A 72,089-nucleotide genomic window follows, 5' to 3' on the forward strand; every position below is an offset into this window, starting at 1 on the left:
GGCAAGTGGATCTCTGAGTTCGAGGCCAGCCTGGTCTACATAGTGAGTTCCAGGGCAGCCAAGCTACACAGAGAAACCCTGTCTCAAAATAAAACAAACAAACAAAAAAACAACAACAAAAACAACCTAACCCAGTTACTTGTATGTACAGGGATGGTGAATATATGCAGGTGAGTGCAGGTTCCTGGGGAAGCCAGAGACGTTGGATCCCCTGGAGCAAGAGTCACAGGCAGCTGCGGCTACACGCTACCAGACATGAGTCCTGGGAACTGAACTTAGGCCCTCTGGGAGAGCATCAAGTGCTCATAAAGCTGAGGCATCTCTGCAGCCTGACATAATAATGACTACTCTTAGGTGCTTGCTGTTTTCCATCCTCCTTGTTACAAGTCAGGGGCCAGCTCTGCCAGGAAAGGAGTTTTAGAGAAAACAAGGGAGGGCTTCCTTACTCCCATCCATCTAAGCTTAAACAGTATATGACAATTTACCAATATAATGTACATTACTCTGCACACACACACATCTCTCCAACGTGTCTCTAGTAGCAGCTTCATCTAGTTTTGAGCAGATAACTGCCAGAGCTTAAAAGATTCCCAATTGGGGCAGGAGCAGCTTAAAGCCTCTACCTCAACTCAAATACACTATTTAATGCCCACTAGTGATTTTTTTTGAAGGCTGAAGGGCAAAGCCCAGGATGAGGCGAGGTCAGACATGCTCATGGGCCATGTACTGCTTGATAGCATTTGTCTTTGCAAAATTAAGATCAAGTCATGACATGATCATGTTAGCCTGAAAGACAGCATTTTACATGCTGGGCCCTAAACCTAAAACAAACGCTTGCTCCACTGACAGACACATTCTCTGTAGATAGAGTATCTGCCTAACTAAAATAGAGTCCTTTGTTTTAACTGTTTATTAATTTTATGTTAACTGGCATTTTGTCTGAATGTATGTCTGTGTGAGGGTGTCAGGTCCCCCTGGAACTGGCATTACAGACAGCTGTGAACTGTCATGTAGGAGAATCGAACCCTTGGTCTTCTGGAAGAACAGCCAGTGTTTTTAACCACTGAGCCATCTCTCTGGTCCCCAGCTGAGTCCTTTAAAGCAAAATAAAAATTCCACTTTGTCCTCAACGATTCTTTTCTTTCCTTTTCCTTTTTATTTTGGTTTTTCAAACAGGGTTTCTCTGTGTAGCCCTGACTATCTTGGAACTCATCCTGTAATCAGGCTGCCTCTGCTTCCTGAATACTGGAATTAAAGGTAAACACCACCACCACCTAGCTTTAAAAGACAAATTTTAGTTGTGTGCAAGTGTTCCTGGAGGCCAAAGGCATTGGATCCCCAGAGTTGGAATGACAGGGAGTTGTGCCACCTTACATGGGGGCTGAGACCCCAAAACAGGCCTTCTATAAGGATGTCCTCTTAACCACTGAGCCATCTCTTTATCTCCCATTTTTTTCCCTCTAAATACCACCAAACCTCTTATCTATGGTTGTTGTTGGTTTCCCCATGTAGTTCCCCACGAAGGCCATACTGGCCTTCAACTTGCAGTCCTTCTGCTTCCCAAGTGCTAAGATTAAAGGTGTACATCAGGCGTGGACCTAGGTTTTTCTTCACCCCCTTTTTTCTCCCTAAATTTGTTTTTCAGTAGGGCTTCACTCACTATATAATCCTCACTGGCCTGGAACTCAGAACTCTGCCTTCCCAATAGCTAAGACTAAAGGCTTGTGCCACCACACCTGGCTTTACTCCTAATTCTGATGAGTGGTATAAGTTGTCCCAGCAGCTGGCTCTTCTCTGTTCATTCCACATCCACTCCTAAGTTGGATGTGTTTTCCAGCCGTATCCTTTCCCAAACTCAACCACTTTTTTGCTATTTGTCTCAAACAAGGTGACTCACTGCCTGCAATTCTTGGTGCCTTGGACACAGATGTAATGTCTTTACACATTTAACACCTTGTTGGTAAGAAACACCAAGCCAGTGTTCCCTGTTCTCTGCAAGAATGACAACACTTCCAGCTCCAGCTTTTCACGGCCTCCCTGTGGTCCCTGCTTCTGCTCTACAGCATGTCTACAGAGCAACATAACAATGTACTCATAAGTGCAAACATGTTCATCCAAGACCCTTTCACGGTTCACTAGTTTCTTAGGATGCAGAAGATTCAAACTTCCTAGTCTGGCATATCAACTTCTGTCCCATCAACACTCCAAGCCCTTGCTCCATTCTCATGCAGGTTTCCCAAACAAGTTTTCTCACCTTCAATTCTTTTCCTACTGGCTCCTTGGTCAACATGGAATTTATATATCCTAGTACGTCCTTAAATGGCACCTAACTTGACAGTAGCTTCCTTAGTCATTGTGTTCCCAGTACAATTAGTGTTTACTGGATAAATCTGTTTATTTTGAAGAGGTCTAATCATAAATTCAGGGTTGAGAACATGCACAGTTAAGATTATTCCCATATTCTCAAACTGTAGTACTATTAAAATTTCTACTTTTTATACATTTATATGTTGTTTTGCAAATCTAGGAGGGCTGTGGGATGAAACACTGACTTTGAATTGAACAAGTTTTACAAGCCAGGTAGTAGGGTCAGCTTACTTTCCCTCTAGCATCAAGAACATAAAATTTCAAGCTGGGCAGTGGTGGCACACGCCTTTTAATTCCAGCACTCAGGAGACAAAGGCAGGCAGATCTCTTTGAGCTAAAGGCCAGCCTGGTCTACAAAGCAAATAGAGGACAACCAGAGCTCTATTACACAGAGAAACCCTGTCTCAAAAACAAAAACGAAAAATAAATAAATAAGCCATAAATCTTCAACTTTCAGCACCATCAGCTCAGGTGGAGCTGAGTACAAAAACTCAGTAAACAAAATGTTAGGCAAAGCAGCTAGAATTACAACTTAAAGACCTAGGAATGGTGGTGCATACCTATAATCCCAGGACTTGAGACAGAGGTAAGAAGATCAAGTTCAAGGCTAGCCTAAACTACATAAGCAGACCTTCCTCCCCAAAACAAAACCAAAAAGTACCTTAAAGAGGTCACAAAATGTGAAAAGGATGCCAAATGCAATCATCAGAACTGCTGTCAGTCTCTCTTGCTCCTCTGGCTCAGTTCCCATTTTAAAATGCCATTCCTGCTATGTCTAGTGGCACACCTTGCCATCCCCCGGGTCTCATACAGGCGGAGGCTGCACACATTGAGACAACAGTGAACAGTGCCCAAAGCTGCGCCACATACAAACATTTGAATCAAGTACATGGCAGCCCATCCCCACCAAAGGTTGAAGAGCTGATTTTAGTGATATCTGAGCATCATGAAATGAAGGGCCTGAGAGTATATTAAAATATTAACACCAGATGGGGTGGCACATCCCAGCACTTGAGAGACAGAGGAAGAGGCAGGCAGATCTTTCTGAGTTGGAGACCAGCTACATACCAAATTCCAGGCCAGCCAAGGCTATATAGTAAAACCAAAACCAAACAAACAGTAAACAAAAACCCACTATTTATAAAGAGCTTGCATAAATTTCATTACTTTTTCCAAGAATTTTACTCTCCAAAAGTTGAAGAGCCACTGCTGGACACTCAAGCTGATGCTAGAAATATACACAATTAGTATGCTTCATGACAAACACTTGCACTAGTCCTGCTTGACACGGTAAGCTCCATTTTTAATATTACTCTTCAAATTCTGAGTGTCTTTCAGAAATGGAAAGCAGAAATGAATACAATTACTCTACTAGGCAACCTAGGGGAAAGTTGATACTGACTTTAATCACTTCCAGAAATCATGCCAAAGATAACAAGAAAATGGGTTAGCAGTACATAAATGAAATTATGTATTTCCAATAATGACAGCACACAATGAAACAAAAACTGTTTAATCACACAAAAACACAATAAAAAGGCATTGCAAGCATTACATAGTGCAAACATCCAGGTACAGGGATATTAACTTAGTGGCACTGTAAAGTTAGACAAAGACATGAGCTGCCATTCTTCTCAGTTTATTTCCCCTCATTTCCTACGGCACTGGAGACTACTAGATTGGGAGTGTCATGACACTGCCTATTTCTGCACGCCAGCAAAGCATCTTATGCCACCTATCTACTCAAGTATATGCAGAAAGAATTCCTATACAACAAGACCACAGCAAGAAAGTTCCATCAGGACACAATGTGCTATCCAAATTTACATGTGCTTCTCAAAGCATTCGGAGACAACTCTTCCTAATGAGGAGCCTGGTGTCAAGGGGATTTAGAGCAAGCAACACAGGCTCTGCTAAGCAGGCAGCAAGGAGAACTGCACTCATTTTCAGAATACAAAGGCTCCTCAATTCAAACCTCAGAGCACAGTTGATCAAGAATACTAGTTTCCTCCATCTTCAAGGCAGTAAAAGAGTTGTTCCCTCATAGTCTCCACAGCAAACTGAGGTAGAAATGGTAGGGTGGGTGGGGGTGTGTGTGTGGGTGTGTGCGCGTGTGTGTGTGTTGAGAAAAATGAGGCTTAAAACTTCCAGACTAGGACACAAGCTGCTGAGGCAGTCATTCCAAGATGTACCAATTCATAGCAAGCTACATACAGTCTTGTTCAGATGCTGACTGAAACTATGCCATCTGCTGAAAAGGCCAAGAGCATTGCATCTTCTATTGTTGTTTTAAAGGGGCGGTTCTTACTGAACAAGAAGTAAAACCATGGAGAAAATAAATGGACACGTAGAGGAGGAAAGACTGACCTCAATCTCCTCAGTGCTCAAACAAACCAAACATCAACTAATTGCCAACCCATCTCCCACACAAAGGAATCCAGATCACAGCTCTCACCTCACAGCTTTCCTCTAACTGAGCTCATGGTCCACTCTGTAACCACAACATTGCTCAGGATGGGCTGAAGAGGAATCCTGTATAAGTACACTGCAGTTCTAAACACCCAGAGTGACAGATGGCCTCTGGCACAAAAGCAATGTCCAAATCCAGCTAACTAGGAGAGCTTAAGAAGCAACAAGGAGGGAAGGAAAGGAAAGGGAAATGTCTACACACATCTAAGTACTTGCTGTTTAAAAATACAAAGCGCCTTTGGGTAACTAATTAAATGCTCAGACTGACCCTCAAGTGTCACAACACAATGCTGACCTAAAACCACTAAAGGAACAGTCCTGGTACTACTTGCCCTTTTCCCTTATCCTCCAGCTTAAGAAACACTGAGTTCTACTGTGCTGTGTTCCTAGAAGAACTGAAGGAGGCACCTATGCAAATGCAAATAAGCAGGGGAAGCAGCACCATGGATGTGAGATAATTTTCCCTAACATTAGTCATTTAAAAGGCTACTGAGGATGGGTGTGGTGGCAAATGCCTTTCTTTAGTCCTTGCACTCAGAAGGCTGAGACAGGCAGATCTCTGTGAGATTGAGGACAGCCTGGTCTACAAAGTAAGTTCTAGGTCAACCAAGAGACTCTGTCTCTTTGAAAAACAAAAACAAACAAACAAAAAATGGGGCTATTAATGGAAGATGAGAAATAATTTATAGTAAGAGTTTCTTTAGTAATGCTACATTCACCAATAACGGCATTACATGGGATTGCACATTTACTACATCAAAAGATCTCAAAATGCCTACGAGACATTCTCTCATAGGAGGGGAGGGCTGGCAGCTCCTCTAAAGGAGTACAAAGTTACTGCAGACAATTGAGAGCTGCCAACACAAAGAACATATCCAAAGTGGGAAAAGTGCTCCCAAGCTAGCTCTAGGGAGTCATTTTAACTAACCATCTGTCTCATTTCCAGTTTAGCCTGAGAGGGCTCAACAGTCCTTCTCATAAGCTTAACTGCAACTGTCTACTCATAAATCTAAGGAAGCTGGTGACATAACCTCAGCATTCCCTACAGAAGTGCAAAATTCCACCCATCTGTAAACACTGTACACTTTACTTTTGGCACAGAGGACAGCTTCCAGGTTTCTTTATCTTTGAAGTACAGTATCTAAATGGCTAGTTCTTTATCTTAAGACATATTTGAGCAAAGGTAGCATCAATCTAGATAGCATGCACATGCATGAATGGTTAAGAGGCATCAAAAAATAGAATTCTTTAGGCTGAATCAACAATTTGGGCTAAAGGAAAAATAACAGTCACAGTATCTAAAGCCATGTCTTTTCAGAAGTTCACAGAACATCATGAAAACAATAAAACAAACAAAAACACTGACAAATAACTAGTCCAAAAGTTTTCTCCTTTCCAAAGAGAACTAAACAGGTAACATTAGGGAACTGGGAATATTCCTCAATTTCTCATGACTTTTCAAAGGCCTTAACATTACACTGAACTGACATACAAATGTTACAAATGATCCTGGCTTTCAGAATAAATTCTTTCAAACCATGCAGAGTATCAAATACATCTAAATATACATAAATAATGAATACATATCCACATGTCACAGATGCTTGGCGATACAAATATTCTATTATACAATTTATTGGCAGGTAAGAGGCCAGCCTGGCTGCTCTGAACTGAGCCCTCAATCAGTACTCTACGATGGGCTAGGGAGGCAGTAACAGCTGTTTGAAGCCTGGCTCTCAATTTCTAGTCTGATAGTAGTAAACAGAAGCACACCAAAGACCATGAAGTCCTCTATGAGGAATGTGTTAACCGTGAGGCCCTGGAGACTTTTCTAATAATGTCATCTCTGCCTTGCAATTTTTGTCCAAGACAGCATGATCACAAATACTAAATTAACTTACATGACAAGCAAAATGAGAATTTTAACCAGCACATGCCTATAATCCCAGCCCTCAAGAGGCAAAAGCAGATCACTGAAAAGTTGAAGCCAGCCTGAGCTACAGGGTGAGGCCCAGGCCAATCATGGCTAAACACTAAGACTCTGACCTAAAGGATAAAGAGAAGCATTAAAATGAAAATAACTTATGCATTCTATTTTGAACTTAGTGCTTGAAATTAAAAATCTTAATGACCCAATTCTACCCAGAAGGAGGTCCAGGTCCTGGCTAGGAAATGACTGGAGTCCAGGCGTGGAGTATCATGGCCTGTTCTGAAGCTGGGACTGGGACTGATTACATCTGTGATCACCTCTACGCTAGTTTGTTATTCTCACTACCATGGAGATGTAGATATAGATGTTTGTTATCAATTTCTCAAAAAGGCTGCACATCAAGCCATACGGAGCTACAAGATTTTCAATATGGGAAGAAGATCCATAATACCAAGGACTTGGCCACTGAAGAAAGGCAAACCCTACTCAGGTTTGCTACAACTACTAAAATTATAAACTGGCAGCTTAGGAAAGAGCTCCTTAGCAAACTGGTGGTCTGTATGGGAATGGCCCACTAGGAGGCTCATGCTGGGAAGGATTAGGTGATGTGCCTTTATTGGGGGAAGTGTGTCACAGTGTGAAGACTTTAGGGTTTCAGAAGTCCATGTCATTCCTGGGTTTCTCTGCCTATTTGCCGAAGAAGATGTGAGTGCTCAACTGTTCCTGTCATTATGAACTAATCCTCTGAAACTATAAACCCAGTAAATGCTTTCCTTTATACTTTGCGTGGTCAGGGAATTTTGTCACAGCAGCTGTGTGAAGCACTGCTGTGACAGAGCTGACCATGTGGTCTTTCAGAAGAATGTGGCAGACTTGGGGACTCTAGACTAAGAAAGTGGTTGAAGGTTAAGAGTAGAGCTTAATGAGCCTAGTAGGAGCCTTGGAAAACAGCAGTGCTGAGTAGGATGTGTGGAAACCTAATTCAAGTGACTTCAGATGATAACAACTATTAGTAACTGGACTAAAAACTATTTTGTTTATGTTTAATGAATGTGGCTGCCTTCTACCCTTGTCCTAAGCATTTGCCTAAGCCTGAGGTGAAGAGACTAATTTCTTTGACAGAGGAGATTTCCAGAAAGCCTAATGTGGACTCTGAAGCATAGTTATTAGTAACTGTTTTTATGCAGGACTGCAATTAAAAAAAAGGGCTTGCAGGAATGTTGGCGCCAAGGCTTGTGCTCAGAGAGAGAAATTAAGGAGAGGCCTTATGTGAATTGAAAGAGAGGGATGCCTTCAAGATAAAACCCCACCCAGCTAAGCTTCCAACTTCTGACAGGAAAAGGCCCTGCTCCTAAAAAGCAACAACCAAATAGAGCTGCTGTAAGATTCAAGGTCAGGCTCCATCCCAAGGAGGCAGTACAACTTGGCCATGTCATCTGGCTTTAGATTCATGAAGAATACATGAGAAAAGGGGCTGTGGAATCTTCCTCCTCAGATAAGGAAAGCCACTGAAGTCACCAAATGGGTGGCAGAAGAGTTTCTGCTTGAAGGCCCTGAGAGGGCAAGAAGCCCTGAGAGGCAGGTGCATGAAGCTATGAAGGTGATACTCGAGCTGCACTTGAGACTGTCATAGTCATGTGATATCTGGCAAAAAGAGCTGCATACAAATGGAATCAGAAAGTATGTTGTAGTCAGCAAAGGGTGGCTCTAAGCCTTTTGATTCCAGAGCTACAAGATTTGGAATTTGCCTGGCTGGGTTTCACTCTTGCTTTGGTGTAGTATTTCCTCACCAGTACTTGAATATAACCTTTTTGGAATAGTAGTGTATTCTGTGCCATTGTATGTCCAGATCATTTAATTTGCTTTTTGGATTTTTCAGGTGGTTACAATTATGAGATTACCTTTGGTTTTAGAAAGACTCTGAGGATTTGATGTTGGGCTAAATGAATTTTACATTATAATATGGCCAAGAGCCTATGGTAACTAGGGAGTGGAATATGGTGGTTTACATGACAATTTAAACCATGGGGTCATGTTTGAATATTTGGCCCCAGCTGGAACTGTTTGGGAAGGATTAGAACTAAGTGGCCTTGTTAGAGGAAGTATGACACTGGGGGCAGGCTCTGGGTTTTCCAGGGTTCTTTCTGTGCCACCTACTTGCGGATCAACATGAGAGCTTTCAGCTGTTCCTGCTATCATGGATTCTAACATTCTCAAAAGGCAAACCTAATTACATGTGTTCTTTTATACTTTGCCTTGGTCATGGTGTTTTCTCACAGCAACTGAAGAGTAACTCTGAGAACTAACCAGTGGTAATTTGGTGGAGTTGATCTGCTGGTAGAGCAATGGGGCTGGACAGGGAATATGTGATCAACTCAAAAACAAATACTAACATACCTCCCTTTAGTAATAATTATAGAAGCCCATGATCCTGGTCCAACAGGGACATTATGGGACTGGACACTATGTATCTCCCCCCTTCTAAGAGTAGGAGCCAAAGGAAAGGCCAAAGACAGCCAGCTGACTCCCAAGTTCAATAGTTCTTGCCACTTGATCTTTAAAATGATGTGTTCACATCTCTGGGGAAACATTAAGATCTCCCCATTGGTTCACCAGACACAAATAGATATAAGGGACTCAGTTTGAAGATCTTCAGTTCATATAACGGTATTATACTAAATAGATGTGCTCTAAAATGACTAAGTAGAATTAAAGAGATCAATTTTGTTTCCCTCCCTTTTCTCAGCTGCAACACTTCTCTCCACTTACTCAATCCTTGTGGTAAGCCACTGCCACAGAATGTAAACCACTCCAGAAGTACACAGTATAAAAACACCTAGCCAGCTTCCAAGAGACAAATGCAAATTGTTGGCCACAAAGTCGAGACCTTCTCTTTTTAGAGCTGGTAACTAAGACTGTACAGAGATGTACACTTGTGTTATCTGATTTAAAGCTAAGAGATTTCAGCTGGACATGGTAGGAAAGCCTGTAAACACAGGACCTACACAGCAGAGACAGGGATCAGACTTCAAGGTCATCCTTGGCTACACAGTGAATGACCAATGAGATTTGTGGTTTTTTTTCAGTGCTAGCCCTAGTATTTTTCTAATAAACTACTTTATATTTTGAAGCCTCCAGAACATAACAGCAGGGAAGAGAATAAAATCAACTAAGGAATTATTCTTGCAATAATTTGTTAAGTGAATGAAAGAATGAATTGTTATGTTTGTACTGGGATTATTCCCTCAGAGTTAAGGTTTAGAAGGAAAACAGATTTATGTATCTTTCTAATTAATGAAAATATCAAAACTGATCTTCCAAAATTCCATGTATGCTTACATAAACAAACATAAAGGCGGTGGCGGCACACACCTTTAATCCCAGCACTTGGGAAGCAGAGGCAGGCAGATCTCTGTGAGTTCAAGGGCAGCCTGGTCTACAAAGCAAGTCCAGAACAACCAAGGCTACACAGAGAAGCCCTATCTTGAAAAAACAAAAAGAACAAAAAAAGGAAAAGAAAAAAGGAAAAAAAAAAAAAACACATACAATGGGTCACATTTATAGAAGATGTTGAATACTGATTTTTAAAACCAAAATCTTATTATATGGCCCTGACTGGCATCAAAGTTGGTGATATTCTGCCCCTGTCTCTAAGAATACTGATTTTTTTTTTTTTAATAAATGACCCAGTCCTCCTAATATTTCTCTGTAACTGACTCAACTATGCTATAAAAACTTTAATAACCAATTGAATCTCTTTCTTACAAGCAGGACATGAAGCCCCAGACTTCTTCAGTCTCCGGGCACAGTGGAAACATGTTGTCATATGGCCGGTCTTCCCATGAATAATGTTCCCATCCCGAGGCCTTTTTTCACATACACTACATGGCTTCAAGATATCCCGGCAATCTTCCATACTTCCTGTTTCCGTTTTCTGCTCAGAAAAAATCTCCCTTTGTTCTCTCATGCTTGAGATGGTCTCTTGGCTTTCAGAACTATGAGCCAAATCCAAAAATTCCACTGAGTTGCAAGAGTCAAACTTGGAATTTTCTTCCTTTAAATATACATCTTTAGGCCTAACAACAGGAGCTGAAATGGTTCTCCGACAATCAGGGACATCAATTCCTTCATTCTCCTTCTTTTCAGGTATGGCAGTAATATTAGATGTGGAGAGAGAATGAGTTAATTTAGAACAATCCGAATACCAATCCTTCCTCAAGGCCCAGCAGCGAAAACAGTACCTCTTGCTTGGAGAATTAAACTTCTTGCATTCCGTACACTGCCACTCATCCTACAAGAGTGAAGCCAAATAAAACTGTAGTAAAAAAAAAGATCCTGAGACAAATGTGTGTTCATTATCCCCTACAATAACAACGAAATATAATTTTAAAAGGAAAACAGACCAAATTTTCATTTCACTGTTTGTCAAGACATCTCAAACCAGTGGTCCAACCTTAGACCTGAACAAATTCTATAGTCACAAGAAAGAAATTTGTGCAATTTTACACTGATAGTGCCAAAACTGTTCTTTTCAAATCAATATTTAATGTAGTTTTGTTGTTGTTGTTTGTTTTGTTTTTCAAGACAGGGTTTCTTTGTGTAACAGAGACCTGGCTATCCTGGACTTGCTCTGTATACCAGGCAGGTCATGAACTCATAAAGATCCACCTGCCTCTGCCTCCCAAGTGCTGGAATTAAGGCAGTGTCACTGTGCACAGCTGATATGGTTACTTCTGAAAGTTAATTACTTTGGCTTTCTATCCAGTTTGGATGAAATTTTTTTTTCTTGCCTCCTTTCAGGTCATTTTTCTATTCACAATTTATGCCTCATCTGGCCAAAGGCTAACAAATGAAACTTACCAAAGGGCTGGAAAGATGGCTTAATGGTTAAGAACACTAGCGGATTTCCAGAGGACTCAGGCTTGGCTATTAGTACCCACACAGCAGCTCACAATTCTGTAACTTCAGTTCCAGGGGATCCAACACCCTCTTTTGGCTCCAAGATCACCAGACATACAAATGGTACACAGACATACATGCACTCCAATTCACATTATATATAATATATATATATTTGTTGTTGTTGTTTGTTTTGTTTTTTTGTTTTTCAAGATAAGGTTTCTCTGCATAGACTTGGCTGTCCTAGAACTTTTTCTCTGTAGACCAGGCAAATGCAAGTTATAACGGTTGGAGGACATGAAAGTTTAAGCTGTAAGAAGGTGTTTTAAGGTTGGTAAACGAAGGATATTGGGTCCAAGAAAGTGTTTTATGAAGTTGGAGGAAATTGTAAACAAGTATTTTAAGGTTGGTAATTGTAAGTTGTGAGAGTTAAGAGAAAATAAGGGCTTGGATGGTAATAAAGTGATTTAGATACAGAACTCTGAACTCACCAAGACTGGATGGATAGAAGAGTACTTTCTCCTAAGTTGCCTAACACAGATGGACTGACCATTGTGAATGTAATTCTTACAGGATAGTTGTCATAATTATTTTGTAATTATTCTTACTGCATATAGTTTATTACAGCATAACAGTGGCTAAGACATGGCCTTATTGGAAGACCTATGACTAGGAGGCAGCCAGTTTTCAAATGCCTCCATGCCTCCCCAGTGAGCTTTCTGCCTCTTGCTTGCAGTTTATTATGTAAGAAATCAACTACCAGTATGCCTTCATTCTGTTGTCATGGGCTCTAACCCTGTAGAACTGTTAAGTTCCTTATAAGTTGCCCTGGTCATGGCATTTTATCACAGCAATAGAAAAGTAACTGATACACAGGACAAAGGCCAAGCCCTAAAGGTACAGAGGTCATAACTGTCTAGAATGAGAGGCAAGAGGCATAGACCATTTGTTAAACTATGGCTCTCACCAGTTTAGGACCCTTCAATCTCGTCTAAAATGCTACATAAATACTCAAAAGACCATCATAATAATTTGGAATACATAAATGATAGTATGCTACAGTTTAATTGCCATCACTTTTTTTTAATAGTACAAAACAGGGTTTATTTAGTCCAATGGCATCTTTGAGTTGATGAAATACCTTTTCTGTGCCCAAGTGCCATAGAAGCCTGATTAAGATGAGAACATTTATTCTCAGCTATTTGTATTATGGTCAAGAACACTTATGTTCCACTTTATCACTTATCTTTGCAAAAAGAGGTGATTTGCAAAGCAGTACCATAAGAGTCGATAGCAGTAGTGACAGAGTGAGAATCAACACCAGGGACAACCTAAAGTTCTATCGCCAAGCAGCAAAATGTGAAATACCCTTTTGACTGGGCTCCTATATATAATCTGTTTCCACAGTGAGTAATTACAGGAGAAACGATTTAAAAACAACAACTCAAGGTATACGTCTAGGTTTGGATTTAACTTGTCACTTGGTAACAAACTTAAGATTTATTACCTAAAAGCTGGATTATCAACTCTTCTTTAGTAACCCTACATTAATATTAACTGTACGAAAATTAAGCTGTTTTTCCTTTTGGGGGGTTGGGGGGGTAGGGGGTTCGAGGCAGTTTCTCTGTGGAGCTCTGGCTGTCCTAGAACTTGCTCTGTAGACAAGTTGGCCTCATACTCAAATGATCCACCTGTCTCTGCTTCCTGAGTGTGCCACCACTGGCCAGCTCATCTGCATCTTTTTAACAGGTGCTGGTAAAATTGTTTTTCAAACTCATAGAAATTTTCATTCACTTGTAGACCTGTCCTTTGGGATGAGAAAGGTGTTCAAGTGAGGTAAAGTAATGGAGCACTACTCTGAACAACTCCATCTGCCTACTGGATAACCAAAAAAGTTTTTGTTGTTGTTACATTGGGGTGTTTGCATATGTGTGCGTTCAGGTACCATGTGGGTCCCAAGAATCAAACTCAACTGGTTAGGTTTAGGTTTGGCAGCAAGAACCTTTGCCTACTGAGCCATCTTGTCAGTGTGGGGAGCATGTAGGTGTGTGGGGGTGAGTGTGCTGGTGTAACTACAGCCACAAATATGCTTGGGGAGGTCAGAGGGTAATCTCAGGTATTCTTCACCTTCCACCTTGTTTAAGACAAGATCCTTGTCATTTGCTACTGCATAAGCCAGGCTAGCTGGCCTGTGCGCCAGCAGGAATTCTCATCTCCACCTTGCTGCCACAGGAGCACTGGGATTACAGACACTGGGATTACTACTAAACCTGCTTTTCATGGGGATTTAAAATAAGGTGTGCATGCTTTCACAACAAGTGCTTTATCAACCAAACTATCTCCCCATGCCCTGTCCAGACTTTTCATAGAAGAACAGAGGGATCTGATCATCTTTTCCAAAGCAGGGAAAATATTAGACCACATTATTCTTTTATCTTCTCAAATTCTAATTAAAAACTGAAGAAAATGAAATGTAAAGAACACAACACATCTTAGCAACTAGGAAAAGTAGACAGAAACAGGAAAAAATAAGAAGGCTTCAACACACAGGAACTGGGATTCGGCTAAAATTTGGCCAGAGCAAAACAGCTTTACCTCAGGAGTAACTTCCACATCAGTATCATCACTTAAGGACTCAAGATCATCATCTTTCCTCATTTCAATTACCTGTGAAGGTAAAGAGACATCAATCAGAAATGCTGACCTGTTTTATGTGAAAGCAAAAGTGATGAAGAATTTCAATATAAAACTTACTCTGCCCCACATTACTACTACTTAAAAAGGAGATATTACGTGCCATGTTTGTGATTCAAGTACTTGGGGGGTCGGGGCAGAGGCAGGCGGATTGCTGAGTTCAAGGCCAGCATGTTCTACAAAGACAATCCAGGACAGCCAAGGCTACACAGAGAAACTCTGTCTCAAAAAAAAAAAAAAAAAAAAGAGACTAAAACCTTGATCCTGTAGACATAAATGGCTGACATTTTGTACCACAAATGACAGAAAAGTAGCCACAAGGTTACCAAATATCTTCAATATTCAGAAAGAAATGTCAAAATTCACAGCTTCAAATAAAAGAAATGCAAGGAATATAAAAGCAGTGATTACTATGCAGGGATTTTTATCTTGTGACTCTAGGTGGCCATAAAGAATAAAATAGAGGGCTTTATTTTTTTATTTTTTAGCACAGAATTTTACCAGACTTCCAAAGAAGAGTTAATATACCAATACTCCTCAAATTATTCAATAAAATAGAAACAGAAGGAACACTTCTCAGTTCGTTTTGCCAGGCCACAATTACCTTGATATCTAAACCACATAAAGACCCAACATTTACAAAGCTGGGCCTTTAATCCCAACACTCTGGGCAAAAAAAGCACTTTAAAACTTCACTTTTCACATTCAAAAATAAAGCTATGTGACAATCTGGCTACCTTACAAAGGCTTCCTACAGACCAGGAATGAAGGCCAAGGGATGTGAATAGAGCCAAATGTGCTAGTGTAAACCTTTAACCCCAGCAGGTGGGACACAGAAGCAGACAGATCTCTGTGAGCTCCAGACCAGCCTAGTCTAATAGTGAGATCCTGCCTCTAAAGGAAAGTAGAGAAGGGAGGGGAAAGAGAAAAGTGGGAAAGGAGGGAAAAAAAGGGGAGCTAGGAATAGGAAGAGAGGGGAGGAGAGAAAAAAATGTTGATGGTATCTCAACTTTAAGATCTAGAACTTAAAACCAGGTATGGTGGTGCAGACCTGTAATCTCAACATTTTGTAGGCAAAGGCAAGAGGACTCAAAGTCAGCACCTACTTACTTAGTCTGCATATCAGGTTCCAAGTCAGACAGACACAGAGATGCCCTTTCTCAAGAATAAATTAGCTGGGTATGGTAGCAGAAGCCTGTAATCTGTGTACTTAAGAGGCAAAAGCAAGGGGACTCTAAGTTCTGGGCTAGCCAGGAGTACTTAGCAAGACTATATATTTTCTCTTAAAAGTTCAAGTATTTTAAGACCCATTCTTTTAACTAAAAATTTCAAAACTGTCATCTTCACTTTAGTCAGCAACATTCCTTCTAATGTTTATAATTGATTTAGAGAATCCACCACATATTTATAGCAAACAACCCAAATTCCTATGAAAAACTGTATGAGAGGGCCCAATTTAACCCAGTATTTGTTGTTGCCTTTATTTACTCCTTCATTTATTCAGTGGCGTTTTTTCCTTTTGTCTTTTTTAAAATATCTTTTTTTTTCAGTTATTCATGTATAAAACAATGGGTCTTGCATGATATTTACACATATAATTAATTTGTCTATCTGAAATTTGTCTATGTGCTAAGCACTAGCTTTGCTGTCTAATCCTAACAGCCACGCTGCTGCTTTAACTGTGTACTCTCACACTATGGTACCGAGAGTTCCAATTTCTTTCTTAAGTTGTTTTTTTTCAAGGCAGGGTTTCTATGTATAGCCCTGGCTGTTCTCAATCTCCGAGATCCACCCACCTGCCTCTGCCTACCAGTGCTGGGATTAATGGTGTGCACTACTGCACCCAGTTCTAACTCCTTTTATTTTATGATTTTATTTTTAATTATGTGTATATATGTGGGTTTGTGCATGTGAACAGTGTCCAAGGAGGCCAGAGAGGGTTATTAGATCCCCAGGAGATGGAGTGAGAAACAGTGAGCCACGAGACATGGGTGCTAGAAACTGAACTCAAGTCCTCTAGAAAGCATCAGGAAGAGCTCTGAAGCACTAAGCCATCATCCCTCTCTCTAGTCCCCATCCCCATCTCCCTTCTTCATATAGGAGAAAATCATACTAAATTTAAAATAGGTTTTAAAAATTAGCTTTTTCCAATTTAGTTATAAAGTGGTTACAAAGCTACCAAGGTTCAGGATTTTTCTCCTGTAACAGTAACTGTTGCAGCCATTTACAGCTTTGCCTCAAAAGCAAAGGTTTCTAGAAGAAACACTCCACAATGAGACCACAGAAGGGAAGGGACAGCATGTCCCTACAGTAGCAAGAACTTCTCCATGAATCTTGGCTCATTTTTAAGGCAGCCTTGTCTAATTTAATCTAAATCTTAAAACTGGGCATAGAGAAATACTAAACACCTGAACAAACAATTCTATGAACACAGATACAATCAGAGCGAAAATTTTCCAACCTACCTTTTCATCACTTGCTTTCCCTAGTTCACTTGCTTGCTCAGAATTAGCAGCTTCAACTTTTATTCCAACACCTAATTGCTCTGACACTGACTCATTTAAAAAACACATATCGTCCGTAGTGTCGGAAACAATGGCAGTACCTATGTCCTAACAGAGAAAAACAACAGTGAGCTTTGTAAGCAGTGACTTATCAAAGATGCTGAACCACCGTCATGTCTTCACATGCCACCAGAGAACACCATGCCTCTCCTGAACAGACATGTCTTCATTCAGCAAGGCTCTATTTGATCCCTTCTATGGTTACCAAATGGGTAGATACAACGGTACCTGACGAGGACATATTTTTTTAACAGTAAATAAGGTACAAACTACAAGAAATGGTACAAAAAGAGCTTAGAAGAACTTAACATTTGCTCTACTAAACACAATGCATTCAAAAGTCATCTCTGTGAGACTCTATAAAAGTTCTATGCTTTCTGACATAGTCCTTCCTAATTTAATGACCAATTAAATGCTTTCCAGGGAAATAATGATAGCAATCCCATTCTTTAAACATGACACTTTGTGCTTTGTTTTGAAAAGTAGTTTCATTATGCAGTCCTGGTGAGCCAGGAATTCACTATGTAGCCCAGACTGGCCTCAAACTCAACATCCTCCTGCCCCTGATCTCTAAGTGCTGAGACTAATACACACACACCACTACATACAACTACTTTTTGAAGCTTTCAACTACATCCCACATATATAAACTTAACTTTCTGCATTCACGTATAAACATTTTTAAGGGTTTATTTTTATTCTATCTGTATAGATGTTCTGCTGTATGCAGCGCCCATAAAGGCCAGCAAAGGGCATCCTCTGGAACTGGAGCTATAACCAGCTGTGAGTCATGGATACTGAGAAGCGGAGCTAGGTCCTCTGCAAGAAGGATATGCATTCTTAACCTCTGAATGATCTCGCCAGCCCATTATCCATAGGATATTTTAGAGAACTTTGTGCTCTACTATTGTTGTTATGACCAATACTCACTGAATGCCTATTACGCACCAGATATTGTTCTAAGTAATCATAAGTAAACAATGAAAAAGCCATGATCTTATATTACCTTGAGAGAAAACAAATTAATAAACACAAATATAAAACCTAAAGTAGCAAGTGCATTTGAGAATATCAATTAAGATAAGGAAGAGAAAACAAACAATATAATCACACACACACACATCAACAAAACTAAAGTAGTCACCATGGAAATCAGTGCGAAGGTTTCACATAAAACTTTCCCACTCCAGTACATACTCAAAGGACTTAAAGCCATACCATATACACTTGCATATCCGTGTTTATTGCCGTACATCTCTCAAGAGCTAAGAAATCAACCTACCCTAAATGTTCATCAACAAGATGAACAAATAAATTATGATATATAGAGATAACAGAATCTTATTCAGCCATAAGAAACAATAACATTTGGTTATTATGTTAAGTAAAATAAGCCAGGCTCAGAAAGGTATAAACTGAATGTAGTCTGTCATATGCATGTTTTAGATTTTAATTGTGTGGTGGTGGGAGGATCATGAAACTATCAAGGACAAAATAGAGGTTGGAAGAGTCAGTCTTCGAATACATGTGACACGAAGGCAAAGTGGGGATTGACTGACGGGGGAAGAAAGGGATCACCAGGTAGAAGACACAGGAAGAGAGCATTTAGAATGATATATAAACAATTCTAAATCAACGGAGCAAAGCTCATATAAACTCAAGAGACTGAAGCAGTAAAGCAAGCACAGGCCTTCAAAGGCCTACACCAGGTCCTCTGCATGTATATTATGGCTTCCTTTCAGCTCAGTATTTTTATAGAATTCCCAAGTGTGTGAGTAAGTAGAGCTGTAATTCTTGTACCTTCACTTGGGCTCTTTTCTTTCTATTGGTTTGCCTTGTCCAACTTTGATAGGACAGTTTTATCTTATTATATTTTATTTTGTTTAAAACATATAAATAAACCAGGCAGTGGTGGTGCACGTCTTTAATCCTAGCATTCAGGAGGCAGAGGCAGGTATCTGAGTTCAAGGCCAACCTGGTCTACAGAGTGAGTTCCAGGGCTACACAAAGAAACTCTGTCTCAAAAAACAAAAATGAAACAAACAATATATATAAATGAAATTGTTAATTATTTATGCCATCATCTTAAAAGTTGACTCGTGTTCTGAATTTCCAGCATGCTTATTTACTCATTTTTTTGTTATTAGTAGAAGCATTTTTACTCAAAAAAGAATATATGGAAATGACATAACTTACTTTATATAGTAACTTTTAAAAAATGATTTATTTACATTGGTGTTCTGCCTGCACGTATGTTTGTGTGAGGGTGTCAGATCCTCGGGAACTGGAATTACAGATATTTGTGAGCTGACATATGGGTACTTGGAATTGAACCCAGGTCCTTTAGAAAAGCAGCCAGTGTTCTTAACTACTGAGCCATCCCAAACCCCCTTCGTATACTAACTTTTAAAATACTTAAAGGAAAAAAAAATGTTAAAGGAACAGGGTAGCTGGAGAGGAGGTAATTTACAGGGTAAGTTTTGCAGGGCTACTACTTAAAAGTGCACATCTACAAAATAAGAAATCGATCCCTCTGGAATTATGCAACACAGTAACCTTGGAACCAGTGATGATGACCTCTTAAAAGAAAAAAAAATTACATTCACACCAAGTCCTAAATCATGAGAAGGAAATAGAGTTGAGGGAGCAATGCTTTACAAAGTAGAAAACAAATTTAAGTTGCCAGGTCTGGAGAGATTGCTCAGAGGTTAAGAGCACTGTCTGCTCTTCCAAAGGATCCAGGTTCAACTCCCAGCACCCAAATTGAAGTTTCCTCAGGGAGGAAAGAATTCTGAGTTACAATATTAAAAAGTCTTATGTGTCCAGGATACAGGCAGTGAACAATGAAGGCTGATATAGACAAGCTACAGCTACGGTAAGGAGTCTAGATCTTATTCTACTTGTTTTCTGATCCCCCTGAAGAATCATGGCAGTAATGTAAGTTACTCATTAAAAAAAATGTATTCTTGCCTAGCACTCAGAAGACATCTGTGAGTCTGATGCCAGACTAGTAAGTTCCAGGACAGCCACAGCCAGGACTATGTAGAGACCCTGTCTCACAAAATCCAAAAACAACAATGAAATGTACTCTTGGGGAGAAATTAATCGATAGTCTTCCTATAAGGATGAGAGGACCCCTAAAATACCAACTTATTGAGCAAGATGTGCCCATAGGTATAATAATGTTACGGGGTTAACCAACCACTTCCTGATTAGATATGAAAACTGTTTCAAAAGAAGGAATTCATGCCACATCCTGGAATCCAAGACTGGAGAAATGGTTCAGTGGTTAAGAGTACCAGGTGCACTCAGGAACTCACACATGCACGCAAAATAAAATATATTTTTAAAAATAAAAACTATTAAGATCAAGAAATGTAGCTGTGATGTAAAACTGCTCAACTACCTACATGAAAAAGAGTAATGACACCAGGCAGTGGGGGCACACGACCTTTAATCCCAGCACTCAGGAGGCAGAGGCAGGTGGAGCTCTGAATTCAAAGCCAGCTTGGTCTATAGAGTGAGTTCCAAGAGAGCCAAGGCTACACAGAGAAACCCTGTCTGGGAAGAAAAATATATATATATTTTAAATTGGGTTAGTTAGAACAGCCAAAGCAGTTAAAAAAAAAAAAAAAGGTTAGCTTCTGATGTATTCTGCATATAGTCCTGACAACCTGAGAGTGTATGACAGAGAAAGAAGTCAGCATCTCCTGTGGTTTGACTAGAATTATTAAGTAAAAGGGAAAAATAAGGAAGAAGTGTTGGCTAAAAAAACATCAATTTCATATTCAAAGTCAGAGTCTATAAAAGTGAGCACAACTTATATATATAAGGGGTTCAATGTGGATTTTGGGAGAGTCAGAACTAAATCTCAGCATCATATACATATAGATGGCACAAAGCAGTAAAAATTCTTAGCTAAGAATGTAAAAGTCAGCGTAAGCAAAAACAGAACACCACAAAGCAAAATAGCTCCCGTCAGATGTGACTTTTACCTGATTTGTCTGTAAATCAGTTGAGCCATTACTTCTAGATATATAGTTGTTTCTCAAGTTCCCTAAAAACCACCAAGGCAGGCCAGCAACATCCCACTCCTCAAAATCAAGGTCCAGCCTAGATGTATCATCTTGAGTTAAATGTTCTATCAAGTCTTCATCTACAGAAATCAAATGAAAACAACTGTAGGTAACAAAGAAAAACCAAGATTTTCCCAAGAACACTTACCAATCTTTATCAAATAAGTAATTAAACAAACAAAAACCCTATTTCAAATAAGAAGGGAAAAGAAATCAAACACCTTAGTGGAATGGCCCAAATCTCCCATTTAGGTTTCATTAACAAGCAGTAACACTGTGAGCAGAAGACAGGAAACTCTAAAAGCATCAGAATGCACTGCTCTAAAATGATTTCGAAATGGCCATTATCTGAAATTTTAAACATTCCTAACACTGTAATAAATAATGACAGTGACTTAGAACCAGGCATTTTAGCATAGACCTGCCTTTAATCATAGCACACAGCAAGTTCCAGGTTAGTCAAGCTATATAGTAAGAACCCCATCTCAAAACCAAAGTAAAAAAAAAAAACAAAAAACAAAAGTATTGTTACAATGACTTGCTCTAATACATGTTTTGATAATGGCAATCCACTGGACTGCAAATGATAATAACACAGTAGTCCAATCCATGAGATCAAAGCAGGAAGGTACAGATCCTAATGGGGAGTCATAAGGAAGTCTTACTGGTTCCACATATTTGGGATATTTATCAATATGTTTTCTTAGGTAACAATCACTATCAACAGAGAACTCTAAACTGTCCAAATAAACACATGTATGTGCCTTTTCTAGATCAAGGGCTCCTTGAGATATCAGTGCCTAAAAGTCCCACAGATGACAAGGTCCTCCATATTTTAAATAAGCCTGACAGTTACTAAGTTTACTCTTGTTATCATATGTACGTTTTTCTTTCATATTTGCTAGTCCTTTCTCTACTTTCTCTATGTCTTTTACCTCTTCCCAATGCACTGGACTTGATGATGGCAATCACAGAAACATAAATATGCACAGGCACATATGATTCGAAGATTTCTGCAATACACCGGTCCCTGTCAGAGCACAACTAATTACATCCTATTTTCATAGGCATATTTATGGCCAGAAAGATGTGAATTACATTTTTACCCATGCATTACTGTAATGATCAGAAACTAATTTCCAAGACAGAATCGTTCAAGTTATCCCCATGTACTCAAGCTCTACAATTTATTATAAGAGAAAAATGAAAATTAGTTATTTCCACAGGTACATTGTTGTTGTCCTTTCTAACTACAGATCTTCCTGGAAATTCTTAGCAACCACCACAAAAATCACAGGCTTTTAATATAAACATTATTAGCCATTTTATTTTCTACAGTATTTCTAGAACTATTCGTTTCTAAATTTCTATCACAAATTACACACAATATTTTTAACTATCATTTTAAATAGCTTTTTCTGAGTAGAAAATAAGAAATTTGAATTTAAATGAAATCACATTTAAAAGACAAATTAACTTTAATTTATGTTCAAATACAGTGAGAAAACAATCCAGCATGATAAATTCAAATTTAATTTAACCACCTAAAACAACTTTAATAACATAACTTTCTGAAATATAATCAAAAGTCTAACCTGCCTTTGACCCAATTATGAAGCAGGAACAAGTTACTACAAAACATTACGCCAAACTGGAGAAATGCCTCAGTGGTTAAGAGCACTAACTGCTTTTCCAAAGGACCCAGGTTCAATTCCCAGCACTCACAAGGCAACTCACAACTGTCTATAACTCCAGTTCCAGGGCTTCTGACACCTTCATACAAATGCACAGAGAATAAAATTAAATATTTTTAAAACACCTTTATGCCATAAACTAAACACCTTTGGAAAATTTATAGTTTCATACATTAAAAAAAAAAAAACCAAAAACCTCCATAATTTCAGAAGACAGTGTTACAATATTTTATAAGGAACTTCGAAAATATCGGTTAACTCACTCACCCTGACCATGTGTCTAGCAGGCTAAAAGGCTCTACCAAGGCAAAAGAAGTACTCAACTTGCTATCTAATGTTTGCCTCTATGTTGTTACATATACTTGCCATTTTGCAAACTTTAAATCTTTAAAAGTTAGCTGCCATCCCAAAAGCCAAGTCAGAATATGAATTCTATAGAGGACAACCCAAACTCAAAAGGCCGAGTACGCTGAATCTGCCCCAGAGAGTGTAGCATGAGCAAACCCATCAGGCAGCATCCTCTTCAGCTTGCTTGCTCAAGGAGGGCTCTGTACTGCCTACTGTCCATAAGCTGCCAAAGAATACCTACTATCTAGATATACCTACTATCTAGGTATTTCTAGAAGTATGACTGAAAAAGGATAGAGAAGGGAGGGATTCTTAATCCAAAGCTTACCTCCTCTAGAATCTCTGCGTTTACGCTGTGAGGTAGGCAGTGTATGAGTATCATCTTCTTCAGTTCTTTTTCTGGAACTGGAGCACTCCGTTGCACTGTGCTGAAAGGGAAGGGTGTCTATTAGTACGACTAATATGACTGGGACCAGGGGATGTAGCAGTTCCATTTTGGCTCACCAGTTAGTGTGCAACACAATGGGTTATGCACAAGAAAGAGAGCTCTGCAGACAAGAGTCGGCAAGTAAAGCAACACAACACCTCTCAACACCACAAGCTAGCAGAATCCCAAACTTGGGGAAGGGGAATAACCTCTGTACAAAGGAAAAAAATACACTCTTGAAAAAACAGGTTGTCTGCATAGCCTACTTCATATTAGGCATAATTCAGAAATCATGTAACACCCTCACCATATTCCAAGATGATGTTAAAGTTTTCCCAGATTTGAGGAAACTTTAGGAAATGCCACGACATGAACTTAACTGCAATGAGCCTGCTACCCTCTAATAGAGCAATTCCTTAAACACCCAAATATGTACCATCTTAAACACGCACATGAGTGAAAACACACACACACACACACACACACACACACACACACACACACACACAGAGGAAGAGAGAGAACAACTGGAAGAAGTGAAATCAGAAGTGCTACATCCCAAAGACATATTCAGAGACTGGAACTCTGTTAAGGGCAGAACAGAGAAGGTTCACTCTGTCCCTGGTCTGTGAACTCCCAAGGACTTTTCTTATTAAATTCTTACCACATTCACGAAAAGGCCTTGGGAGCCCAAGATCCACAGGTACAGAGAAGGGGCCACTCTGTACAAGAAAAGAAGTCACCGTGTGGTGATTTTACCTTCAGTCGGTCTTGACTTGGAATATCCATACTGTGATCCTGTGCGAGAGCGAGAGTCTGAGCAGCATCTGGATAGCAAGTAAACAAAAGGAAAACCTTCCCTGGTAATAACCATTCTTTCCACACAAAAATCTCAGCAGACAGCCCTAAGGCAGGCTTGTTCTCTACAGATGGACTTCTGCCTGGAAAAGACTCTCATTCCCAAGATGGGGAGGGGGGGGACCCAAAATGACAAAATCAAGACAGGCCATGTTAAAAGACAACACCAGAACAATCTGGAGGAAAGCAAAAGTAGCTGAATATGCTGTTCCATGGCACATGTTCAGAGTTTTGTGCAAAAAGTAGTCAAGCATAAAACAACAGAGTGCTCATCTCTTCCTATTTTGACAACTGCCTACCTTATAAACAACAACAAAAATTACTTGCCTATTTTAGTTTGTGTTTTTAAGTACCGTACAAAATCTGAAAATCAGGAATTTGCCAGCCTTGTTTCAGAAAACAATTCCATCTTCAAACAAACCTGCATTCTTAAATGTCAATGGTAATTATTTAAATGCCAATGGTAATTCCACACTCTGAGTTCCAATCACCTGAATTTAGACTGTCCCTAAGTCTTTTCAGTGACTACAGCATTTTCCAAGAAAGTGAATGTTTCTCTCCCAACAATCAACAGAAGTAAAGAGAAAAGAAAGGGGCAGTAGAGAGAAATTCTCTGTTTTTAGACTGTTGTCTATTACTTTGTATAATGGACATTCATGTTACCCTTGCTTAAAGAAATATGGGATGGAAGTTGGTACTCTCCTTCCACAATGGGTTCTATGGATCAAACTCGGGTCATCAGCAAGTCCTTTAACACACCGAGCCATCTCACAGGCCAAACAGACATCCACATCCCTATACTGCATTAGCGAAGAGCAAAATGCATCCCAAAAACTTAACAAAAGTCTCAATTGAAACAAAACCTAAAAATATTACTATAGAAAAGCATAAGCAACTGAGACCCTAACCTGACCAACACCATGTAACTGAGACACATTCAAGTGTGCCTGCTGAGGACTGGGTTCACCACCCACTAGCAGAGCCACTGAGAAGCTGCTCGTGAAAAAAAGCAGCAGCATCCAGTAGTCTGACAAGAACCTGAAACTACTCTGACAATTCTGTCATTTTGCACAAAACAAACCAATTACAAAATTGTAATAACATTTCTAGAAGCATTTTTTTTTTTTATAGCTAAGCGAGAATAAGTTCATAGATAGCATTTTCTGGCTAAAGTCATCTTCGAAACAAGATCAAAATAACACAATCAGCTGTTCTTTTGTTTTTGTTTTTTAAGCAACTGTGGTTATTATTTTTAAAAAAACTTATTTAGGCTAAACTACTCAAAAACAAAAAGAAATTATCTAGAAAACTACAATACAGAAAGAAATTTAAAACTAACCATAAAGCTTGTTATATCTATTATTTTATTAATGTGCCTGGGAAAGTTGTAAAAAATATTTAGAAAGAACTACCTTCATTTTAAATAATGACCATTTTCTTCAACAATCAAAACAGATAAAGATCTAACCCACTTGTACAAATAAAACACATGCAATCCTATTTATTTTCAGGTCAACAGAGACATCCAATTATAAGCACTAACTGTAAGAGCAAGTCAGAGCAGACAATCTAAACTCCTCACAAAATTCCCTATAAAACCCTGTATAACAATTCTTTAAAAAGTTCTCTGCAACTATTTCCTAAGGCATCATTATGCTATGATTATATTATATATTGCCAGTGAGGGAATCTAGGGAAAGAGCAAAACACACTAACCACTTAATTCTTTTTCTTTTTCCTGAAACCGGGTAGCTACGTAGCCCACACTAGACTGAAACTTGAGCTCTCCCAGGTCTCTGCCTCCCAAGTAATGAGAATGCGAGTGTTCCCACCATTCCAGGAGTCTGTGGCTTTTAAGTACAAATTCTTCTGAATGACAAGTTAAATAAAAATAGAACTGTGGGCTGGAGAGATGGCTCAGCAGTTAAGAACACTGGCTGCTCTTTCAGAGGACTCAAGTTCAATTCCCAGCACCCACATGGCAGCTCACAACTGCTAACTCCTGCTCTAGGCGATCCAACACTCTCTCACACAGACATATATGCAAGCAAAACATCAATGCACATGAAAAAAACTACTAATTTAAATAAACAAGTAAAAATGTTTTAAGAACTTAATAATCAGAAAGAAAAATGTGTGTCCAAAAAATTGGGAGGATGAGCACATTCTGTTAGAGTTAAAAAGGGTTAAGGACATATAATTGTGTGGCATAATGGGTAATGCAAGGGCTGGCCAATGACCATGAGTCTATTACTGGACAAATCACAGATCAGATTTAAAAACAATAAAACCTTCTGTTTCTTTACCTCTAGGACCTCCTCACAGGATGGCTGTAAAGATGAACTGAATTGTTAAATGTTCTTTAGAATACTCTATAGAAAAAGACATGCAGAAAAAGTAGAAGAAAGAAACTGAGAAGAAAATGTCAGAACTATGCTCACTCTAAATATTCAGAGGATGGTTCAGAAAATAAATTTAACTAAATATACACATCAAAATTATAAAATCACTCATGTATTTCAAGCCACCAGTGACTTTCCAAAGAAAATTTTAGTTCACAAATGACTTACTTTCAATAAAGCTGCCTCTCATTTGCAAAGCTTCCCCTCTCCATGTCTTTCACTGACATGGAAAGAGAGATTTATAAAGATTCTTTGCAGTCTATTTAGTTCCATGAGCATAAAAAGTCTAGTGAAGTGGTCTAACTTGGGCGATGCTGCTCAAATCTAACTAAGGCAAACAAAAGAGAGTGTTTCACTGTCCAGAGTGAGAGTGTCACACACATTTCAGTAGCATCTCTATCCCACCTCTTTGGAAACCAGACTCCAAAACAGCCAGTTTCCACCCCAGAACTAATAAATGCAAAGGCAGTAAGTATCTTAAAGGTCTGAGAAGAGTCCAATTGGCTTGCAGATAACAAGCTGAGTGTAGTGGCTCATGCCTGAGATCCCAATGTTCAGGGGGCTGGGACAGATAGTTATTTCCAAGTTCGAGGCTACCTTGGGGTACACAGAAACTACAATGTATGACTCTGTCTCATAAGTAAGAAAAAAAAGGGGTTCTAAAAAAATTACTAAAATCATTAAAGTGAAAATTTTTTGAGAGAACTGTTATAATAGATGGATGACAGCAAACTACCAAGAGCCCACAGAATCACAGATGAAAGAGGGGCAGGATTACATAACTAAAGTGAGACATACAGAGGTGGAAAAAAGTCCAAAGCACCATCAATGATGATCTATCAGCAAAAACATTTAAATTTGAGTGGATCTATTCAAGCATTACTCTAAATCAGCAAGGGTAAAGAAACACAAGTGCAACAATACAATCTGTCAATTCTATATGCAGACAATCCTACAGGTCAAATTACCCAAATTTTCAATAAGTATGATGACACTCAAAAGGAGTATCCTATATCACAGTAGAGTGGCCATACTAATTTACTGAACATTTCAATAGCTGGAAGTGGAGATTTTGAATGCTTCCAACACAGAAAGACACTAAACTTGAGATGGTAGATATGTTAGTTATCCTGATTTGATCCATGAACATTCTATATGTAACAAAATACATGGTACCCCCACAAATATGCACAATTATGTGACATTTAAAAAAAAGGTGTCAATTTAATGTCAAACCAAATCTCTCTCTCTCTCTCACATACACACACACACACACACAAAGAGGGCAGTTAAGGTTTTTTTTTTGTTTTTATAATAAACCCAAGGACATGTGTGGGCTTTGTTTGGCTCCTCACTTGAACAAACCAAAAGTAAAAAGTACTTTTAAGATGAATGAGAGGAAAAACAAACTAAAACTAGCTTATTCACTAGGATTGGGGAACATTTATTTTATCATTACTTATGAGTACAGTAATGATGTGGTTATGCTTGAAAAGTCCGTATCTTAGACATTTCTTTTAAGTATATTAAGATGAAACAAATACAATGCAATGTTTATAATCACTAAGTTTAAGCTGGGCCTGCTTCCACAGGCCCAGAGACCCAGCTACTAGGAAGTTTTGGTGGGAGGGGAATCCACAAATTCAAGGCCTGCGTGGACTACAGAGTGAGTTCAAGGCCAGCATGGGCAACTCAGGGAGATGCTGTCTCAAAATAGTAAACAGAAAGCTAGAAACATAGGTCAGTGGTAGAGCACATAAATACAAGGGCCTCGGTTCCCCTTGCTGTATAAAGAGAAAAAAATTACATCGAGGCTGTAGGCACCTCTTTTCTCTCTAGCTTCAGTATGACTGAATTTATCCATTAGAACTTACTTAACAGTAATACCATGCTGTATGACAGTCGTTCATAGATCCCTCCAGTCATGTCTCACGCAGCACTCCATTTTCATCTTGACCCTTGTGCCCATCACTTGCTCCCTTAAACTCAAAGCTTCAATACAGACTGAAGAAACATATAACATACCTGTGTTATCAAAGCCTGATGTGACAAGATTCTTTCTTAGCATATCATAGAGAGGGCTGTAAAAAATAATATGAATATTTGTGGTTTTCCATTAATTAAATATTCCTGTGGTATGTCACCTTCCTACTTTCTCTTAGATATACAGATAATTTTTTTTTCCCCACAATTTTTTTTTTTTCAAAACAAGGTTTCTCTGTGTAGCCTTGGCTGTCCTGGACTCCCTTTGTAGACTAGGCTGGCCTCAACCTCAGAGAACCATCTGCCTCTTGCCTCCCCAAGTGCTGCCATTACAGTTGTGTGCCACCGTGCCCGGCTTTCCCACAATTTTTTAAAATAACTTAAATATTAAAAAGGAGCCAAGCACAGTAGCGCTTGCCTAAAACTCCAGCATCTGAGAGATTCAGGCTGGAAGATCAAGTTTGAGGTTATTCTTAGCAACTTACTAATTTTGAGCTAATGAGAGACACTATTAAAAAAAAAAACAAAACCAATAAGTGAATGTCCAGCCCCTGCTATCTTGTCCTCAATAATAATTTGATCAAATTTTATTATATTAACTATTAGTTACCCAATTAGGGAGATTTCCCTTGAAAATTATTCTTTCCTTCTAGATGTCAAGTTTCATGTTTTTGATTGAGAAATGGGGGTGTGAAAGGAAGTTTTATCATTGTTAAGAGAAAATAAGCTCAGAAGAAAACAATCACTATTAAGGCGGGAACCACCAGAAGGATGAGAATGGGGCATAGATGGCTCAGCTGAAGAGCTCTTACTGAGAAACAGAATTCAACTACCAGCACCAACATGGTGGCTCACAACCACTTATAACTTTAATTCCAGGGGATCTGTCACCATCTTCCAACCTCCTTGGGCACCAAACATGTACATAGATAAGCATGCACATGCAGGCAACACATGAAATAAAACTTTAAACAAAAAGAAAATTTGAAGGACACTAGCTCCTCAGTTACCAACTAGCTTGAAAGGGTAAGCCAATGACATGGCCCCATGTAAGCCAAGAACACCACATAGGTCAAATTTACTCTACTTGATTCTTACTGGTTTCACTAGGAACCCCAAACTATCATGAATTTCTTTATTTTTCTTATCAGCACACACCTCCTCCTTTCTCTCTAATACCTTACAAACTATTTTAGTGACATGACTCCCTATTCAATCTTTATCCAAGATGCTCAGTGAGAAGCTCTTCTTCCAATTAGTCCCTAAAAACTGTTACAGCTCACTCAGCTCACCTTTTGCATCCTCAAGGATGCCTCTGACAATATAAGTCCCAATCATTCCTCATTTCATGTACTTCTCTTCTATAGCTCTTACTGTCATGTTATTTTATCACAACATATAAAGATGATTACTGTACCATATGTTTCATCATTTCAGACTGTCTACAGTTCAAACCATTCTACTGTACATGTTTCTCACTGGCTATACAACATATGCAGTCCCTAAAATACTTACTGATTGAAAAAAAAAAAACCTATACAGATTGAATGAGAAGGTATAAGTACTCAAAGATACATAAACCCTGACCCTCTTTACCTTGGATCTTTCACAGAAAAGCTCTGACATCCAAGTAGATCTCCCAAAAGATCTCCACCACAATATACCATGTGTTGCTCCTGTTGATCATAGAGCTGCTTCACCATTATGTACTGGCCTAGATAGTGCATTACCTACATGAGAATGAAACACTATGAAATGATATGTCTGACTATCCCCAAACCACAATTACCCATGAGTGGCTGAGACACTTTGCTAGAGAAAGACATACAAGACTGCCAGTGTTGGGATACGAACAGAGTATAAGCAATCCCCAAAGAGGACAGTGATTCCTACTGCTAGGTTCATCCACTCATTCATCAACAGAGCCAGTGACTTTTACACCAAAAGTTATTGTTGATTTGACAATGAAAAAAGGTAGCAACTTAGTATTCTACTGGCATGTGTCCAGTGTTTAATGGACCTGAAAAGAAAAGGCCAGACACACTATGCTTTTATTTGTTAAAGACCTAAATTCTGGCTTTTTCATTTCAGGGTTCAAAATCTCATGGTTCTAAACTTGAAAAGTGCTCTTTTACATGTACATAAAGCATGTTATAGATCTTTATTATATCATCTAGGTTGATACATTGTTGGCAATAGACCTGGATAAATTTTTTAACAGGAAAGGAGGAAAGGGAAAGGGAAGGAACTGGGAGATACAACTTCTGAAATATTTTTTAATGCTTCATTGTATATTCCCTTCTATCCTCCCACTCTGACCCTGAAATGTTTTTTAAAATTAGGTAAAAAAACAAAAAACAAAAAAACAACTTTTCACTCAATAATTAAGTTCTTATTAAATATTACAGGCAAATCAAAGACATCTGTAATCTCAGCAGCAGTACTGATAGATACAGCACTTCTAACGATAAAAAAGAGCTCCATAATTTTGTTTTCTCCTCAGGAAGGTGAAGGATCTACCATACTAAATGCAAACAAACTGTTCAAATACTGTTTTCCAGTTAAAAAAATTCAATGTGCAGGCTAAACAGATGGTTCAGAAGTTAAGAGCACTGACTGCTCTTCCAGAGGTCCTGAGTTCAATTCCTAGCAACCACATGGTGGCTCACAACCATCTATAATGAGATTTGGTGCCCTCTTCTAGTACACAGGCATACATGCAGACAGAATACTATATACATAATAAACAAATCTAAAAAAAAAAAAAAGAAAAAAAAATCAATGTGCTTTGATGGTTTATAAAAAAATCTTCCAGATACTATGTTATTTAAACTCCTAAACATTCAAAATGACTCAGTACTCAAGAGTATCTGACAAATGTATAATGACAAAGTTACTGCATCAAACTGCTGCCTGGCAGGAAAACTTGCAAGCTATGACATTTTAACCTACACCTTTTGCTTTTTAACTCCCAGGTCAATGAATTTGCGGATGACCACACATATATTCACTTCAAAAGGAACTCTAGGAGAAACAGGAAATTAACAAGGCAGTCTTTACAGCATGAGCTGCTCCTTCGGTAGCACAACTTCCGTTCTTGCCCTGATTTCCCAACTGTGCATATGATGGCCTCTATTCAACCATTCTTAAAATTGAGAACTGTCTTTAGTAGCTTACCTCTTTCATGGTGAATACTTCACCTTGAGCACCTGCTGCCTGCAAAATCTTCAGAAGTGGCAGTTTTGGTCGTACCTGCTATAAAAATAAAACATTAAGACAGAATTTTCATGTATCTGACAGACCTGGAACTTACTATATACTAAAGAATGACCTTGAACGCTGCACAAACCCAGCATAAAGTTGCTATTTACATTTCAATTAGATTTATTTCTGAAATATTAAGGAAAAGAAATCTTCCTTAAAAGCCTTAAAACCTCTTGGGAGACACATGCTGCCTTTCTGATAAATCATTTACAACAGGAAGTACACTCATACCTACAAAGATGACAATACATTTTTAAGAAAATTGGCTGTTGGCATGCAAACAGGAAAATTAGCATATCTGTGTATTTCTGGTGGAATTGTAAAATGATTTACCTGTTGTGGGGAAAAAAAAATCGGCAGTTCTTAGAAAGATGGCTCAGTAGCTAAGAGTACTGGCTGTTCTTTCAGAGAAACTGAGTTCAATTCCTAGCACTTACAAGGCACCTCACAACTGTAACTCCCAGTTCTAGGCTATCTGACACAGACACAACTGTGAGGCACAGGCATACATGAAGGCAAAACACTCATACAAATACACTTTTTACTTAAAGAAAATAAAGAGAAATATCAAATAACAAACCAGTTCCATTCCTATGTATCTATTAAAAACCTGAAAGCTGGGGACTTAGCATTGATTACACAGTTTTAATCTCATACTTGGATGGGGAGAGCATAAGAAAGATCTCCTAAATATAAGTCCAGCCTGGTCTACATAGCATGTACCAGTACAGCCAGAACTTCACAGAAACTCTGTCTCTAAAAAAGAAACAAAACAAAACAAAACAAAACAAAAACCTGAAAAATGGCCCAGACTAAATATGTATATACTAGTATTATTCTCAACTAGTTAAAAGATGATAGTAATGAGTTGAGCAGTGTTGGGACACACCTTTAATCCCAGCACTCGGGAGGAAGAAGCAGGCGGATCTCTGTGAAGTCAAGGCCAGCCTGGTCTACAGAGTGATTTCAGGAAGCTAGGGCTACTACACACAGAGAAACCCTGTCTGAAAAACAGTAACAACAACAAAAAAATCCCCAAAACAACATCAAAGAAAGATAGTAATGAAAATCAACAGATTAATAAAGAGCATTTATTGTATACAACCATTTCACCAATTGTGGAGTTTGGGAGCTCTTTAGCCAATAATTGTGTATTTAAGGTATTTTTATTATAAAACTGAAACACTAACAAACGACAAAGTTATCTATTTACTGCTCTGTCATCCTATTAAAGCCACAGTAACTTGGCTTACTTTATCATGTATTATGTTTTGTGTACTATTTGCCTACACTCATATACTTTCCTATCTTGTATCTTTTATTTAAAAAGTCCTTTTTTCACATTATTCATTACTCACTTTTGTATGCTGCTTGAAATTGATCTTAGAACCTCGCACATGCTAGGTAAGTATTCTACCACTCAGCTATGGTCTCAGCTCCCTTACCAATTTATTTTAAGATTTATTTATTTATTATATATACAATGTTCTGCCTGCATATATACCTGCATATCAGAAGAGAGCACCAGATCTCATTATAGATGGTTGTGAGCCACCAGGTGGTTGCTAGGAATTGACCTCAGGACCTCTGGAAGAACAGCCAGTGCTCTTAACCTCTGAGCCATCTCTCCAGCCCTCCCTTAGTAATTATTAATGAACACATAATGTACCATTTTTATGTGTCAGCTTATTATTAATTATTTATTAAACCAAGGGGTGGCAAACACTCTTCTGCATTTGTAAAAAGGTTGGGGTCCCCCCCCATTTCCCTTCATTTTGGCAGTTCTGGGGAATCTAGCCTTAAGCCCTGTACATCCAAGGCAAGTGCTCTGAAGCTCGGCTAACCCCTATTCCTGCTGTAAATGGTTATACCAGAATATGACCATGCCCATTAGTTAACATATTTTTTTAGGGCTACATTACTGAAGGGTTAAGACGAAAACTTTATGGCCTACAAAGCTTAACATATTTGTTTCCTGACTTTTCTATACAGAAAGTCTGTTGACTCCTACACCAAACTTCAAATGGTTCATAATTGTATTAGAAAAATTAATGCTACTTTTTTCCATTACTTCCTAGTAATGGAAGCTAGGTGGTGGTTCACTATTGTACTCGCAGCACTTGGGAGAGCCAAGTTCATCCTTGGCTACATAGGAAGTGAGGCCATCCATATATTTATATGTGTGTGTGTATAATGTATACATATGTGTATTATATGTGTGTATATATACCATTAATATAATGTGTTACATGTCATTGATATGTAATACTATTAATATATAAATATTGTATGTAAATATAGTCTGGGCCCATTTTTCAAGTTCTTTTTCTTTTTTAGAGATGGGGTCTCTATAAAGTCCAAGCTGTGCTGGAACTTGCTATGTAGACCAGGCAGGCCTGAAAACAAACAAATAAAACCAAACAAAGTATGTTTCTTGAAGAATCATAGTGCATATAATTTTTCATACTTCGAACAACCTACCTGGAATATTAAAGAAAGTGGAGCAACTGGGAAGTTGTACAGGCATGAAGACCTGAGTTCATTCAGATTTCTAGCACCCACACAGAAAGCCACATGTGGTAGCAGAAATCTACAGTCACAGCACTAGGAAGGCTGTGATAAAGGGACCCTCCTGGAACTCACTGGCCAGTCAGTGAGCTGTAGATTTAATAACAGAACCTGTCTCAAAAAAATAAGTGGAGCACAATTGAGGAAGACAAGCCATTTTACTTTCTGGTCTTTACAGACACAGGGACACATACATCAGACATAAACATGGGGGGATGAAGTGAGTGTAGTTATTCCACATACACATACACATATATAAATACATACTAAACACACATACACACATATAAATATATATATATAAACACACACACACACACACACACACACACACACACACACACACGAATCTCAGTTGCCAAGGTTGTCCTTAAATTCACTCTGCAGCCCAAGCAGGCTGATCCTCCTGCTCGAACCAGTCAAGTAGCTGGGATTAAATATAGGACTATAGCATCAGATCCCTCAATAAAGTCATTTTAAGGCTAATACTACCTCCCATCTTCCCTAATGCGTTAGCTATTAGGACAGTAATAAGAATGAAAAAGATCCAGTACTCTTTAGCCACATACAGTGGCACATGTCTGATTCCTTTGGCTGACATCTCCATGATCTGCAGAACAAAACAAAGCATTCGAAGTTTAGCCTAAGTGAGTCTGCATTCGAGGCCAACCCAAGCTGACCCTTCCAGATTATCCCAGCACTCTGGAGGCAGAGGCAGGCAAATCTCTGTGAGTTTGAAGGCCAGTCTGGTATACACCCTGAGTTCCAGGAGAGACTAGGCGACACAGAGAAACCCTGTCAAAAAGGTCTATCTGCAATAGGATGTACCAAATCTGAGATGAGATTGTCTAGAGTGTGTATCCACAAATGCCTAAAGATAAGCTATAGATTTTGTAAGAATACATTTGCTATATTCACCATTTAAGATAGCCTTTTAAATAAAACAAACTAGCTTGACCTGGTAGCACTTGCCTAGAATTCCAAAACCTAAAAGCTAGGCAGAGGGATCAAGCAAGTTCACAGCAGCCTTGTCTACAAAAGAAGTTCCAGGTCAGCTGGGGCTGTATAGGGAGACCCTGTTTGTGTCTTTCTTTCTCAAACCTCAAAGTAAAATGCACAAACAAAAGGAAAGGAAATCAACTAATTACAACCAGATTAGACAAAAAAGAACTTAGATAACCTGGCCCCAAATTCCCTACTACCTACCTCCTACCTAAAATGTGCCTACTATAATAAAAATGTATGAATTAAACAAGGTAGGGGCATAAGGAATGAAAATCCAGAGTGACCTTAAGCGTTTTAGACTATAACTTTAGACTATAACTATGGTAACACAAGCTTTTATAACATTACCACTTCTGCTTTAAGCAAACCCTCATCAGTGAATTCAGCTGTATGTCTCAATTCAATTTCTCAAAATATTCAAAGAAAAATAAGATGCCTGGTACTGATTACCTGACTAGCTCGTTCCGAAGCAATCCTGCAAGCACTGTCGGATGTTGAGCACTGGGCAGAAGTGGAATGCGATGTCATTTTGGCAGTGAAGATTCCGAAGTCAGTTAGCAAACTAAAAGGAGAAAAAAATTTGATAAAAAAATGTGAAGTAGAGGGCAGGTGTGATGGTGCATGCCTTTAATCCCAGTGCCAGGCAGGCAGAGGCAGGAGGATCTCTTTTTTCTGAGAGGCAGTCCAGAACAGGCAGGGCTTTGTTACACAGGGAAACCCTGCCTCAAAATAAATAAAGAAATAAAATAAAAATAAAATTAAGCAGGGCATGGTGGCACACACCTTTAAAATCAACACCCAGGAGGCAGAGGCAAGTGGATCTTTGTGAGTTCAAGACAAGCCTGCTCTAACAGTCTGGTCTATCCAGCAAGTTCAAGGACACTTAGAGCCTATATAGAGACCCAGTCTCCAAAACATAATAAAAAGACAAGACTGCCAGCAACAGTTAAATTAAAAACCTGATATATGCATATATATCTCTATACAACAAATGCAAAATACTCACATTGAGATTCTCAATAATAAGATCCAGCACAAGCTAGAGACTAAACCACCAATGCCTCCCTCAGGTGAATCCTCAAAGAAAGACAGGTCTGGACATGTTCCACCTCTAATGCGGATGCTAATGAGTGAACTGTTCTGGCTGAAAGGCAGATTTGCAATCTCTGTTTCCCACTGGCTGTCAGATAGTACCAGTTACTCCTGAGCAGAGTGCTTAAGATAAGAGCTAGGAGGCACACAGGTGGAAAATCACCAAGTTTAGAAGTTCCAACATGCCCAGACCAGAAACCACAGGATAGTGAGTGTCTGCATTTGCCTGGGTAATCTCAGTACTTGGGAGATTTGTCATGAGTTCAAGGCTAGCCTGAAGTTCACAGTAAGACCTCTTAAAAACAAAACAAAACAAAACACAAAGTCTTTAAAAATACATACATACAGGAGCTTTTAAATGTGCGGAATTCAAGCTGGACGTCATCTGCTAAGAGCGACCAATGGTCCTCCACAGGACCAGAGTTTGTTCCCCAGCACCATGAAGGCTAGGAATGGGGATGAGGGTCACAGTGGCCTGTAACTCCAACTCCAGGGGATCTTTATGTTAACAATCATCCCAAATACAGTTTCATTCCCTTGCTTTCTTCAAAGCGTATTCCTAAGAAATACATAATTAGCCTAGTTGCTTTAAAAAAAAAAAATAAAAAAGAACATTGCATGTAATTTGGGAGATAACTGTTTCACTGACATTACTTAATTCTTCTCAAATCACTTTATTTAGCTTACATTTTTATTTTTATTACTTATTTTATGTATTGGACTGAGAACAAATGTTTGTGCCATGATGTATATATGGGAGTCATAGTAAAAGTTACTGGAGTCGGTGCTCTCCTTCTGCCATATTGGCCTAGGGATTGAACTCAGATTAGGCTTGCAGCAGGCACCTTTACTCACTGAGCCTAAATTTTGCTCTAATTTCTCTCTCTCCTTAAGACAGGGTTTCTCAGTTTAACTCTGGCTGTCCTGGAACCCTCTCCATAGACCAGACTGGCCTTGAACTCAAGAGATCCACCAACCTCTACCTCCCAAATTTCTGGGATTAAAGGAATGCCCACTGCCCAGCCCCTAAATTTTATTTTTACTCAGTAATCTGTATATAACAAAATTTACCATTTTGACCATTTAAAGAGTACACCTTGGTACTATTAAGCAATTTAACAGTGCTATACAATCATCAGCTATTAGCCATCTCCAAAACTGCTTTAATCATTCCAAACTGAAGCTGTAACCATTAAGCATTATGCTTCCCCATTACCTGTTCACCAGCACCAACAACCAGCACGTATTTCTACATACGTACCTACTCTAGTGCCTTAGTTAGGGTTTTATTGTTCTTCATCTTGAACGTTAAGCAGCAGCAGCAGGAGACTGTATCACACTGGGCATAGCTTGAGCATATGACTTCAAAGCCCGCCTCCACAGTGACACACTTCCTCTAACAAAGCCACACCTCCCAATATTGTCACACCCTATGGGCCTATGGGGGCCCAATTACAGTCAAACTACCACATTGAGATACTTCATATATTTGTCCTTTTTTTTGTGTCTACCTTACTTCATTTAGAATATCCTCTAATACTGTTAAACACTTCCATTCATTCACTATTCATTATGACTTCTATATAATATTCCTGTAAAAAAACTTTTGTTAGCTGGGCACAGTAGCACACATCTATAATTCCAGCACTCTAGGAGGCAGAGGCAGGCAGATCTCTGTGAGTTTGATGCCAGCCTGGCCTACAAAAGAGTCCAAGACAGCAAGACTACAGAGAAACTCTACCTCAAAAAACGAAAAAAAAAAAAAATTATTGTATGTGTACTGTGTGTATATAGTGCCCACAAAGGCCAAAAGAGGGCATCAGATTGTATTATAAAAATATGCCAGGGGCTGGAGAGATGACTTAGTAGTTAAGAGCACTGTATGCTCTTCCAAAGGACCTGGGTTCAACTCCCAGCACCTAAGGGCAGCTCACAACTGTCTGTAATGCTGATTCCCAGGGATTTGACAACTTCAAACTAATACACATAAAATAAAATTAAATAAATTAAAAAATAAAAATATATGCCAGGCTTTTAATCCCAGTACTTAGAAGGTAGAGGCAGGCAGATCTCTGAGTTCAAGACCAGCCAGGACTATACAGTGAGACCCTGTCTCAAAAAAAATAAAAAAATTGCTGGGTATGAAGTAAGTACATGCCTTTAATCCCAGCACTTGAGAGGCAACAAAGACATAGACAGATCTCTTTTGAGTTCAAGGCCAGCTGAAGTTACATAGCTGAACCCTGTTTTAAAAATAAAATAAAATCTAGTAAAAATAATAATCTTTAGGAAAGGTGTACCAAGATACAGGTGTACCAAGATGCTGAAACAGGAAACTGTAATAGTATTCCCGCAATTCCTTTTCCCTCATGGCTTTATCTCCCATGACTCTGCCTGTCTCATTCCTCTTCCTCCTTCTCTTCCTCATCCTTCCCCTCCTCTTCTTACAGCAGATAGGAACTGCACAAAGACTTTGGAACACTCAGTCCTAAATAGGATGCCATCAAATCCCCCCTTTATGATTGTTACATAAAGGCTCAGTTCTCCCTTCTCTATCAGTTCAGAATAGTCCATCCATGTCATCCTACTGACTAGCATTCATGGTGCTAGAAGGTACTCTGCTACTAGAGAAGAAAGGTAATCATCACTCAGCTACAAACTCATACCTGCAACAGCAACCTGCCTAAAATATGTACATTTGGGTCCGATAGTGGCACAAATGTTATGGGAGTAACCAGCCACTTTTTTTTTTTTTACTAGCCCCACTCCATGAGATTAAATTCATGCCTGACACTGCTTAAGTGGCCAAGAACCTGAGACTAGATAGGTCATGAGCTCAGAAGAAAACCTACTATGATTATTCTGCTAAAGGAACATAACAATAAAATGACTCCTAATGACATACTGCTATTCCCATAGATTAGGTTCTTGATCAACCAAGATCAGAGAAACTACTGCTTCTTTTTTCCTCCTCCTCTTCTTACAGCAAGTAGGAACTGCACAAAGACCCACAGAAAGTGAGGGACTGTGGAACACTCAGTCCTAAGTGGGATACCATCAAATCCCTCCCCTCAAGTCTCAGGGACCTATATAAAAGAGAAGGCAGAAAGATTGTAAAAGCTAAGGGATGGATGACTCAAAGTAAACAGTGTCTTTAAGAGTAACACAACAGGACTGGTACACATATGAACTCACAGAGACTATGTCGGCACGCACAAGACAGGTTCAAGCCAGATGGGGTCTCAGCACTGGGATAGGGAAGTGCTGAAAGGGTCCCACAACCAACCAAGAAGCTATCTCCAGTTGAAACCCACTGACATAGGGAAAATCAGTTTTCTCCAATGGAGTGTACTGGGTCTACCAAGCATACTCCACAGCAGGTCCATCCCCAGAAGCTGGCCAATATAAAAAACAAACTCAGTGATATTTTTGTGAACTTTTGATATCATTTTGCTTTATCTGGCCTTTTGTCTTATCGAACTTTATTTTTATAATTTATTATTATTACTATTACTATTAATTATTTAAGGGTCATGGAAGAAAGAAGAAAATTTGATTGTCGGGCAAAAGACAACCTGGATGCAAAAAATAGAACTAGAAGGATTTTTGTTTATTTTGAGAAAGGGTTTCTCTGTGTAGCTCTGGCTGTCCTGAAACTAATCCCCTTGGTAGACCAACTGACCTCAAATTCAGAGATCCTCCTGCCTTTGCCTACAGAGTGCTGGGATTAAAAGCATGCACTACCAACACAGGTGAACAGGATACTTTGTAATAACCCAATACTAGAAAGAATGTGCAAACACACTCATCATTCATACACATGAGAAATGAGCAGCCACTGACACTTTGAATTCAATGGAAAAGAATCCCCTTTAATAAGGGGGAGTTAAGTATTATTATACATTTAAAGCTTGCTGCTAGGCATTATAACCCATGTCTCTAATCCCATCACTTGGGAGGAAGAGGCAGGCAGATCTGAGTACTAGGCCATCCTGATCTACAGAGTAAGTTTCGGACAAGCCAGAGCTAGAGAGACCCTGCCTCAACATTAATTAGTTAATTAATTAATTAAAACACAAGCTTGCTCAAGTCAAAAGCTTTTCCTTTTTTATTGTATGCTGCCAGCTGAAAGTTATATTCAGTTGCTGACACTACCCAGTTAAGAATCATTCTTGATTCCTCTTTATTCCTATTCCCTGACACTTCAAGATTGTAACTATTAAATCACTTAAACTCAAAGAAAAACAAAACAAAAAACATAGGCAGCGGTGGTGCACATCTGTAATCCCAGCACTTTTCATACAGTTTAAAACTTGCTACTAGGCACTGTAGCCCATATCTCTAAATCCCAGTACTTGGAAGGCAGAGGCAGGCAGATCTCTGTAAGTCTGAAGTAAGCCTGGTCTACAGAACTTGGACAGCCAATATTACACAGAAAAACTATCTTGGGTCCGGGGGAGGACACACACACCATTTCCTAACTACACTCCATCTGTACAAGCATTTCCAATCCCTAACTGTGATCTCTTGATTCCATATATCACAAATGAATGCTTACCTATCATGCTTAATGACTTTGGTTCAATCTACCATTTTACCAGGGCAGAGCTGAGAACACAGAGGACACACTGATCCTGTTCTGTAACTTAACTACTAAACACCTGGTATAGCTTCTCAGAAGTCTAGTCTTATCTTGCCTGCACTGTCCTCCCCCTGTTCACTCATCCAACTATAGCCAAAATGACCTTTTAGTTTCCCAGAACATTTGCTTCTTGCCTCAAGGCCTTTGTACACACTGTTCCTTCATTTGAGGCACTGTGGGTTCTACACAAGTCTAGTTCACCTTAAGTCTTAAAGTATAAGGGTAAATACCACCCCCTTAGCAGTCATTAATACATACTGTGATGGTTTTAATGATAATGACTCATGTATTTGAATATCTGATCCCTAGCTAGTGTGCCACTGGGGGTGGGCTTTTGCCAGGCCCAGTCTCACTCTCTTTGCCTCCAGCTTAGTTACGGGTCAGATGTAGCTCTATCTACTGCTCTGGTGCTCTCCCCTCTACCCCCCTACCCCCAACCCCGCCAAAACTGTCTCATGGACTCACCCCCTGAAACTGTAAGCAAGCTCCCAAGGAAATGTTTTCTTTTTTAAGTTGCTTGATCATGGTATCTCTAGACAGTATTAAAAAGTTAACTAGGACATATTAAAACCACTTAGGCAAAGAAACCCAGTCTCCAAACAAAACAAAAGAAATTAGGTCAAAGATTGAAAAGTGGATAAAGCAAGAACTTTGAAGGAAGCAGATCTCTTCTTTCCCCACCCCAAACATATCTGAGTCTTGTCACTGATTAGACTAAGGATGTAGCTCCATGCTGGAGTATTTGTCTAGCATGTACACACCCTGGATTTAATTCATGGTACCAAAAAGTAAATACAGCCAGGGATAGTAGCACACACCTGTAATATCAACACCTAGGAAAAGCAAGCAGCCCCTTGACCAAATACATATATATTTTTTGTTTTGGAGACAGTGTTTCTTTGTGTAGCCCAGGCTGTCCTGGACTTTATAGACCAGGCTAGCCTTGAACTCAAAGAGATCCACCTGCCTCTGCCTCCCAAGTGCTGGAATTAAAGGTGTGTGCCACCATGCCTGGCTTGACCAAATATTCTTGACCAAAAAATAAAGAACAAAAATCTATATTTAATATCAGATATAACTTATATGAAAAATGGAAGGCTGGGTAGCAAGCAAACAAAAGGAGACAATTAGCTTCTAAGATCTTGGGGTACAGGAAAAACTGAGTGGGGTGAATGAAAAAAATAAAAAAGGCAGGCACAACTGGTCCCTGGGTTCAGCACCAGATGAATAAAAGAATAAAAAATAAAATACAGAAGGACATGACTGCCCCTAAGTATAGTGGAGGAGAAAGTTCATTATAGATAGAAGGGAAAGCAGCTGGGCATGGTGGCACCTGCCTGTAATCTCAGCAGATGCAGATGGAGCTCTGTGAATTCAAGGACAGCCTGGTCTACAAAGTGAGTCCAGGACACCAAGGCTACACAGAGAAACCCTGTCTAGAAAACAAAACAAAACAAAAAGAGAGTCCACAGTGAACATGACTCTGAGCCATGCAATGAGACGGGGGAGGGGTGACCTAGGCTAAGAGATTGATCAAGAGAGTAGCCTGGTAAAACCAGGTAACCAAAATAGCTAGATTATACAGAGAAGGGCGGCTGGGGGAAGGGCAGCCCAGCTCTTGAGCTGGAGAAGCTTAGGGTAGGGGGCAGTACTCTCTAACAGTTAGGGATGCAAGAAGAACCTGGTGGCCAACATCCTCTTTAATATGTTAAATAGGGGCCCCGTTGCCAAATGTCCTGGGTTTGAGACCTAAGATCTCATAAACCTAAGAAAACACGACTAATTTACGTGAGTCCTAGTTCAAAAATTTTTCAAATTATGTTATTAAATAATAAAGCAGGAAATGGCAGAGTGTGGTAGCATATGCCTTTAATCCCAGAACAAGAATGGAAGAAGCAGGTGGATTCTGTAAATTCAAGGCCAACGTGGTCTACAAGATGAGTTCCAGGACAGCCACGGCTACAAAGAAAAACCCTGTCTCGAAAAAGCAATAAATAAGGAACCAGAAAATTTTGAATTGTGTAACTGTATATTATACAACTGTTAATACTGTATAACAGACAGTATTAAAAAACTGTTAAAGCCAGGCATAGTTAAGGATATGCAGGTGGAGGCCAGCCTGAGCTACATTATGAAACTCCATCTTAAAACAAAACAAAAAAACTGTTAACGAAGGGTTGGAGAGATGGCTCAGTGAACACCCTGCTCTTGCAGAAGACCCAAATTCACTTTTCAGCATCGACATACGACTGCAGCTTCAGGGATCTGATGCCCTCTTCTGGCCTCCAAAGACAGCATACTCATGCCACGCACACGACATGAAAATACCCACACAGACGTAAGTACGCATAATTAAAAATAAAAAAACTAAAAAACTGTTAACTGTAGTAGAAAGCCCTGTGTCATTTTTAAAACCCTTATCTATGACTTTTAAAGAATTCCTTCTCCTTTAATTAAAGGACAGTGACACAACCAGTCTCACCAACAACCAAGGCTAAAAATAGTGAGGGGGGAGGGGAACCTAGAAGAAATTAGCCTTATACTAGGACTCCCATTTCCACAAACATCCCCTCTACTGGGTATTGGGAATACAGACTTTTTTTCATCTTTCAACCTTCCATTTCATTGTGTTAGTCTCCAAGTCCCAGCTTATACCATTTAATACCCATAATGACAAATGATGTATTTAGGTACTGAATTTTCTTACAATTTTTACCACGCTCTCAGTGTTTTCAATACTGAGCTTTCAAAATGCAAAGTGTATCCCCAATTCATCTAGAAACTTCCCAAAAGTTTCTAGAAATAAAACAGTGCATAACAAAGTTAAGTTTTGTGCTGTAGAGCCTGTTTCTGTTCAACAATGACCAAGACATTTGGGTCAGCCACTCTTCAAGGCAAATTACACATAACTCGTTTGATCCTTACAGGGTGTCATGAAGTAGAGTCATTTCCAAAGGAAGCAACTGAAGCAGACAGAAAGCTAGCCCCAAATCATGGAGCTCTCCCACCATGCTAAAGCCAAAACTCTAAATCTGAAAGCCACGGCCTCAGCACCTACAGCCTTCTTTCCCATGCCTCAAAAGTTCTGGCTGGAGAAACTGGTAAGTGGGGAAAGGTGCTTGCCACAATAGTGGAAGGAAAGAAGTCTTGACAGACTGCCTTCTGACTCCCCCACCACACACATCCCACACACAGATACCACAAATTAAATAAATAAATAAATAAATAAATAAATAAATAAATAAATGAGTGAATGAATGAATGAATGAATGCATGTAATAAACATGGGGGGGTCTGACTCATTCTTCATATTAGGTCAAAAGCTGCTTCCTTGGAGAAGGCTTTGCTGACTCCAAAAACGGAATGATACCAGAATTAAAACATGTATTTGAGGAGCTGTGAGAACAAGTGCTTAGCACACAGAAGGCCCAATCCTCACCACGCTGTGAAAAAATTACTTTTGCTTTCTTATTTGCTCTCCCCCTACCTTGAAACTATAGAGTAGAAAGTATGATTTTGTCAATGATGATTAAGTAGTTTCTACCCTACAATTAGTCCAAGGGACTCCTATACCTCATCTTGAAATGCCTGCCTTTGAAAACAACTGTTTCCTATGCTGGGCTGGAACTCACTTTGTTGATCAAGTTGGCCTTGTATTCAGAGATCTGTCTGTATCTGCTTGGGAATAAACGTGTGTACCACACACCCAGGGAAGATAACTGTAATTTTAACACTAAAATTAAAAACTCCTAAAAATCATAAAAATAAACAAAATAATTAAAGATTTGTAATTCTCGATTCTTTTAGGCTCTAAGGTTGTTGATGTAATATGTATCTGTTCTTGTGTTCTCTGTAGGGGTATATGTACATGAGTGAAGATGCCCTCAAAGGCCAGAAGCAGCCGATCCCCCTAGAGCTATACTCAGAGGCAACTGTAGTTCCCTGGCTCCTGTTTAAGAGCACCAAGGGCTCTTAACCACTGAGCGATCTCTCCTGCCCCTTGTTCAACTCAACTGGGAAAAAAAAAAAAAAAAAAGAATAAAAATTCATTTTAAAAAGAAAACAAAGCCAAGTACAACAGCGCATTCCTTTAACCCCAGCACTTGTGAGGCAGAGGCTAGCCTGATCTCACAATAAGACACTGTCTCAAAAAATAAAGACGTAAATTAAAAAAATCAGATATGGTTCAGTGTACTTCTTACTAAGTGTGCTACACATTTTTCGTGGAGGAGCAAAAATGTACTGCAGCTATTTGTCAAACCAGGAAATAACCTAAAAGAACACCAATTAAGACCCAGTTAAAGAAATGCCTATACAATCCTTTAATGGACTATAATGCAAAATACTTTAAAAGAAAATGTATCTTATAGAAAGCTGCTGTTATCTGAAAAGTTTAAGATGGATAATAATGCCTGCAAAATGATCCCTCTATGGTTTAAAACTGAGAATATGTGTAGAACAAGTCAGGAAAGCTCAGCCCCCAGTTGTTATGACATTAGAAAGCCTGAGGGGTTAGGGATATTGGCCCATCAACTTTACACTTGCACTTCTTTTAAAGAGGAGTTGGGTTGTGGTCTTGACCAATACAGTGAAGAAAGAGTATTATAACTAATACTTTGAAGCTAAAATTCTTTTTCCTAGCAGGAATGTATGAACGGGGAGAATAAACATGACTAGACATGCAGCAACCGACACTTAGTAAAGGTTTCAAGTGTCTTTGACACATCCCAGGCCTGATGGAGCTTCCTAACACACATAGGACTTTCTTGAGAAGGACAAGACAGGCACTGTTTTATCCAGGTGTGGCTTAATAGAGTGGTTTCAAAATTTGGGGATGTACAAGAATCACTGAGAGGTGTGCTAATTAAAATTCACTTTCGTGGGCCATCTAGGTGTCTCTTTGTGAATTCGACCAGGCTAGCCTGGGCTGGTTACTGGCAGTGGCCGTAGCAGCATCAGCAGAAATAATAATTATTATTTTATATTTGCGGTGGATATTAAAAAAAAAAAAAGAGGTCCATACGTAGACTCCCAAATTAATATCTTTCAAACACTAAGGCGACCGTAAAAATTATTTAAGTCTCGTCACTATCAATGTCACTCTCCCGGTCTCCCTTTCTCCTACCCCTTTCCGCCCAAGTTCCTCAATACCCCTCAAATCTGAGATGCAATTAAAACATCAGCACCTTCACTTCGTTTTCAGTCTGTAACTGTAGACCCAGTTTCACCGCACTCCATTTTTCTCCCCCGTGGGTCCGTGGCGCCACCCTTCCCCCCACAGCTTCTTCCGCGGCCCCGCGGTCCCCGCCGCCCTCGGCCTCCCACCCGGGCCCCAGCTGCGAGGCCGCCGGACTTCCCGCCCACTGCCCCCGCACCCCTCCGGCCAGACCCCACCACCACACCTTACGGCCGCTCCATGAGTCGCACCCCCTCCTAACTAGGGGAGGGGTGGCAGTTGTAGATCCTAAGGCCTCCACCGCATTTTGAAACTGCGAGCAACGGCAGCACTACTTCCGGCCTCTCAAACCCAGCATTCGCGAGAGCTTCCGGGGAGGCCGTAAAAAGACCATAGAGAGGCTCCGGAGGACTGGAGAGCTAGAAAGGCTGAAGAATCTACCATAGAGTACATACTAATCAAGGAAGAGCCCTCTAGTCATGATGACTGCTAGACATAGTGTTTTTACTTTTAAGACAAGGACTCTGTGTAGCCCTGGCTGTCCTGGAACTCATTATGTAAACCGGGTTGGTCTCGAACTCACAGAAATCCACCAAGTCTGCCTCCTGAGTGCTGAGATTTAAAGCGTGCCACACCATGCCTTGCATGAAGAGGTTTTGCACGAGAATAGGGAGAATTTGTGGGTTCTTCCAATATGTATAGCGATGTCCCAGGAGATCAAAACAGAAGAAAGCTAAGAGTATCATCACAGGCGGCCTCCAGATCTACAGAAAAACCGTAATTTATTTATTCTTACTCCCCAGGAGTGGCTGCCGAGGAAATCAGCATCCGAGTTGTTTCTGGAGAACATAACGACTGGTTTAGTCACGAAAGACCACAAAATAAGTGATAAACAATAAAAAAAAAAAAAAAAGGGGGGGGGTGGGGCAAAGAACAGTAAAACGGAGCTTAACTTGGATCACGGAATCAGGTCGCGCTTCCCCACCATTCCCAGGGGTTGACAAACTATCTCAAGCAAACTGCCTTTAACCTCTGCCGGTGACAAACGGTTAAGCTCCCCCATATAACCTGGTTTATTTCGGTATTATCCTGAGTGAGAGGATTTTCCGAGCTGAAATATTTTGTTTTATAATTTCTGTTGAAAACTGAGTATCAATCCCAGCATTCGGAAGGCAGGGATAGGCAGATCTCTGAATTTGAGGCCAGCCTGGTCTACAAAGGACAGGCAGGGCACGACATACATAGAGAAACTCTGTCTTGAAAAAAATGAACAACAACAAACCCTGAGCATCTTGGAGCACAGTATGAATTCATTATTTCAGATGTAAATGATAACCCGGTTTTTTGTTGTTGCTGTTGTTCTTCGGTTGGTTTTGTTTTGTTTTTTTGTTGTTGTTGTTTGTTCAGGGTTTTTTGTTTTGCTTTTTTAAACAGGGTTTCTCTGTGTGACCTTGGCTGTCCTGGATTCGCTTTGTAGACGAGGCTAGCCTGGAACTCAGAGATCCACCGGCCCCTGCCTCCCAAGTGCTGAGATTAAAGGTATGCACCTAATTGTTCTTTTTCCATGTGCTCGGTCGGACGAGGCAGAACGCAGATCCTAAGAAGCTGGACTTTCTGGCAGCGGTAAGCCACCGGATAAAGGTGCTGAGAACCGAACTCAGGTTTTCTCGAAAGGCAGCAGGAAGACCTAACCATCGAACCATAAGCCTCCAGCCCCCACCGCTCTTTCTGTAAATTTTTTCATATAGCGTCGCTAGACCGAACCAACCACTCTCAAAACATTTATGAAAGGAATTAAGGGAACGCAAACTCAGCCGGCAAAGGCTCTTTACAGTCCCATTCTCAAAGAGTGGCTAATTCTCAAGTCAGCTCCATGGCAAAGGTCTGTGCTCAAATTACTGAGGAAGATCATCAAATGCTAAGATAAAGAGCATCTCTCTTTAAAGAGAGATAAAGAGCTTTCCTCTCTCCGGCGTAGGAGGGCTTCTGTGCTCAGTAGCCCTTCTGTGACCCCCGTGTCGTGTACCACGTAAACTTGTTTAATCTCAGCACCCCTTCTTTCCACATTTCATACTCCACAGCTTAGCCCTAAAACTCCCCTTTCCAACCCTGCGGCATGAGTTTCAGCCCGGACGTCCCCTCTCCTGTCAACGGCAAAACAGGCCGAATCTGTTACTCTAGAGCGCTTTAAACGGAATTCCGCGTCCCTCGGAGCTTTCAGATCAGAGTCCACCTAGCCACGGCGTACGTACATTTCCTAATTGGGAAGGCGCTAGTAACGCAGGCGGAAACAGGATCTGGACCCGCTTAAAGTCTCGCGTGAGTAGAGCAATTGCGCAAGATTTCTTACTCTTATGTAAGCATTGTAGAGGGGCTGCTTTGCAGGGGCCCGGATAGCTCAGTGGGTAGAGCGTCAGACTTTTAGTCTCAGGGTCCAGGGTTCAAGTCCCTGTTCGGGCACCTTGACTACTTTTTTTTTCAAACACTTCAAAATCAACAAATATTGCACAAATTTAAGGGTAGCACAAGCAAACTAACGTACCCATTAGTGAGGATTTGGACACTTCACATTTCCACCGACTAGCCAATATTCGAGCCTCCCTTCGCGACAAAGGACGAAATTTTGTAGGTCCTTTTCCTTCTTGAGAATTTGTAGAATATCCTTAAATCTATGAAAAATACACTACCTGCATTTTCAAAGTGACTTCTTAGTATCTTTTATATTATTCTTTGCTATGAAAGATCGCCAAAACTTGCAGCCGCCCGAACAGGGACTTGAACCCTGGACCCTCAGATTAAAAGTCTGATGCTCTACCGACTGAGCTATCCGGGCGCTCCGTGTGCTGACTTTCTCTTCTATTTACTTGATATAATAGTAACCCGTGGCTTTTCCCCCAGCAAGCTAAACTAAGGTTTTAGTTACCTAGCGAGTGCATTTTTAATGTACTAAACATGTTTTTACTCTTTGTTCCATTTACTTAATATTTGTGTTTTCCAAAGTCTTCTCATATTTGATGTTTGATAACTCTCCAGTACCTAATAAACTCTAAAACAAAAAACAAAAAAAAAATTTATTTTTTTAAATTTTAATCACAGATCATTCACTTGTATCCTAACCGTAGCCCCCTCCTTCTTTCCCTCCCAATCCAACCCTCCCTCCCTCATCTCCTCCCTGCCCATTTCCAAGTCCACCGGTAGGGGAGGTCCTCCTCCCCTTCCATCTGACCCTAGCTTATCAGGTATCCTCAGGCCTGGCTGCAATGTCCTTATCTGTGGCCTAGCAAGGCTGCTCCTCCTTCGAGGAGGAGGAGGGGGGAGAAGCACAATGAGCCAGTCATTGAGTTCATGTCAGAAATAATCCTTCTCCCTCTTACTAGGGAACTCACTTGGGTACTGAGCTACCATGGGCTACATCCGAGCAGGGGTTTTAGGTTATATCCATGCATGGTCCTTGGTTGGAGATCTAAAACAAAATTAATGCTAATAAATTACAGAAAAATGAACAAACAAGGTGAACACTGACACTTCAGCATAGAATTGTGATCTTTTCATTATACTCTTTCTTCTATCACTCTTCATTTTTTATTCTTCTGAACCCCACTCCCTTTCCCCCATTAAGAAAAATAATATTTCCGTTCACCAAATGATGGAGCTGTTTGATTAAATACTACTTGGCACAAACACCAGATTTGATGACCTGAAGATCTAATATTTCAAGAAAATAGAAGTAAATGGAGATGGAAAAGTGGACGTAGATCCTGATAAGGGAATTTAAACTTTTTACATTTTGATTGAGTTTTTCTTTTCCTTCCTTTTCAGCTTCCCAAGATAAGTTCTTTCAAAGCAAGATTTCTATACCTAAGGGGACTAAACTGGATTGAACTGGAGGCTAGCCTGGTCTACACAGTGAGCAACATGGTCTTCTGGGCTCTGCAGGCATCCACAAGGCATACGCATACACAGATATAAACATATGCTCATAATTAAAGATTAAATGAATCTTAAAATTTGAATTAGTTTCCAGATCTATTTAGCTCCCAAATCATAGTGTGGAATACAGAATTGTGAAACTTCAGACACTGATTAGGAAAGTCATCTTTGTTTCCTAGTACCTAAGGCTCCTAAACACAGCAACAGCAAAATAGCTCAGCCTCAGCTGAAGAAAATTTCTTTTTCTAAAACTGTGTGGTTCTTTAAGAACAATGAGCAACTGCTGAGGAAGCTCAACTTGGCCTGGGATTATACATAAACTAGGGGATTAGTCAGGTGACCTCCAAGACCCACTTCTGCCTTAGTTAGGGTTTCATTGCTCCAATAAAACTATGACCACACACAACTCAGGAAGGAAAAATATATTTCTGGTTAGAGCTCCAGAGCACAGTCCCTCACTTGGGGATCAGGACAAGAAGTCAGCCAGGACAAGAGCTGAGGCAGAGACCATGGAGGGGTATTCCTTACTGGCTTGCTCAGCCTTCTTTCTTTCTCTTTCTTTCTTGCTTTTTCTTGCTTTCTTTTGCTTTTTGTGACAGTTTCTCTGTATTTAGCCCTGGCTGTCCTGGAACTCACACTGTAGACCAGGCTGGACTTGAACTCACAGACACCTGCATGCCTCTGCCTCCCAGAGTGCTGGGATTGAATTGGTGTGCCACCACCAACCAGCCTCAACCTGATTTCTTACAGCTCCCAAACCACTAGCCTAGGTGTGGCACCACCCACAGTAAGCTGGGCCTTCCCACATCAATCATCAATTAACAAAATATATCACAGGCCAATCTAGTGAAATAATTTTCTCAGTTGAGGTTTCCTTTTCCCAAATGACTTTGGTTGTGTCAAGTTGATGTATAACTAGCCAGCACACCCTCTAAATCTAAGCTTTTACTATTTTATTATATTTTCCATTGCAAATTAAATCCAAAGGAGCAAGTTCAGTATGCACAAGGATGGTTGGTCAGATAGTGCAATGGGTTATAGGCACTTGTCGCTGAACTTGATAACATGAGGGGGAGCAGACTCCCACACTCTGGCATGCATGCCCACACATACAAAGACATACAAATACATATGATTAAAAATTAATGCACAAGGAATTATTTGTTTTAGTTTTGTTTTTTGAGATAGGGTTTCTCTGTGTAGCCTTGGCTGTCCTGGACTGAACTTGTAGACCAGGCTGGCCTTGACCTCACAGAGATCCATCTGCCTCTAGTGCTAGGAATGACTTAACTCAACAGGGTTTACTGATAAATTGTTTTGTTCAGGCTCTGTACTATCTATGGAGTAGAAAATAAATAGGACATAGAGCCAGCAGCAGTCTAGGAAAGGTGACCCCAAAAGCACACACATTCAGCATAAAGAAATAAACACAAGCCAAGCAGTGGTGGTGCACACCTTTAATCCCAGCACTTAGGAGGCAGAGGCCAGCCTGATCTACAGAGTAAGTTCCAGGGTACCCAAGATTACACATAGAAGCCATATCTTGAAAAACCAAAAACTTAAAGAAGTAACTCAATCAATCCATCAAAGTTGGAGCTGGAGAGATGGCTCAGTGGTTAGGAGCACAATAGCTCTTGCATAGGATCCCACATGGCAGGTAGCGCACAACTGCCTGTAACTCCAATCCCAGGGGATCCAAAAGATCCCCTCTGTTCTTCTGGTGGCTCCTGAACGCACCTTGTGTGCATAGACTCACACAGGCAAACACACACGCACACACACACACACACACACACACACACACACACACATACAATAAATCTTTAAAGAGAGCAAACAGCAAGCCAGGCATGGTGGTACATGCCTTTATTCCCAGCACTTGGGAGGCAGAGGCAGGTGGATCTCTGTTGGTTTGAGGCCAGCCTGGTCTACAAAGTGAATCTGGAACAGCCATGGCTACACAGAGAAATCAAAAAGAAAAGAAAAGAAAAACCAAAAAAAAAAAAAAAAGAATAAGAGAGAGAGAAAAGGAAGAAAGAAAATAGCAATAAATACAAGAGCTGAGAAGCAATACAATATGACTTATATAAAATGGGCAGGGCTAGAGATTTCAGATTATCAGACTGGAGCTGAAGCAATTGTCAGTTATATGGAAGAAATTTTAATGAGCCAAACAACCATTCATCCATTAATTAGTTGAATATATTTCTTGATACACACACACACACACACACAGAGAGAGAGAGAGAGAGAGAGAGAGCATAATAGCAGCATACATCCCTGAACATGCTTGCATTAGAGGAATTGTAGGTGATTGGCAAGCAGAGTGTATAAGGTAGATTTTGACAACTGCCAAGCATCTGAAAGCCATTCATAAATCATCTTTTTAAACACCAAATGAAGCCTATGTAATGAGAATTTCTCACCATTACCAATAATTTTAAGGTGTTCTCATACATTCGTGTACATCAAAATAGCAGTTTAAATATTCCTATTCATAGTAGCATATATATATATATATGTTTTGTTTTGTTTTGTTTTGTTCAGGCTCTGTACTATCTATGGAGTAGAAAATAAATAGGACATAGAGCCAGCAGCAGTCTAGGAAAGGTGACCCCAAAAGCACACACATTCAGCATAAAGAAAATAAACACAAGCCAAGCAGTGGTGGTGCTTGTATGTATATATATATGTACATATATATATATGTGTATATATATATATATATATATATATATATACATACATACATACATACATACCAGACTGGCCTCAAACTTACAGAAGTCTGCCTGCCTCGACTTCCCCTTAAGCCCCTTGGGTTGGGATTAAAGTTGTGCAACACTACACCTTGCATACCACATTTTACAGGAAGGGAAATGGTGTCTGTTCAGGCTTCTTGAGAAAACAGGAATAAAGAGATGTTTTGGGTTTTCCTCCCCAAAGGCCTTGTTACAGCTGGATGATAAAGCTATAAGTTTCGAGTTAAATTGACTAAATGAGATTGGCCAACCAGTAAACTGCTTACTGAGTATCCCCAGTTACCAAAGCTGAGCAAGGTGGCAGGGAGGAACATAGCAAATCTGAAAGGAGCTTGAAGAGCACCCACTGCCCTTACTGGCAGAAGTGAAGGGAGATGGAGGAAAAGTTGGCCAGGCTTGGAGCAGGCTAAGAACAATTTTATTCTTATTAGAAGTTTGGTCTGGGGGTGTGGCAACACACACCTGCGATCCCAGCACTCAAGAGGCAGAGGCAGGTAGATCTCTGTGAGTTCAAGGCCAGCCTGATCTACAGAACTAGTCCAAGACAGACAGGGTTTCACAAAGAAATCCTGTCTTGAGGAAGAAGAGGAGAAGGAAGAAGAGGAGGAAGAGGAGCAGGAGGAGGAGGAGGCTGGCTAATTGCAGGCCCATCCGAGGAAGCATGAACTGACTTCGATTCACATATGTTGTGTGGAAATACCATCACAGGTGTCATCTCATACCTGACCTAAAACATGCCTTCCTGGGTGCATCTTGAAGCTGTTCATTACATGACTGATGGATTTAATGTTTCCACTAGAGGGCAGGCTAAACTCACAGATTCTGCACGGAGCATCCCGTTTGTTTCTTTAGTTTTATTCAGTTTATGTTTTAATTTATGTGTATGTGTACCTGCTTGTCTTGGCACCATGTGGTTAACATGCCTGTGGAGGTCTAGAAGGAGATTTTCAAAACCCTGAAACTGGAGTTACGTGTGCTGCCTGATGTGGGTCCAGGAACTGAATCAAGTCTTCTGAAAGAGCAGCAAGTGCTCTAGTGGCTGAGCCGTTTCTTGTTTATTATTTTTTTTTTAGATGGGGGTCTCATGTATACCAGTCTGACCTTGAAATCCTGGTCCTCTTTCACGCTGACTACCTCTGCATGTGGTGCCAAGCCCAGCTGGGGCTGCTATAGGTGTCAGGAGCTTAATTTCACTCACTAATTATTTTCAGGCTGCTACTTTGATTTGTTTTTGTTTGTGTAACAGAGCCCTGGCTATCCTTGAACTCATAGAAAGCCACCTGCCCCTGCCCCCCGAGTGCTGGAATTATTGATTAAAAAAAAAAAATACACGAGTCCTTAAAAAAATATTTATTTATTATTTATACAGTATTCTGTACTGCATGTACGCATGCAGGCCGTAAGAGGCACCAGATCTCATTATAGATGGTTATGAGCATTGCCTCTCATGCCTGACAGAATATGCTCAGTCCTCAGTACTACCGAACAAACTAGTAGGGAGCCAAACGTGGTGTACAACAGGTGTAATCTCAGCACTTGGTAGGTGGAAGAAGGAGGATCCAGAGTTCAAGGCTACCCTTAGCTATAGAGCAAGTCTGATGCTACATCAGATTTAGTCTCAAAAACAAAACCTCCAAAAAAACCCCAAAAGTCTGGCTTTACAGTTCAGTAGGTTAGACGTCCACCCAACGCTCTGGACCAAAGTCCACCTGTCAAGCAGAGATGTTTCTTCTGTTTCTTGTCTTTTTCCTCATCTCCAGAGGACCTCCAGCAACTTGAAAGCCAGCAACATTCATTTTTCTAACCAGTCTTCCATCCTCACATGGTTCTGGACATCAGCTGGGAAAAGACTGTCTAGCTTTTAAGGGCTGGAGTTATTAGACTGGGCCTTACTGGATAATCCCAGATTAAGCTCCCAATCTCCAAATCCTTCATCACAGCTTCGAAATCCTCTTGTCTTGTTAAATAGCACCTTCTTTTGTTGGGTTGGGGATAGGAAATGGTTATTCCTTCCACTGGCAGTTCTTCCTACAATGTGGAACATACATTTATTGAATCCTGGGTGGCAGCTGTTGGTCTGGGGGACAGGAGTGAGTCAGGCAGTGTTCTCTGAGGCTAGAGCGAAAAAGCAAGTGCCAATTACAAAAGGTCTCAGACTCTCTTCAGGAATTTAAATTTGAAGTTATAGACACTATCTGTCCACTCAACAACTTCGTTTTTTTAAGCACATGCTATATGCCAGGGCACTGTTCTAGGCTTCATGAATACAGAAGTTTCCAAATGACAGTAAGGGCTGGTTGTGGTGGCACATGTCTTTAATTCCCTTCAGGGAGCAGACCTGTCGGGATCTCTATCCAAGAACAAGATCCAAACCAGCCAGGGTTATACACTAAAAGATTCTGTCTCCAAAAATTAAATAAATGAATTAATAAGTAAAAAATAAGGATTTAAAAAAGTTTAATAGCCTTTCTCAGCGTCACTTCCTTCTTTAGGCACCCCATCTTTCTAAGAGTTCTCATTATCATCTTTCTCTCTCTCTCTCTCTCTCTCTCTCTCTCTGTTGTTTTTCAAGACAAGGGTTTCTCTGTGTAGCCCTGGCTGTCCCGGAACTCACTCTGTAGACCAGGCTGGCCTAAACTCTGAGGCCTGGCCTGCCTCTGCCTCTCCAGTGCTGGGACTAAAGGTGTGTGCTACTACCAAAAGAGCCCTCTTATTTATCCTTCTTCTGTACCTATCCACAAGCCTGCAGCTCTAACTCAGTGTTGTACACCTGGCTGTCTAAGTGCTGTGGAAGAAGACATTCGGATAGCATCTGCATTGTATTAAAATACCCAGTACCAGCTGTGGCTTCTGTGCTGGCTGTAGGCAGTTGTTGAAGCTGTGGCTTCTGTGCTGGCTGTAAGCAGTTGCCCTCCTAAACCCTTCTCTTGGTGCTGGGGTTTAAGCGAGGGCCTTGTGTAAGCTGGGTTATATACTCCTTCATTTCTTTTTATGGTCATTTTAAACCTAACCATTTTCCTCAAGTCTTCAATTCTACTTTTTGTTTGTTTAATTTGTTTTGTTTTTTGAAACAGGGTTTCTTTTTCTGTGTTTTCCTGGTTGTCTTGGAACTCTGTATACCAGGCTGGCCTTGAACACAAAGATCTGTCTGCCTCTGTCTCCTAAGTACTGGGATTAAAGGCCTGCATCACCACAGCTACCTTTCAATCCTATTTTGACTCCTTTTCTCTCAGCAGAATCCTTACAGACTATCAAGTAGCAACTCTTTTTTCCTCAGGGTATAGCCTCCAGATTTATCAGTGTACAAATGTGTCTGTCTGGAGTCTGTCCACCCAAAGACTTCACCCGGTGCGCCTCAACCCCATCTCCTTCTTTGAGACAGTTTTCATTTTTCTCCCTTGCTCTCCCTGCTCTCCACCTCTCAACATATGAGCAAATTTCTTTCTTGTCTTAAAGGAAAATCAAGCCACTTGTGGTGGCTCCACACTCAGGAGACAGAATTAATAAGTACATCATGAATTTCAAGCCAGCCTGGACTACATGGCAAGTTCAAATGCCAGCCCGAGCTACATGTGAAAACCTGGGCCAAATAATAATGCGTTGCCTAATCCTTCAACTCCTGTTTCCTGCTTTGTTTCTCCTCTAGTTGTTAAATTTCTAGAATGTGTCTGTTGTTTGTTTGTTTGTTTGTTTGTTTTAGAATGTGTCTTTTCACTCTTCAAGCTACTGGACCCTGATTTAACACTCATAGGCTTCTCTTCCTCTGGTCTCACCTAGTAATGCCCACAAGGTTTCTTTCCACCTGCTCAGATTTCATCCTCAATGAAAACAAAACAACATTCTCCCCCAAATAATTTTAAATTGTGAACTCACTTTTGTTGTTGTTGTTGTTGTTGTTAAGACTGAGTTTATTTTTATGTTATATATGTATATATGCTGTGTGGGTATGTGCACATGCGTGTAGATGCTTGTAGAGGCCAGAAGAAGGCAGCAGTTGCCCTGGAGTTACATACCGTTGAGTAGCTGCCTGACCTGCCTGCGTCTTTCTGCCTTACACGTGCCTGCATTGGGGGTTTGCAGCACCAGGCCGGGCTTGTGAACTCTTTGTACTGCTTTTCTCCTCTATAGGACTACATAGGACTTCCTCTAGTTGTCCAAACTCCCTTTCTGCTAGGCGGTTCTCTCTTTGAGATCTTTCCACTTCTACTGATCAAGGGAGGCCTTTTATAGCCCTTGTCTCCTGGAAAACTGCTTGTGTTTATTACAGAGCTTCCTATACACAGGGGGTAAAAAATCAAAGGCCCCATATGTTTTACAAAGACCTTTCTTATTTTGACAGACTGGAATGGTAGCATCTTAAATATTTCCCTAAGGCAAGGCAAGGGGTACCTAGCAGCTGTTTCCATGGGAGCCTTAGCTGGAGAGCTGTGGGCATCTGAGCTGAGCCACCCCGACCCCAAGGCTTGAAGGGGTGCTGAGGAGGAAGGCTGAGAACCATGATCTTTACCATGACTGGCAAAAGGAAGAAAGGGTTGAAGACAAACGTAGTGCTGGCCAGTACTGGGTGGAGCCTTTAGGAAAATGCTTGACACAGGTGCTTCAAGGGAGGTGCTTAGAGAAAATAACAGTTTCAAAGTTTTCCTCCTATCTTAATTGGGTTGGAGGTTCCTCTGCTTCTCCTTCCACCTCTGATCGGAAGACCGCCCCTGAGCTAACTCGAGAGAAAAGTGCCAACACAGCTTCCTCACCTGCACCTCCTCCATCAAGGTGGTAGTTCGTTAGAGCATCCCTATCATGCATAATTATGAGAAGAAAAATTTCAAACCGGTAACTGAACGCCCATTCGGTGTCCCTTCCAATAGGGTGCTCTAGCTTGCTTTCACCCGACCCAGAGCAAGGGGTTCCAGCCCGGAAAGCTACGACCATCTGCTAGCGGGAAGTGGGACTGCTTGCCTCGGGGTCCGCTCAGGACGCCGCGCAGAGCGCGGAGGCGGGAGGAGGGAGGGAGGGAGGGAGCGAGGGAGCGAGGGAGAAAGGGAAGGAGGCCCAGGTTCCCGCCGCCCCGCCCTCTGGCTCCCGCGACTCGGCCTTTGGGCGCTGCGGCTGCTGCTGGCGGCCTGGGCCGCGGTCCTGGCAGGAGCCGGTGAGCCTCTCGCGCCGTGCAGTGCGCCGGCTGTCCGGGAGATGGCTTCTCCCCGCTCGCCCGCCGCTCGCGCTATTGTCTCACCCGGGGCCGCCTGACTGCGAGCTCGTGCACGCTCCCGGCGGACAGCACGGGGCCCCGGACCGGCCCCCACGCCCGTCGCCTGCCCGCGTGTCCCCTGTCCCCTGCAGCGGGGATCCCAGAGCTGGTGCGGGACGGGTGAGAGGGGAGCAGGCGGCACTGAACATCACGCGAGGGCTGGAGCTACCTGGAGCCTCTGAGCCAGCCGGGTCGGCGAAGCCCAAGACGCCCAGCCACGACAGTCGGGGTGTCGCGGCGGAACCCACGGCCAGGTAGGACGAGCACGAGGGGAGGAGCACGGCCCGGGGGCTGTAGGGCGCCCTGCTAATCGAGGCGGCGTGGGCAGGGCTCCCGCCCCGAAGCGCCAGCACCAAGGGCAACAATGGCAGCGCGGAGAGCCCAGTCTGGTCCTCCGAGCCCAGCAGGTTGCTCGCCCGCAACCCATGGCTGGCCCGCGACTCGCGGCCTCGGCGGGCCGGCACCCATCGCCTCCTCTGGAACACACTTCCCGGGTGCAGCTGCAGGGCAAGCTGAGCCAGGGGACCGCTTTGGAGTCGATTTGTTTATTAGTTTGTTTAAGAGCAAAACCTGTCCTGGAGTGGGGGTGGTGGGAGTGGTGCCTTCCTGGGCAGCGGGTTTGAGAAGTCAGCGTCCACCCTCGGGACTGTATACATTTTTCGGCCAGGCGGAGGGTAGGACTGGCCTTATAAGGATACTGCAGAAGCAAAAGACTGAAAGCTTGCAGGAGAGACCAGTACCCTCAAGCCTGCATCCCGACCCTCCGGGAAAGTGCTCCTCATCTGGGCGGCACTTACCCCCCCCCCCCCCCCCATTTCTCAGTTCCATACAGCAGCAGCTTTGGTAGTGTGGTGCCATAGAAGCTGGAAGCCCTGGCAAGGCTGCCAAGCTGGGGTGGAGTGGGTAGTTCAGGGGCTTGGCAGGCCTCTGGGATGTGGAAAGAGGTTACCAAATGTATGAGGTTAGTGCATACACCCTTGCTGGTGGAGGTTGAAGTGTGCGTGGAATCAACCATAGCCCTTTTCTTACTCCTGCAGGCTAACCTGGCCATACATCTCACCTCCCTTTTAGGTCTTTGTGGTTTCCCTCTCCCAGCCCACCAGTCATGTTTTGGGTGGAAGTCCTATTGTCTCTGGCTGCCCTGGTATTTCTATTCAACTTGGCCAGAGAGTTCTGCAGTTTGGACTGTTTGATGGGCCTTAGCCCGCCTGAGCTAGCCTTAGCTAGCTACCTGGGCTACAGAAGTGGGCTGATACTGCCCCTCCTTTCTCTAAACTACCTGCTTGTCTGGGATGTGGCCAAGCAGATGTGAGCAATTTGCACTGAATTCTAGCCCCCCCTCCCCCAACAGCCCTGAAGGAAAACTTAACTCTATTTGCTTCCCTCAGGCCTGGGAAAGATATCCAGGAGAAAAGTGATTCTGAAATGGCAATTCTGACCTACAAATATTCTCCCCCTCTCCAATTGCAGCTGTAGCTCCTAGAGCAGTCAGTGTGAGACTAAAGAACCGAGGCACCTCCAGAGCCTGGCAGTCCCACTTGGGGCTGCATCCGTGGAAAAATTAAGTTGAGGCACATTTTAGAGCCCTGCCTGACAGCCAGTGGCATCTGAGGAGTCAGTGGCGTTGAGCAGGAGCCCCAGACCCAGGCTGTGGCTGCTTCTCCTTCGGCTTCTCCGTAAGCCCAAGATTTGGCTTGTGTAGCTCAGAGCCTACCGCCGAGTGCATGGGTGTGTATGTCTGAAGCTGATCAAACTCCCATGCCTGGCCAGAAGGCAGCCTATTCGTTTTCCTTTCTTTCCACTGGAACACTGGTAAGGGATGGCCAATTTGTTTATTTGGGGCCCTGGGCATTTTTCTGAGGTGCTCGTTTGGATTTGCCTGGTGCACTGGAATCAATCTCTTTCTCTCTCTCCGTCTGCCATGACCTAATTGTGCTCCAACAGAAACTCCACACCCTTGTAAACCTTTAGGTCCCTTTGTGGTGCTCTGCCCCAGCATTTTACAGGTGTTGTGTGGCTGTGGGAGCCATCAGAGAGAAAAATGGAGGAGTCTCTGTCTCTTTGGGGTGTTGGAACTAATTACAAGCTTGAAGTTCTTCATACTTCCAGTCTGTGCAATGTTCACACAATGAGGAGTGGTAGAGACAGTGAACACGAGGCTGAGCTTTGATTGAGTCCTAGTGAGACTTGCTATCTAGAGGTGTGAACATGGACAATTTGTGTATTTTATTCCATTTTCATGGAATAAACAGGAGGGAAAGTGTTGTGGCTCATAGAATTGTTTCAAATACATTACTTATCCAATTATGAAATTATGTGTGCAAAAACAATCAGGAGACTGCAAAGCACCCCACAGATATTGGCTATAGCATCCATCCTAAGAGAGGGGTGTAGATGGAGTAGGTTGAGGGGAATATGGAGTAGGGAACATCCCAGAACCTTTCCTTTTTGAGTAAGGGAAGCATGCTGTGAGAATATAAGTACTATTCCTTGTGTGTTCCTCTGTAAATAGATCTGACAGATGGGAGAGAAAGACTGTTTAGTACTCGTAGGGACTGGGGGGAAGACTTTCCAAAGGCAGCCTGCAGCCTGCAGACAGGGCAGCGCTGACCTGGCAGAAACCGTAATAGCTAACACATACTGCTGTCAGCCAGCATACATGACCAAGGTGGGATTTGAAGCAGGCAAGCTCCCTGTACACCCCGTGCTCATAGCTCGGAATCACTACCAGAGACAGAGAACAAGCGGGCAGCAGAGATGCAGATTGCATTTGTTAATAGATTCCCTAAATGCCTAAAAGATGGCACCAGACTGGAACCCACCTTAGGTAAGAAACTTCTGAAGGGCAGGGGCCCAGGAAGGTGCTTCCCAGACCCAGCCCTGCTGAGCACCTCTTTAATTCCATGTTGTTAGGGAGTAGAAGCATGAGTGAGAATTCCCAGGCTCCTCACCTGCTTTCCCTGTCAGGATAACCAGATCAAGTCATTTTGTCATCTTTATGGGCAACTCTGGTAGTAGATTTGGGCTTCGGAGGTTCTGGGAAAATTAGGACAGTTTTCTCATTTTAGTCCAGTGGTTCTCAACTTTCCTAATTCTGGGAACCTTTAATACAGCTCCTCCTCATATTATGGTGACTTCCAACCATAAAATTATTTCATTGCTACTTTGTAACTGTAATTTTGCAACTGTTATGAATCATAATGTACATATCTGATATGCAAGATATCTGATAGTCTACTCTTGTGAAAGGTCATTCGTCCCACCAAAGGGGTCTTGACCCACAGGTTGAGAACCAGTTTTAGTATATTTGTGTTGGATTTATTTGATATCTCTTTATGTGTGTGTGTATATAAGCATGTGTTCATTTGTTCATGTGTGTAGGTATGGTTGTATATATGCCATGGCATACTTATGTGGGTCAGAGAACAACCTTCGTGTATTCAGTCCTTGCCTTGTTTAAGATTGGGTCTCTTTGGCCATGAGTAAAGCAGAGCTGGCTGGCTCCTCCTGGATGTCCTCACATGTTTCTGCTTCCCTTTGCCCAGCACTAGTGCATCAACTTTTACCCAAGGTCTCGGCTCTCTGGATAGTGCAGCAATTGATTTTCCCTCCTATTGAATTTTTCTCCCTAGGCCCTGGTATCTAGTTTCATAAAACAAAGGTGAAGGGTGATTATTATTCCTTAAGACCACACAAAGTATTGGACCTGAGCAAGACCTTGACAATAACCTCCTTGGGAAGTGGCTTCGAGGTCACAGCTTTGCTAGCAGCACTGCAAGTTCATGCTGGCTCCATGGCTCAGACCAGAGCCTGCTCTTCTGCTCTTTCAGTTAGAGCTTCAGCCAACCCTGCCACTGGCTTCCTTGTTGGGAAATTCCCCTCAGAACACAGGGAATGGAATTTACTCACCCTCAAAGCAGACTCAGAACCCTAGCTGCTAGTTCCTCTATCCTGAGAACTCCCTGGAGGATGCTTCACTCTCATAGTATCACATTTCAAAGAGAAGTCAGGGATCCCTTGCCTCTTTGGAAATATATCCCCTTGCTGTACCTGCATCTCTCCCTCTCCTCCCTATATCGTCTTCAAAACGTTGCTTCTCCCCTTTTCTGGGCCTTCTCAACCGCAGTCACAGATGCTAAGCTTTGCTGTCCCCACAGGCCACTTTTTAGTTTGTTTTTATTTATTTGAGACAAGGATTCACAAGTCCAGGCTGACCTCAAACTATGCAACCTAGACTGGCCTTATCCACTGGCCTCCACTTCCCGAGTGCTGGGATGAAAGGTGTGTGCCGCCACATCTGCCCAAGGAATCCTCTTAGCCATACTTTGGACCAGACAAAGGAATAAAAAAGGATGCCCTTGGGCAAAAGTTCAAGTCCACCGAAAAGTGGGAGCACATGATAAATGATGACACCTAAACCTCTCCATTTATAGTGTTCTCAGTACCCTGTTCCACAACCTCAGAGGAAATGGGTGAGGTATCTGGTAATGAAACTGTTTCCCTTTTATAGAAAAAAGATCAGACTAAGCAAGATTAACATGCCCAAGTCAGGTATGCTGGCTCATACCTATCTGTGTTTTTGTATATATATGTATATATGTAAGTATTCTACATGTGTGCCTGTTACCTGTGGAGGTCAGATGAAGGCATCAGATCTCCTGGAACTAGAGTTATAGATGGTTGTGAGCCATCAATGGGTGTTGGGAATTGAACCTGCGTTCTCTGTAAGAGCAGCCTATGCTGTCTGTCATCCACAGAGCCATCTCTCCTACTCCAGCTTATGTCTTTAACCATAGTGCTTGGGAGACTGAAGCAGGAAGATTACCTCCCATTCAAGGATGGTTTGAGATACACAGTGATTTCCCAGCTAGCCTAGACTATAGTATAAAACCCTGTTTCACACAAACAAAAAAAACAGATTAGTGGGCTAATATCTATGAAAATGCTTTTTAGCTGTAAATACCTGCATGGATAAAAGTTGTTTTATTCTAATCACTAGTGCAGTACTATACATATATAAGTGTGTAAGGAGATGTAAAGATTTTGGAGATGTTCCAGGGAGACAAAACAGCTTCCATTAGGAAGCTAAGCTCAGGCTCTTTACTAAGGGGTGATACTTGAAGGGGGAGAGTGGGCAGAGGAAGCAGTCATATAAGTGGCAGTAGGTAAGGAAATATAGTCTTGGAAAATGCTTAGTACATATCAAGGTTTAAGGGTGACACAGAGAACTGGGCTGGGACTCTAAATGGAACCTCTTGAGTGCCTAATAAATAAAGAAGAGACAAATGTTTGCTTCTTTCTTTCTTTCTTTCTTTCTTTCTTTCTTTCTTTCTTTCTTTCTTTCTTTCTTGGTTTTTGGAGACAGGGCTTCTCTTTGTAGCCTTGGCTGTCCTGGGCTTGCTTTGTAAACCAGGTTGGCCTTAAACTCACAGAGATCTGTCTGCCTCTGCCTCCCAGAGTGCTGGGATCACAGGTGCAACACTGAACCCGGCTGTTTCCTTTTTTGTTTTTTTTAATTAAAAAGAATTTATCTATTTCTGCATATATGTATATGTGCCTATGTGTGCAGGTACCAGTGGAGGCCAGAAGGAAGCATTGGAGCCCCTAAACTAGAGTTACAGGCAATTGTCAGCTGTGCACTGAAAACTGAACTTCGGTCCTCTACAAGAGCAGCAAGTGCTCTTCACTGCTGAACCACCTCTTCAGCCTCTGTATTTTTAGTTTGTTTTCTTTGGTTATTTGTGATAGGGTCTTATGTAGTCAGACACCTTGAACTCACTGGCTGAGGCCCGCCGGGAACTTCTGACTCCCTTTCCTGGAGCTCCTAAGCTTTAGCAGGGTTTACAGGCCTGCCCTGCTACACCCTGCTCTGGTTTGTTTGCCTTGTGGGAAGGGATCTGAATGCTGAACACAGGGCGCTTGGTAAATTTGTTTGCTTGGCTCCTTTGGTTTTTGAGAGATGGTCTTACATAGACCTCAAGGCTGGCTTCAAACTCCTGACCTCCTGCCTCTTATTCTCCAGTGCTGAAACTTACAGGTGTGTACCAATATGCCTACTTTGGCCAAAAGAAGTATTCTGGGGGTGTAGAGGGAAAGCATGGTGGGGGAGGGGGGCCCAGAATGACTGCTAATGTCAGTGTGAAAAGATTTGGTCCAATGCAGTGATCCTGGGATTCCATGAGAGCCTGTGTTTCCCCTGTTGGAGAAGAAGGAGGTGGGGGGTGGGTAGGGAGATGAAGTTTGAAGTTTCAGTTTAATTCTTGATCCTATCATTTCCTGATTGTGTGACCTTGGGCAGGCTGCTTAATCCCTTTCCTGTTTTACAGCTTCCTCACCCGTAAAATAAGTATAATAATATCCACAGTCAAGGACTGTTATATGGATCAATAAGACAAAACCCAGCATAGAATACCAAAGGAATAAAAGGCCAGTTTCCTCCTTCCACTGCTTGAGCCCCTCCTCCAGCTGCTGACAAAGCACGCTGGCATTCGTGTGCTGTGGAGGTATTTCCCTGGCTCTGTGGATTTCCTTGCTCCAGTGTGCTTGGCCTTCAGTCACACCCTGGGTTCACACTCCCACACTGCAAGCTTTATTAGCTGATCCCCAAAGAGAAAGTCCTGTGCTTGCTGCTTCTCTGGGAGACCCTGGGTGAGGGTCCCATGAAGAAGGAGCTTGTGAGTATGCTCTGCTGAGCCAGGTGGACTCCCTTTCGTTGAGTGACCCTTTTACTGAGTATAGATTTAGGTGCTTTTCTCCCCGGGACCTTCTAGGCAAATTGGGGAATAATGGATGGGAGAGTGTGTCAAGCCATGTACCCATGAAGTAGCACCACACTGCCTGACACCTCCCTCCCACGCCCATCACGTTCTTCTTTGAAATTCTATATGACCTTACTGCAGAGACTTGAAACACTCTTTTGAACACCCATTAAAGGTGTGGATCCTGTTTGGTGGTTGACAAGGCTCATACTGAGCAAGAATGCATGGCAGAGCATAAGGAGATTGACAAAGCTCACACTTCTGAGCAAGCATGCATGACACATATGCAGAGCAAAGGGAGACTGAGAGTAAGAAGATTGGAAAGAGGAAACAGGAGTGTCTAAGGATTTTGAGTGGTAGGTGGGAATGGAAAGAGAAGTAGAAAGTTCGTGTGTGTGTGTGTGTGTGTGTGTGTGTGTGTGTGTGTGTGTGTGTAGGCGCAACAATAGGCCAGACTTTGAGGTCTCCATCAGGTGTGGATGAGAAACAGAGAAACAGCTTGGACAGACCCTACCCTTCTGTACCTATAGACAAAAGGTCACTGCTACAAGTCTAAGGTTAGCCAGGTGGATCTGGGAAAGCCTGGCAGGAACCCCCTGAGGTCTGGTACCCCACAACCTTGCTTGCTCCCCACTCCCAGAACCTCCTGCAAGCATTTCCTTCCTGTGGCTCGGAGGTTTGGGACACTGAGGGTCCCCGAATGGGGGCTTTTTCTCTATTGGAACTGATGTAGCTGAGTTCTTAGTCAACCCTTCATTTGGGGTCTTTGGCTGACTTAGAGCAGGATATCCTTTGGGCTGGCACCAGGGAGAGGGGAAGCCTTCGGCTGCACACATAGCCCTCGGGGAAGGTCTGGTGACCAGCTGGATCAGGCTGAACGAAGAATAACGAAGACCAGGTTGGAGGGATCAACGACTCCAAGAGGGGAGCAGTACAAGGAGATTTTTCCAGAGAGAGCAAGAGAGTGTGGGCTCAGGGGACCAAGGAGGCCTGCATTAGCAAGCTAACCACCTGTCTCTGATGGGTAGTCAACCCTCCCATGGCGGTTTCCTGGGCCTGGTGGGCTGGGCCCTCCCCTTCCTCTGCTTTTTAAATGCAAACTGTCCTGGAGGGAGTCACGCCTGTGCCTCTGACACCCCTGTGTGAATTAGTGTCCCCTGCCTGGTGGTATTCCGTTATAATGGGGACTTTTTTCCCTAAGGGAAAATTGCAAACTGGGTCACTTTCTTCTCTCATCTCTTCTCCTTGTCTGTGCTGACACTGTGGTTTCCCCCATGCCTTCCTAAATCAGAAGGTAACTATCCATTTCTGGCATTTACAAGAAGTCCTGGAATCCTCGGGGGCGGGGGGGGGGGACCAGCTCTCTGGGGTCTGCGCTTTCCTGGCAGTCTCTTTCCCCTGGGTGCTCCACCTGTAGGCCAGAGCTGGGGTGCAGAGAAGCTAGAAGCGGCATGAAAAGGGCCAGGGCTGCCCCTGAATCTGGGATTGGCCGTTTATTTATTTATTTTTCTTCACTGTTAACCTACTTTTCTCAGATGTCTTTGCCAGTGACACTGAGTATGTGACCTTGGAGTCTAAGCCATCTCTCCTCTACTTAGGAAGCTGATGAAGGAGGGAGATGGAGGGTGTATAGATGTATAGGGATATAGGAAGAGATAAGGAATGGGGAAATACAGAGTGCTTGAAAGATGCAGGGGTATAAGGGTTGTGGGGCAGTGTGAGTATAGAGTGTGAAACAGGAGGGTGTGGGATTAGCATGGAGTACGAGGAGACACAAAGAATATGTGTAGGATGGGGAAAGTGTATGGCGGGGTAGATAAAAGAGGGTTCAGGAGCATGTTCAGTTTGTAAGTCCTACCACTTTGGTTGCCTGGGAATGACTATAGTCTCTCAGGGATTGTCAGGATGTAAAGAGAGTGAGCGTGGACTGAAGGCACTCCACTGAGTGACCACATGGCTACAGCGCTGATATGGGGATGGATGGTATGGTGGCAGAGAGGGGGCAGTAAGCAGGGTGTGGAGACATACGGGCTAGAGCTTCCTACCCAGAGGAGAGAAAGGAGCTAGCTTATGGGGTGGCATGGGCCTGGTTCCTCACTCATTCCCCTCCCCACTCCCATCCCTCCGCTCTTCTCTGGAGGCAGAAGAATGGGAAGAGTCTGCACTCCTTAGAGAGAACCTGAGGCTGAACTGAAGGAGACTAGCTTTTTTTTTTTTTTTTTGGGGGGGGGGACTTGGTGAAGGAAGAGCAGAAAGCAGGAGCCATGGAAACAATGAGCAGTGAGGCTGCAAGGACACGTGTAAGTGGAATGATGCACATCCTCATAGTAGGGATTAGAGAGAGTATAGGCCAGCTGAGAGAATGACCTTGCACATGGAATGCAGTGTCTATTGCTATGACGGAAGGAACTTTATGAACAAAGCAACTCCCAGGAGGTTTGTTTTGCTTACACTTCCAAGTGACAGTCTGTCATTGAGAAAGTCAGGGCAGGAACCCGGAGGTAGGATCTGATGCAGAGGCCATGTAGGGGTCTTATTTACTGGTTTGCTCTCCCGGCCTTGCTCAGCCTGCTTTATGAAAGAACCCAGGACCACCAGCTCAGGGATGGCAGGTACCACCCACAATCAATAGTCTGGGCCCTCCCCCATTGATCACTATTTAAAAAATGCCCTACAGGCTTGCCTGCAGCCTGATCTTACAAATTGTCTCAATTAAGGTTCCCTCCTCGATGGGACTCTAGCTTCTGTGAGAGAAAAAAAAAAAGCCAACACAGGGCTTAAAAACCAAAGCCAGCATTGGATCTTTCTGATCTACTTCCAGGGACGGAGAGGGAGTTGGATTCTTGCCAGGAGATCCAGAGATTTAATGATGTTCCCTATTCTTGCTGAAGCTGGGAGGAACAGGAAGAACAAGGCAGCAGGTGTGTGGTGTGAGGAGTGGGGCATGGGCTCCTAATTGTTAAGCCATGATGGACAGAGCCAGAGATCTTCCCTGGAGAGAAAAATCTGGGAGCCAAAGAGAGCAATTAAATCTATGACAAGCCACATGAGCTGGGCCATACCTGTAATCTCAACATTTGGGAGGTAGAGGCAGGTGAGTCAAGAGTTTGAAAACAGCCTTGGCTACATAATATGTTAAAGGCCAGCCTGGGCTTCATGGGACCCTGTATAAACAACAACAGAAACCAACTCAAGGCATGGGAGCACACATCTTTACTCCCAGAACTTGGAAGGCAAAGACTGGTGGGTTTGAGGCAAGCTTGGTCTACAGAGCAAGTTCTAGGCTAGCCAAGGCTACACAGGAAAACTCTCAGAGAGAGTGAGGAGGGAAGAAAAAAGAAAAAGCAAGAAAACAACAAAACACCAAACGAAACAACAACAAATAATACTTAGGGTCTCCAACCCCTGGATCCTATGTGTCCTGAAGGAGGTGCTTCCCAAGATAGTCCTGGAAAGAGTTCCCTGAGTAAAAACTACTAAAAGTTGGTGTGTTCAAGGCCCTCTGTATATTTTCCATTTTATTTGAGAGCTCTCCATGTTCTTGCCCTATGAGGTGTCTCGGGTCGGGTTGTGTAGCCCTTCCCTGCTCCATGCCCCAAGGAGGGGTGAATTTTTACATATGTTTACCATGTCTGCCGGACTGAGTGCTCCTTGGAATTACATGCCAGTTACCTGAGTATTGTATTTGCCCATTCTCAGCACCATGGGGGTCAGTTCTGTGGCTTGGAATTTGGGGGAGGAAACAACCCAGACCCTTTAGGTTCTTCGGATCCTGAGCAGATCTGAACTACAGTGACAGAGCTAGAAGCTTCTCTGCCAGCTGGCTGTCGGACACTTTAGGCCTCCCTCCCTGGCACAGGCTCATGGGAGGGAGGGCCAGCTTTCTCCCTACTCTGTGACTCTGAACCATTGTGTGGTTCTGCCCAGCCTCATTGCCCCTCCGCCTGCCCCTCGTCATTTGTGAGCCTCTGTATAGACTGAGTGTGAGTGTGTTGCTTGGTGCTTCTCGGACCCTGGCACCATGAGCTTGTTTTCTTCCTTTACCATCTGACTGACCTATGTTTGCAGGGAGCTGTCTTTTCACTCAGTTCTTGTCTTCCAGAGAACCCCTCACCTGTGGTGTCAAGCCAGCTATACCTCAGATCACTTGAGAGACTAGAGAAATACATGACTACACACCCTAGAATCATGACCATAGGGGAGGGGCACGGAGCTTGTGTTTTGGAAACATTTTCCAGGTGACAGTTACTGGTGTTCAAATGTGAACTATTGGCCTATGTAGGAAGCTATGTTGTTCTGTGAGTGTGACACTTTATAGGTATGCCAAGAACATTGTATTTACATAAATTGCCCTGGTAGGTATTAGGAGATCCAAGCTGAAGTATTGATAGCATTACTTTGAAATGCTTAAGCAGAAAAAGAACACAAATTGGCGAGTGGGGATTGGAACCTGGCTGCCAGCGATTCCCCTCTCTTCTGAGACCTAAATGGCAATTTGCTCCTTCGCCCTTCCCTTCCAGAGCTGGGACTCAAGTGCAAGGCCTCCTATAGATAGGTGAGCGATCCACTACTCAGCCCTCAGTCTACTGTCTACTGTCTACAGTCTATTCAGGCTACTGTTTGCTTTTTTAAAGAATTCCTAGTGTTCTTTACAACCAGTGGAGCAGAGCAGTTTCCAATGTGTCTGCCCAACAGAGGCTGGTAGAGAAGAAACTCTACCCAGGAAGGGAAAAGCAGGGAATATGAGACCCTAGTTACTCAAACAGTTGGTCCCCACACCTGGAAAATGAAATCCTGGGTTCTTAGAGGAAGCCAGTTCACACTGTCTCCAGATGATTACTGCTTTCTTTCCCCTCTGACCTCCCCTTTTCTGTGGTGCTCTCTGAGCCTCCCCTCCCCTTGGAGGTATCAGGAATGCTGTTTGTCCTGTCTCCTTGCTTCCATGGCTGACAGCCTAGTCATACTCTTGCTCACAGCCAGGGTTGTTGGTTAGAGAGGGTAACTCTTTGCTTTTCTGTCTGCATTCCAGACTGGGAAGGGCCTGAGGAGTAGGCCTGCTTGGACTACCCCTGAGCTTTCCCTATGACTTTGGGATTCTTAGAAAAATCTCACTTTAAGGAACCAGAAAGTATATATGACATCCAGAATTTCAGAAGTAGGAGGCACTTTGTATAGTCTTTCTGTTCATCTGCGTACATCCCTACCTTGCTGCTGCCACACCTAACCCAGCTCCATTCTGTGTTGGAAAGACCCTGTGAAAGGAACCATCTGTGTTCTGGTCACTCATCTCCATGTCTACAAAATCCTTACTACTAGAAAGTGCTGTCCTTACATTTAAGTTCACAGCCATTCTCTGCAGAAGTATGTTAATTTGGGGCTTGAGGTTAGAGAGAATAACATGTAATTTTTAAAATCTTTACTTGTTTATTTAATTTGTTTTGAGACAGGGTCTCGTCTAGCTGATGCTGGCCTCAAACTCATATAACTGAGGCTGGTTTTGAACTCCTGATCCTTCTGCCTCTAACTTGTGATTCCTGTGGTCACAAATGTATACCACTATGCCTGATACTTTTAAAACTAGTTTTTCTAGTAAATTTAATTTTGAATACAATATTTTAATTAAAATTGTATATATTAGCATTTTGCCTACATGTATGCCTGTGCACCATGTGCCTGGTGCCCATGGAGGTCAGAAGAGGGTGTTGGATCCTCTTGGAACTGGAATTACAGACAGTTGTGAGCTGTCATGCGGGTGGATCCTGAAAGAGCAGCCAGTGCTTTCAATCACTGAACCATCTTTCCAGTCCCTGAATATAATATTTTAAGACCATTTTTGGGATTTGTATAAGGGTTGTAGGGTCCAATTTGGAGGTTTGTAGAAAGCGTTTGAAGAACATAATCTTAAAGCAAAGTCACAGGAGGGTGAGTTAGTCACACAAGGGATTGGGAAAGCCATGCCCTGAAGCATGTGCCTGCATCAAGTCAAACGGTGCTAAATGCATAGTTAGAGATGAGAGGGAGGCAGTGATAAAGCTTTTAACTGAGGTCAATAGGGGGCCATTGAGGGGGTCTAAGCAGGGAGCGAAGCAATTTGATTCATACCTTAAGACCCCCAGGCTTTTGGAGCAAACTCTTGAAGAGGGGGTGATCGGGAGTGTTAGGAGTCTGTTTTACTAGCCCAGGAGAAAAAAAAGAGCTTGAACTAGGACAGTGGCAGTTAGGATAGAAGAAAGGATTAGCTTTGGAACTAATGAGCAGAGTCCCACAGGCCTTGGTGATGGGACTTCACATGAGAAGAAGGAAGGCTTTCAGAATGACTGCAGGGGCTTCTAGCCTAGGATTCATTAAGGAGCCAACAATGGGAGCAGAGAAGAAAGGTGATGGTGGTTGTGGTTTGGCTCTTTGGGTTTGAGGTGTGGATGATCACATACAATGAAGGAGGAATGCACATCTGGAATTATCAGCCTGAGGGTGGTATGGCTCGGAACAGGGTAGGTGAGACTGTGAGTGGAGGAAAGAGGAGTGAGCAGGGAATGGAGGTTTGTGGCAACACCAATGTTTGAAGAGTGCATAAAGGGAGAGGAAGAGTGATGATGGGGAGAATAAGGAAATAGTCCGGTGAGATGGCTCAACAGGGAACGTGCTCGCTGCGCAAGCCTGCTGACCTGAGTTTGATTCCTGGAACTCACAAAAGGTGGAAGGAGAGAACCAACTCCTGAAAGTTGTTTTCTGACCTCCACACATGCACCGTGGCACATGCATATGTCTGTGTGTGCTCACATGTGTGTGCTCACACCACACACACACTAATAAATAAGAAAATAAATAAATAGAAATAGTGTTGCAGGCCCTGAGGGCAGCGGATAGGGGAAGAAGGGCTTGGTCTAGAGAGCCAACTGGGCTAGAATAAGCAACATCTGGAGACATGGGATCCCTCTG

At 41.9% G+C, this 72,089-nt stretch overlaps 2 protein-coding genes and 2 non-coding genes across 8 annotated transcripts in view; 2 read left to right on the top strand and 2 right to left on the bottom strand.

The window, feature by feature from the left end:
* Positions 1 to 3,748: 3,748 nt before the first annotated feature.
* Mdm4 (MDM4 regulator of p53) lies at positions 3,749 to 46,788 on the bottom strand. Of its 5 annotated transcripts, XM_055598229.1 has the most exons (12): positions 35,999 to 36,050; positions 35,113 to 35,153; positions 34,457 to 34,482; positions 31,889 to 31,963; positions 30,308 to 30,441; positions 28,754 to 28,809; positions 24,228 to 24,295; positions 23,370 to 23,469; positions 20,919 to 21,079; positions 16,825 to 16,971; positions 14,261 to 14,332; positions 3,749 to 11,057 (listed from the first exon to the last, which is right to left on the bottom strand). In XM_055598229.1, the coding sequence occupies exons 2-12, from the start codon at positions 35,120 to 35,122 to the stop codon at positions 10,488 to 10,490; spliced, it is 1,419 nt and encodes a 472-aa protein (XP_055454204.1). In that variant the 5' UTR covers positions 35,123 to 35,153; positions 35,999 to 36,050; the 3' UTR covers positions 3,749 to 10,487. The 5 variants fall into 5 exon arrangements, with proteins under 5 accessions (XP_055454204.1, XP_055454202.1, XP_055454201.1 ...); XM_055598227.1 differs by lacking the exons at positions 34,457 to 34,482; positions 35,113 to 35,153 and adding an exon at positions 46,685 to 46,788 and having other exon boundaries at positions 35,999 to 36,110; XM_055598226.1 differs by lacking the exons at positions 34,457 to 34,482; positions 35,113 to 35,153 and adding an exon at positions 46,685 to 46,788 and having other exon boundaries at positions 31,889 to 31,966; positions 35,999 to 36,110.
* A 2,057-nt stretch (positions 46,789 to 48,845) lies between these two features.
* On the top strand, positions 48,846 to 48,918 carry Trnak-uuu (transfer RNA lysine (anticodon UUU)). The gene has a single exon. It is a non-coding gene; the product is annotated as a tRNA-Lys (tRNA).
* Positions 48,919 to 49,218: 300 nt separating this feature from the next.
* On the bottom strand, positions 49,219 to 49,291 carry Trnak-uuu (transfer RNA lysine (anticodon UUU)). Its single transcript has one exon. It is a non-coding gene; the product is annotated as a tRNA-Lys (tRNA).
* Positions 49,292 to 58,580: 9,289 nt separating this feature from the next.
* The window catches only part of Pik3c2b (phosphatidylinositol-4-phosphate 3-kinase catalytic subunit type 2 beta), a 62,764-nt gene continuing 49,255 nt past the window's right edge, over positions 58,581 to 72,089 (top strand). Inside the window, exon 1 of the mRNA XM_055598096.1 lies at positions 58,581 to 58,646. The gene's annotated coding sequence lies outside the window, so the exon portion shown is untranslated. The remainder of the gene's footprint in view (positions 58,647 to 72,089) is intronic.

The sequence above is a fragment of the Psammomys obesus genome, unplaced genomic scaffold (assembly GCF_907164565.1).
Source record: "Psammomys obesus unplaced genomic scaffold, mPsaObe1.curated_primary_1811, whole genome shotgun sequence".
Classification (NCBI taxonomy): Eukaryota; Metazoa; Chordata; class Mammalia; order Rodentia; family Muridae; genus Psammomys; species Psammomys obesus.

What these genes read in the sequence shown, in the direction of transcription:
- Mdm4 (XM_055598226.1), bottom strand. Translation starts at nt 36,076, where the DNA reads ATGACATCGCATTCCACTTCTGCCCAGTGCTCAACATCCGACAGTGCT. An exon ending in TTTTCTGTGAAAGATCCAAG is followed by an intron (nt 28,810 to 30,307) that starts GTAAAGAGGGTC and finishes TATTTTTTACAG; the next exon opens with CCCTCTCTATGATATGCTAA. An exon ending in ATGTGGAAGTTACTCCTGAG is followed by an intron (nt 11,058 to 14,260) that starts GTAAAGCTGTTT and finishes TCACTCTTGTAG; the next exon opens with GATGAGTGGCAGTGTACGGA.